The sequence below is a fragment of the Panicum virgatum genome, chromosome 6N, assembly GCF_016808335.1.
Source record: "Panicum virgatum strain AP13 chromosome 6N, P.virgatum_v5, whole genome shotgun sequence".
NCBI lineage: Eukaryota > Viridiplantae > Streptophyta > Magnoliopsida > Poales > Poaceae > Panicum > Panicum virgatum.
Window position 1 is genome coordinate 33,616,413 of NC_053150.1, and position 72,089 is coordinate 33,688,501.

The 72,089-nt window shown below is 46.4% G+C and overlaps 1 protein-coding gene and 1 pseudogene across 2 annotated transcripts; both read right to left on the reverse strand.

The window, feature by feature from the left end:
- Window positions 1–20,842: 20,842 nt before the first annotated feature.
- On the reverse strand, window positions 20,843–22,816 carry LOC120679772. 2 transcript variants are annotated; one of them, XR_005677319.1, is made up of 4 exons: window positions 22,302–22,816; window positions 21,401–21,483; window positions 21,239–21,263; window positions 20,843–21,078 (listed from the first exon to the last, which is right to left on the reverse strand). XR_005677319.1 is itself a non-coding variant. In XM_039961428.1 (4 exons), exons 1-3 carry the CDS (start codon window positions 22,578–22,580, stop codon window positions 21,246–21,248), a joined length of 420 nt encoding a protein of 139 aa, XP_039817362.1. In that variant the 5' UTR covers window positions 22,581–22,816; the 3' UTR covers window positions 20,843–21,078; window positions 21,239–21,245. The 2 variants fall into 2 exon arrangements, 1 of the variants encoding a protein (XP_039817362.1); XM_039961428.1 differs by having other exon boundaries at window positions 21,401–21,523.
- Window positions 22,817–39,363: 16,547 nt separating this feature from the next.
- LOC120677337 lies at window positions 39,364–40,578 on the reverse strand (annotated as a pseudogene).
- Window positions 40,579–72,089: the final 31,511 nt, after the last annotated feature.

Genomic DNA, 72,089 nt, shown 5'->3' on the forward strand with positions numbered 1-72,089 from the left:
AGAGCAGACAGAAGAGCTATGCTTATGGCAAACGGAGAGACCTGACTTTCAGTGTTGGTGATTATGTGTATCTGAAGGTGTCTCCGATGAGAGGAATCCGCAGATTTAATGTCAAAGGGAAGTTAGCGCCTCGTTATGTGGGGCCATTCAAGGTGCTAGAATGGAAAGGCGAAGTTGCTTATCGCCTGGAGTTACCTCTCAGTCTCTCGGGAGTTCATGATGTCTTCCATATATCTCAGCTGAAGAGATGTCTGCGAGTACCCGAGGAGCAAGCACCCCTGGAAGGAGTGGACGTCCAGGAAGATCTGACTTATACCGAGCATCCGGTGAAGATTCTGGAGACATCAGAGAGGGTTACTCGGAACAAGCGCATCAAGATGTGCAGAGTTCAGTGGAGTCACCACAGTGAAGCTGAGGCTACTTGGGAGCGAGAAGATGAGTTGAAGAAGACCTATCCAGATCTCTTTGCTAGCCAGCCCAGCTAAATCTCGGGGACGAGATTTCTTTAAGGGGGTAGGGTCTGTAACACCCTAATTTAAATTTCAGCATTTATTAATAAATTTAATTGGCCTTATTTAAATTTCTAAGGTTTATTGTGTTTAGTTGGCATTTTAATCTAATTTTATTCCATTAAGTAATTAAAATTTATCATAGGTTTAATTTTTGTGTTGCATTCATGCTGGAGCATCTTTTCTTTTGTTGTGGTTAGGTTTGATTTCAAATTAGTTTGAATTCAATTAGTTGTTTTTGGTTAGGATTTAGAAAGGAAAAGGAAAAGAAACCCACACAAAACCGGCCCAGCTAAACCCCGGCCCACTCCCACCTCCTCCCCGGCCCGACCTCGGTCAGCCCAGCGCACGGCCCACTCCTCCCACCGCAGCAGCCCGAGCCGGCCCAGCCTCCCGCCTCCCCCTCGCTTTCCGCGTTTGGCCCACAACCCCGCTGCCCCCGCCTCAGCCAGCAGCATCGCGCGCCTTTTCTCGCTGCCACGCCGGGCCCACGCGCCAGCCCCCACCCGCTCGCGCCTGCGCGTCGCTCGCGTCGCCGCGAGCCGCTGACGCCGTGGCCCCACCAGTCAGCTCCGTCTCCCCCGCTTTCCCCGCGCTGCAACGACCGCGCCGCAATCCCCGCCGGGATCACGACGGGCGCGCACCCCCAAGATCCCCGGCGCCTTCTTTAAACCCTCGCGGACCCCCTGCTCCTCCTCCTACGCACTAGCGCCCCATCAAACCCTAGCCGCAACCCTAGGGCGCCGTCTCCCCCTCGCTCCGCTTTGCGCCGCCGTGCAGAGCTTCCTGCGCCGCCGAGGAACCACCGCCTCACCGTCCCCCGTCCCCTGCACTCCACTGCAGGAGCCTCACCGAGCACACAGGCACCTTCTCGGGCCACAGCCGTCGACCCCGGCCTCTTCACGTCCCGGAATTGCCGCTGACTCGCCGCCGCAGGTGCGCTCAGCTCCGATCGATTCCTCAGCGACGGCGACCCCCCGAGTCTCCCTAATCCCCGTGGGACCCCCGCAGGACCGCCTTGGATCGAGCCGTGCCCTCCAAGAGCTCGGAGACGCCCTGCAGCAGACCCTCCCCGAGCGCCGCCCGTGACTCGCCGCGGGTCCTCGTCGCCGACCGCCTGCGCTGCAACCCCGGCCGCTCCAAGCCCCCGGTAAGCACCCCAGACCCTCTCTTGTTCTTTAGCGTTAGGTTGCTCGGTCCGTAGGCCGTTCCCAGTGCTGAAATGCCGCACGCCGGCGAGCCCCGCCGCGTAGGGCCGCCGCCCGCCCAGCAACCGCCGCGCAGAGCGTCCCCGCGCTTCGCTCTTGGTCTAGGTGAACCACGCGCGCCGCGTGGATGCTCCTTGACCCAAAACCCGCTCAAATCCCAGCCCGGATGGCCGATTTTGGCCACCTCCGGTCAAGCGCCGCCGCGGAGCTTGGTCTCCGGCGAGCCGCGACGCCGCCCCGAACACCCTTTGGATCTGAACCGTCCAATCCAAAAGCAACGCTGGAGATTAGATTTAAATCCAACCTTATCTGAACTGTCCGATCCAGATCCTAGCGCCCAGATCCAATCTTACCGCTTCGGGCTGGCGATTTTGCTAAAAAGTCCCTGGACTTTTCGGGAATTAACCCGCGGTCCACTGCAGTTCAAAAGTAATTGCAGTACAGCCCTGTTTCTTTCACATAGCCCCCTGAGCTTTCTGATATTTGAACCCGCCGTCCAGCCCCTATCTTTTTGCGAGTTAGACCCCAGAACTACCCTTTAATTATGTTTAGGCCCTCGGTTTTTGCAGAAAACCCCTTGGAACTTCAGTTTTCTTACAAATAAGCCCCTGAACCTTGTTTTTGGCCTAGAATATGCGTCTTAGCTCCGTTTTTAGCGTTCTTTATGTCCACGCGATCGTTGTAACGCGTAGAATAGCTTTAGACTAGTTTAGTGTGCTGTTTTTATTGTATTGATGTACTGTTTCTTAGCTTTTGTTAGTGTTTGCTCGTATGGTTATTTTCATGCATTGTTTTGGCCATGTGTTCGTGAGTAGACGTTGATCCATCTGAGGAGCCCCAGTACCAGTACTCGGAGCAGCCGTCTTCGGAGCAGTTTGAGCAGTAGCAGGAGTAGTATGAGGAAGGCAAGTATAACATGAACAACCTATCACCTTTAATTACAATTTCATACTGCATTTTAATACTGTATGCCTTTAAGGATTTCCTAGCCAGTTTATATCCTTTAAATATATCCTTGGGTGGCATTTTGGTTAGTTGTGCTAGGTTGCTGCGCTACAACACACTCTGGTCCTTTTTAATTAATTTGATTAATGGTTTACTTGAACATAATTCTGAGAGTGGCCCTCTGTGTGGATGAGTGGCTCACGTCTCGTTAAAAGATGTTTTTGTAGAAACATGGTTTAGGGGGCCAGCACGGTGCTTACTGCCTGGTTGGCCACTCTCCATAAGGACCGGTTCATAGAGCGACAACCTGGGACAACAGCGCTACCACAAGGCTAGAATGGGATAGACTTGGCTTACTAATTAGGTCTTTTTGGTTTGGAGTAACTTACCTGCGGGGCAAGAGTAGCAAGCTTCAATGGTCCCTGCTCCTCCGGCTTGGTCTGTGCTTGGATTGCGCTCCTGTGCTTGTACCCCCGGAGGTGGGCCCCATTGTCGCTGACCTATCTCTCGCGGTTACGCCTTACCAACGAGATTCTTTGTAACGGCCTCGTAGTGAGTCGCTAGTCATCTCACCTAAGGAAGTGTGATGAACAACTGGCGTAGCTCACGACTTGTGGGTAAAGATGTGCAACCTCTGCAGAGTGTAAAACTGGTATACTAGCCGTGCTCACGGTTATGAGCGGCCCAGATCCTCCTTTTGATTAGTGAAGTTATCTCCTTCCGACGAGGGAGGTGCTTCTCGGGGTTACCTTAGTGGTTTGGTTTTGGTTTGGTTTCTCAGTAGTTACATAATTAATCTTGATTAATTACTATGTAACTGGGTTAATGGTAATTCATCAACTTGTAGTAAATAGTTTTAATAAAATTTTGCCAAGATTAAAAGCTAATGCAGTTGAGTCCGCCAACCTTAGAGCCTCATAGTTTGTGTTATACTTGTTGAGTACAAGTTGTGTACTCACTCTTGCCTCTTCTCTACTTTTTCCTCTTGGCTACGCTACTGCTGCTCAGTTCCTGCCGACACGAGGGAGTTCGTCCAGCGCTACCAGGACTACGAGGACTTCTAGGTGTTCGTCTCCCAGTCGACGTCCCTGTGGCACCCTGCTCAGCTTCGGAGAGCTTTTATCGTACTTGTACTTCGCTTCCGCTGTATCAGACATTTTTGTCATTATTGTAATAAATAACATTCGTATTCGCTTTATTATGTCTTTTTACGTGATATGTGCTATGATATACTATTCATTCTGTTGTATATACGTGTCACTTGATCCTGGCACGTATATGATTGCTCGGTTTATGTTCTTTTATAAACCGGGAGTTACACCGTGCCCCCCCGGTCCGCGCAGCGCCCCGCTGTCCGGCCCCGCTCGCACTTGCCCACGACGCATCCCGTCGACGGCCGAGGCCCTGACCCGCACGCGCGTGCCGTCGCCTTGGCGCACAGCGCCGGCGACCGTGGCACAGTGCCGCCTGCGGTGGTCTCCGCTTCGCGTCACCTCGCCTTCTCACTGGCGCCATTGACGAAGCACAGCGCCGCTGGCCGAGCCATCGCGTCGCCGTACGCGCCACCCCGTTGACGGCCGCACAGAGCCTCGCCGCCCACTCCATTAAACCCGCCTGCAAGCTTGCCGCCGGCCAGCACCCCGCCACCGCCTTGGCCGCCTATAAAAGAGCCCGCAGAGCCCCTCCCGAGCACCACACCCACCACCTCGAACCGCGCCGCCACCTCACGCCCTCTCTCCGCAACCCTGCACCGCCGCCGCCGCTCACACACCCCCGCCATTACTGGCCACCGTGGCCGGGCCGCCACGCCCCACCTCGGCACAAGGTGAGGCCGGGAATCGACCCCGCTGAGCCCCCACCTCCTTTCCCCTCTACCCCGGGCCGCCGCCGAGGCGCAGAGCGCCTGAATCGGTCGCCGCCGGCGCCGCTCGGCCCCTCCCCTGTTCTCCCGTGGAGAGAGGAGGAAGAAAGGGGCCATTTAGCCCAAAACACCCTCCCTTTCCCTTGATTCAGAAAAGAAGCCCTCCACTTTTTGCAAATGAAACCCTGTCCTTTATTTTATTTATGAGATAAGACCCCGCCTCATGAAAATATTTACAAATAAGCCCCTAACTCTTTTTGAATAACCCAGATAATTTCTAAAATGCAAACCAAGCCCTTGCCCTCATAATCTTAATTACAATTAGGTCCCTGGACCCCTGTTTAGGGCCTAAACACTCCTTTGACCTATCATTTTATGCGCCTAACAACCTCGGATCTACCCAAAACTTTACCACGCCTCTCTTAATTTAGTTTTGACCATGCCATTAGAGGCACACCCAAAAATATCACTCCATGCCCTATATTTTATGTGTCCCCGTTTCGAGCTCGACGACAAATCTTTATTTTCTGTGTTTTGATTGTGTGCCTGTTTGTGTGCGCTGTAGACCACGGAGTGAATGAAGGAGAACCCGTTGACGAGCAGTACTGTGAGCAGGTGAACGAGGACCCGTTCCACGACCCCGAGCCCGAAGGACAAGACCTCCCCGAAGGCTACGAAGACGGCAAGTTCAATCCCATCCTTTGATGCATGTTTCTGTCCTAGTTTTTATGAACACAACCCAATGGCCTGTTTTATAAAGTTGCATATGTTTTGCTTGCATGAAAACACGGTTGGATAGCCACCCCTTGATTTGTTATAACCAATCCTTGACCTCCTAGATTAATGTCTGATTCTGTTTGGACGTTAATCGCTGCTAGAACGCTTAGGACCTCATACTCATTACAACTTGTTTTTATAAAGAAAATGTGTGTGTGTGGGAAGGGATAAAATGTGGATTTTCAAAAGATGAGTATGGACGGGATGGACGGCATTTCTGTGTGAATTGCCGATTGGTGTGCTTATGCCTGTGTGGCAGGGCAAAGAAGGGAGATATCCATCTTGTCGTGACTAAGGACCGAGTTGATGTGTCATCTCACCTAACTCCACTATCGTGCAAACCGCTCGACCGTTGAATGGGCAACGGCATAGCATAAATCCCACTAGTTGGTGTGATAGCCATCAGGAGAGCTGAGAGCAACGGGTGACTAAGGAAAAGGGGTAAGCCCCGAGTGACTTATGCCCGGTTATACCTAAGTGAGCGGTCAATGACCCCTTGGTGCATCCCGTGATGGCTAGTCAGGCTTAGCTATGGTGGGTAATGGCTATGTTGGGATCTACACCGACACGACGGTGTTCGAGTTGTGGTATCCTACTTGTGGGTAAAGTTGCACACCTCTGCAGAGTTAAGAATCTATTCGAATAGTCCGTGCCCACGGTATTGGGCGAGTTACGGTGTGGTCACATAACTAGTGTTTCTTTGGGATGGGCTGGTGTGAGTTGTTTTGGAATTGGTTCCGGCAGTTGTGCTGTGTGCTACGACGGACGGGGAGTCCGGTAGCAGTTTTAAAGCCTGAACTCCGTGTTAAACAAAAACTGATTTCTAAAAGGTTTTCTATAAAACAAAACCCTGCATAAAATGTCGTTTTTCTGCAACTTAAGCCATAACCTTATCCTTGATTCACCTATGCATATTATTCTGTTATAACCCCCTCCGTGGGTGTGGTTGGACTTGCTGAGTACGTTTGTACTCACCCCATTTTCCTTTTTACAGAAGAAGATCCAGACTTTGTGCCAGACGACGCCGAGTAGGGTTATCGTCCTGCACCCAGCCTTGCCTGTGGACTTGGGTCACCCGCCGGAGTTTCCGCATGGCGCAAGACCTTGATGATTTTCTCTTTGTTTTTAATATCGTCGCATGTGTGTGGATTGTAATCCTCGCGATAGTGGCTTTCCTCTGCTCACTACCGCATAGGGTTGTACGGTAATGAACCATCTGATGTAATAAATGTGTCATCAGCCTCCTGGGGCTGGTGCTTTATAACACATTTAAGTTCTCTCTTATGAGGGGACGCTTCAGGTGGTATCAGAGCCGTAGGTTGGCCGTAGGACGTGACCCTAGGAACGAAACCCGTTTTCAGGACCTTTCACCTTAGGACTTTTCTATCCTTAATCCTTTCCTCACACAAACACTTACCCTTGGTTCTTGCCCTGTTCCAGATGGCTGACAATGGATGGATCGGCGGAATCTGTTTCGTAGAGCCCGGCCTTCCAAAGTTGTTGATACTCAGCCTGGAACGCATTGGAGTTGTGGATCCGCCAGAGTTTCTTTACCGGGAGTATGACTCCAAGGGCACTCTTCGGTGTGACCTGATGATCTTCATAGCGAGGAGCACCCGCTACCCAGATGTGGACCCTTGGTTCATCTCCACCACTGGGTTCCGTTTCCCGGATACCTATCGGAAAGCCGCCCGTAAGGCCCTGCGACGGCTCCGAGTGATCTACAGGCATCACCTCCAGCGGACTCCTATGGGATTTTTCCCGCCGACCGAAGGAAGAGGACGCACATGGATTGCTAGGATGAGAGAACTTGGAAGAGAAGAAGAAGACCTAGAAGACACGGTCTCTCACCTATCGATCTATCTCACCGGCCTGGATGAGCTCTATCGCGAGCAAGCAGCACAACTGAAGCAGCAAGTCCACAGAGCAGAAAAGGCAACCCAGGAGCTGGATGAACAACGGTCGAGGACCGTACATGCCGAGTATTCCCTAGCCGCCCTCCAAGTCCAAATGGATGAAAAAGAAGAAGAACTAGAAGAACAGCGGGCAAGAGCCACGCGCACCGAGGACTCGCTAGCCGCTCTCCAAGCTCGAATGCGGAGGTTCGAGGCTCGCTGGGGAATAGGCGGATGGATAGAAGAAGACGCTGAAGAAGAACCCGAAGAGGCTCAATGGGATGTAAACACCTAGGCCGAAGAGGAAGAGCCCATGGAAACCCATTGGGATGTTGGAACTCAAACTGAAGAAGAAGAACCTGAAGAAACCCACTGGGATAAAGGAACTCAGACCGAGGATGACATGATGGATCAGTATCTCCCACTGAAGAAGCGCCCTCTTAGGATCGAGGAAGAGTCTCCATGATAGGAGTTGTCTCCAAGTTAGAACCTTTAATAATCATGTACCCATGAAGTTGTACCCCCCCCCATGATGCCATAAATAAAAACCATCTACCCCTTTATGTACCTCAAATAATTGTGCAAGTTTTTCACCATATCTTTATTTTCAGATGGCTGAGGAAGGATGGACACAGGGCGACTGCCAAGCTGCACCTGGCTTCCCCATCCTCTTGATCAACGCCCTGGAAAGCCTTGGAGTCACGGAATGCCCAAGGTACTACAGCAGAGAGTACGAGCATCATGGCACTCTCCGCTGCAGGGTGATCCTAGTCGTCGCCAGAAGTGACCGCTACCCCGACATCCTGTCATGGCGAGTGACTGCTACAGGGTTTAGGCACCAGGACACCTATCCCCTAGCCGTCAGGAAAGCACTCCGTTATCTGTGCCGGATTTTCGAAAGACATCTCACCCCCACACCAATGAGGTTCTTTCCGCCGGCCATCAGAACTCCAGTTTGGGAAGCTCGAATGAGAAGCCTGGAATGGCGCCGCCATGAAGAAGTCCTCCTGTACCAAGTAGCTACCTACCTAGCCTCCTTGGATCAGCTCTTTGACGAGCAAGCCAACTTGCTGAGGGAACAGACCCATCAAGCCGAGCAAGCAGAGCTCGCGCTAAGACTACAGCAGATCCGAGCAGCCCAAGCCGAGGCAAGAGCCGCAGCCGCGGTCAGCAGTGAAGCAGTTGCTCAGGAGAGCCTCAGGCAAGCCCGGGACCAGCGCATGTTGGAATGGACTAGAAGTGGAACCCCAGTCCCGGCAATAGGAGAAGACCATGTACTGCTTGGAACGCCCATCTTAGGATGGGGATCACTCGTTGGAAACCCACTAGCCCCACCCGAGAACCCTGGAAGGTCTACGGCCGCCGCCGCCAGAGAAGCCACAACGCAACCCCGGGAAAACGGAGATCTAGAGAATGGCGAGCCAGGACCACTCATTTCCCCGGAGAACGCGAGTTCCTTTCCGAGGGAGGAACCCACACAAGCCAATGAGTCTGCCTGAAGCGCGAGCAACCGACAAGGAATGAAGCCATGTGGTCCGAAGAAGTTCTGTGCCCCTTTTCTTTTGAAGTTGTGTACCCGGTCGTGTAGTGCGTGTTCTAGTTGTGTTCCCATGTTGTACCCTGCCTTGTTTTAGTAAGAGTTGCTTGTTTGCCTTGTTGTGTGCTTGTTGTGTGTGTGCCTTTTTGGCAGAAGGTTAATTCTGCCTTGTTACACGAGTTAAACAACTTAAACATCACCTAATCCCAATCTCACAAAAACCCTACCCAATCTGCAGATGGTTTCTCGAAGCATCACGAGGGCCTCCCGCGTCAGGGACCCTGTAGCCGCTGATGCAGGAGCACACCCCGACGGGCAGAACCATCCGCAGGAGGAACAAGAAGTGAGTCAGGGCAGAGGAGAAAATCTTGGTGCACAGCTGCCACCACCACCACCACCACCCTTCGTGGACCTGGCACAAGTAATCCATAACCAGACTCTCATACTGGAGACACTGGCCAATGCTCTAGTGAACAGGCAGCCACGAGAGCAAACCTTTAATGACAAGCTGACAGCTTTTCTGAGGGCCAAGCCACCCACTTTTGCCGGATCCAGCAACCCCTTGGATGCAGATGACTGGCTCCGCGTGATTCAGAGGAAGCTTGAGCCATTTGGGTGCTAGGATCGAGATAAAGTCCTTCTGGCTGCACATCAACTCACCGGGACTGCCTTAGCCTGGTGGGAGAAAAACTGCGCTGCTGCCAGAGATGCCTCCACCATCACCTGGAATGAATTCGTGAGGGAGTTCCGCCGTTATCACATCCCCTCGGCCACCATGAAGCGCAAGGCAGATGAGTTCCGCGCACTTCAGCAGGGGAGTATGTCGGTGGAAGAATATACTCACCAGTTTATGGAGCTGTCTCGATATGCGCCAGATGAAGTGAACGACGACGAGAAGAAGCAGGACATGTTCAAGAAGGGACTAAACCCAGAACTCAGGACCCTGCTCACTCCTCAGATCTATCCTGATTTCAACACCTTGATGAACAAGGCAATCCTCACCGAGAAGGCTAAGATTGATGAAAGGAAAGAGAACAAGCGCAAGTTTCTGGAGAGTAAGTCTCGCCAGCAGGATCGTTTTCAGAAGACCAGAAGTCTCAGCTACAACGCACCAAGGTCCCAAGCCCCAATGCAGTACAAAACTCAGTCTCAAGTGACAGGACCACGGGCCCCTAACACACAGCCTTGAAGCCAGAACACCATGAGGGCCTCACAGAATAATGCGAGCCAGGTCACCAACAACAACAACAACGTGAGAGCCTGCTTCAACTGCCGTGAGACGGGTCACTTCATCGCTGACTGCCCTTATGCCAAGAACAAGCCAGCTACTTCAGCTTTCTCCAACACGGTGAATGGTCCAAAGCCAGTTCTGACCGGTGCCAACCGAGTGCCCCTCCGAGGCAACAACAACAACAACAACCAGCAGAGGCAGCCCCAGCAATCTTTTGGACGAGCCCGCGTCAACCACATCGACGCACAGGAAGCTCAAGGAGCCCAGGGCGTAGTACTCGGTGAGTACCTAGTCAGCTCAACTATTGCAACAGTACTGTTTGATTCTGGAGCATCACACTCATTCATATCCTCGAGCTTTGTGGAGAAACATAAAATACCTACAGTACTACTGAAAACACCCCTATTAACCCAGACGCCCGGAGGAGACATTAGGTGTCAGCTGGGTTGTCTACGGGTAAGGATCAATTTAAGTGGGGTAGAATTTCTAGCAGATCTAGTAGTACTTAAGTCAGAAGGGATAGATGTGATCCTCGGAATGGACTGGCTAAGCGAACACAATGGCCTCATAGGTTGTACGGATAAGGTAGTACATCTAACAAACCCAGAGGGAGTCCGAGTAACCTGCCACACCCGAGAAAGTGGAGCAAACCCGATGGTATTCAGCATGGAAGCCAAATCCTTGGAAGAAGTCCCAGTAGTGAATGAGTACCCCGATGTCTTTCCCGAAGAACTTCCTGGTATGCCGCCAGATAGGGATGTAGAGTTTGTTATTGACCTTGTCCCCGGAACTGCTCCTATAGCCAAGAGACCTTATAGGATGGCAGCCTCCGAGTTGGCAGAATTAAAGAAACAACTAGAGGAGTTGCAACGGATTGGCTTCATCAGGCCAAGTTCGTCGCCTTGGGGAGCCCCGGTTCTATTTGTCAAAAAGAAGGACGGAAGTATGAGGTTATGTGTAGACTACCGGGCACTAAACGAAGTCACTATCAAAAACAAGTATCCCCTACCCAGAATCGATGACCTTTTTGACCAGTTAAAAAGAGCCAGGTACTTCTCCAAGATTAACCTGAGGTCTGGCTATTTTCAGCTCAAGATCAGGGAAAGCGACATCCCGAAAACAGCTTTTGTCACCCGGTATGGTCAGTTTGAGTTTACGGTGATGTCTTTTGGACTGACAAATGCACCTGCCTATTTCATGAACCTCATGAACAAAGTGTTTATGGACGAGCTAGATAAGTTTGTCGTAGTCTTCATTGACGACATACTTATTTACTCAAAGAGTATTCAGGAGCACGAGCAACACCTGAGAGTAGTTCTGGAGAAGTTGAGAATGCATAGGCTATACGCCAAATTCGGCAAGTGTGAGTTCTGGTTGGAGAAAGTAGCCTTCCTTGGTCATATTTTGACCGCAGAAGGAGTGGCAGTGGACCCCGAAAAGGTCGAAGCAGTCTCCAATTGGCAGCAACCAACTAATGTCAGTGAGATCAGAAGTTTCCTCGGATTGGCTGGGTATTATCGGAGATTCATTGAGGGATTTTCTAAGATAGCCCGGCCCATGACAGAGCTGCTCAAAAAAGAGAAGAAGTTCACCTGGACGGAGTCGTGTGAAAGAAGCTTCCAGGAGTTGAAGCAAAGATTGACGACAGCCCCAGTGCTAACCCTGCTGGATATTCATCGGGATTTTGTCATCTATTGTGATGCGTCCCGACAAGGATTGGGTTGTGTGCTGATGCAAGATGGGAAAGTCGTTGCATATGCTTCCCGTCAGCTCAGGACCCATGAGCAAAACTACCCAACTCACGATTTGGAGCTTGCAGCCGTAGTGCACGCACTTAAGATCTGGAGGCATTATTTGATTGGAAATAAGTGCGAAATCTTTACCGATCATAAAAGTCTGAAGTATATCTTCACCCAGCCAGACTTAAACTTGAGACAAAGAAGATGGCTGGAATTAGTCAAGGATTATAATTTAGAAATTCATTATCACCTAGGCAAAGCAAATGTAGTAGCTGATGCCCTGAGTCGGAAGTCCTACGGGCCCAAGAATGACCATTTACGAGAGGAAATGGCACGACTAAATGTGCACATTGTCCCTCGAGGTTCCAGCCAAGTGCTGAACGTTCAATCCACTCTAGAAGAAAGAATCAGGAAAGCCCAAAGATCGGACAAGGGACTGATGGAAATTCGGAGGCAGACCGGAGAAAATAAGGCACCAGACTTCAGGGTGGATAATAAGGGAACGTTATGGTATAAAGATAGGATTTGTGTACCCCGGAAGGGAGACTTCAAATAGATAATCATGGACGAAGCCCATAGCTCGGCCTACTCCATCCACCCAGGATCCACCAAAATGTATATGGACTTAAAACAGAAATATTGGTGGAATGGGATGAAGGCAGATATTGCACGATTCGTCGCCCATTGCGATACTTGCCAGAGAATCAAAGCTGAACACCAAAAACCGGCATGATTGTTACAACCCCTACCCATTCCATTTTGGAAATGGGATGAAGTAGGAATGGATTTTGTAGTGGGTTTGCCCAGAACCCAGAAAGGACACGATTCCATATGGGTAATAGTGGATCGCCTTACTAAATCAGCTCACTTCATACCCGTACGGACCAACTATGACGGGGAGAAGCTAGCTAAGCTCTATATAGAGAACATAGTGAAATTGCATGGTGTGCCCAGCCGAATCATTTCAGATAGAGGGACCCAGTTCACCTCAAGATTTTGGAAGAGTTTGCATAAAGCCATGGGCACCAAGCTAGACTTTAGTTCCGCTTATCATCCGCAGACGGATGGTCAGACGGAAAGGGTGAATCAGATTATGGAAGATATGCTGAGAGCGTGTGTCCTCACTTATGGCAAAGATTGGGAACAAAGCTTACCCTATGCGGAGTTCTCATACAACAACGGATACCAAGCAAGCTTGGGCATGTCACCGTTTGAAGCTCTCTACGGAAGAAAATGCAGAACCCCTCTGATGTGGTCAGAAGTTGGAGAACGTGCCCTAGTCGGCCCCGCACTCATAAAGGAAGCAGAAGAAAGAGTCGCCGAGATTCGAGAAAAACTAAAAGCAGCCCAGTCCCGACAGAAGAGCTATGCGGACAAGAAAAGACAGGAAATAAGTTTCAACCCAGGAGATTTCGCGTATCTCAAGGTATCACCCATCCGAGGAACCCGGAGATTTCAGGTACAAGGAAAATTGGCCCCTCGGTATATTGGACCATACCGAATTCTGAAGAAAGTTGGAGCAGTAGCATACCATTTGGAGCTACCGGAAGAAATGTCGGATATACACCCAGTGTTCCATGTCTCGCAGTTGAGAAGGTGTTTGAGGATGCCCGAAGTGGAGCATGTGCCGGTTGAAACAATAGATCTGCAGCCAGACCTGCGATATCAGGAAATACCGGTCAAGATTCTAGACACCGTCACCAGGAGGACCAGAAACTCCGAAGTACGAATTTGCAGAGTTCAGTGGAGCAGACACGGAGTAAAAGAAGCTACGTGGGAACGCGAAGATGCTCTGAAAAAGGAATTTCCCCACCTATTTAGGAACCAGTCGAATCTCGAGGACGAGATTCATTTTAAGTGGGGTAGGTTTGTAACATCCCGAAAATTTACTAAAATAAATCATGCGCTAAAATTTTGCTTTGTCGTTGAGCTCGAGATCCCTCCTTGAAACCCTAACCACAGTTTTTTTTTCCGGGAACTTCCCTGTTCCGCCAGATCTTTCGATTCCCCAAAGACCCGACACCCGTATCCAGCATCCTGTTTCTCCTCGACCTGCGCGTCGCGCTCACGCGCGCCCAGGCGCCACGCGTGGCCGACCGCGACCGCGATCGGCGCCGACGCGCCCGCCCCTCTCTCTTTCTCTCTTTATTTCTCTCTCCCCTCCTTTTTCTTTTCTTTTCCCATTTTCCCATTTTCCTTTTTCTTTTCCTTTCCCTCTCCTTCCCTTTCCCTCCCTCCTCCTACCCCGCGCACTCGGCCTCCTCCCTCTCTGCTCCTGTGCGCCGCCCGGCCTGCCCTGCCCCGCTCCCCCTCGCGCGCGCGTGCAGCAGCTGCTCGGCGCACCAGCCCGAGTGCCGCGCCGCTCGCCACCGCCCCGCTCCCTATCCCGCGCTCCGGGCTCCCCTCCGCAGGCACCCGCGCGCACAGCGCGCCGACCGCGCCCGCCACGCCACGGCCGCCTGGCCACACCAGTACGCGCCGTGCCCCCCCGGTCCGCGCAGCGCCCCGCTGTCCGGCCCCGCTCGCACTTGCCCACGATGCGTCCCGTCGACGGCCGAGGCCCTGACCCGCACGCGCGTGCCGTCGCCTTGGCGCACAGCGCCGGCGACCGTGGCACAGTGCCGCCTGCGGTGGTCTCCGCTTCGCGTCACCTCGCCTTCTCACTGGCGCCATTGACGAAGCACAGCGCCGCTGGCCGAGCCGTCGCGTCGCCGTACGCGCCACCCCATTGACGGCCGCACAGAGCCTCGCCGCCCACGCCATTAAACCCGCCTGCAAGCTTGCCGCCGGCCAGCACCCCGCCACCGCCTTGGCCGCCTATAAAAGAGCCCGTAGAGCCCCTCCCGAGCACCACACCCGCCACCTCGAACCGCGCCGCCACCTCGCGCCCTCTCTCCGCAACCCTGCACCACCGCCGCCGCTCACACACCCCCGCCGTTACTGGCCACCGTGGCCGGGCCGCCACGCCCCACCCCGGCACAAGGTGAGGCCGGGAATCGACCCCGCTGAGCCCCCACCTCCTTTCCCCTCTACCCCGGGCCGCCGCCGAGGCGCAGAGCGCCTGAATCGGTTGCCGCAGGCGCCGCTCGGCCCCTCCCCTGTTCTCCCGTCGAGAGAGGAGGAAGAAAGGGGCCATTTAGCCCAAAACCCCCTCCCTTTCCCTTGATTCAGAAAAGAAGCCCTCCACTTTTTGCAAATGAAACCCTGTCCTTTATTTTATTTATGAGATAAGACCCCGCCTCATGAAAATATTTACAAATAAGCCCCTAACTCTTTTTGAATAACCCAGATAATTTCTAAAATCCAAACCAAGCCCTTGCCCTCATAATCTTAATTACAATTAGGTCCCTGGACCCCTATTTAGGGCCTAAACACTCCTTTGACCTATCATTTTATGCGCCTAACAACCTCGGATCTACCCAAAACTTTACCACGCCTCTCTTAATTTAGTTTTGACCATGCCATTAGAGGCACACCCAAAAATATCACTCCATGCCCTATATTTTATGTGTCCCCGTTTCGAGCTCGACGACAAATCTTTATTTTCTGTGTTTTGATTGTGTGCCTGTTTGTGTGCGCTGTAGACCACGGAGTGAACGAAGGAGAACCCGTTGACGAGCAGTACTGTGAGCAGGTGAACGAGGACCCATTCCACGACCCCGAGCCCGAAGGACAAGACCTCCCCGAAGGCTACGAAGACAGCAAGTTCAATCCCATCCTTTGATGCATGTTTCTGTCCTAGTTTTTATGAACACAACCCAATGGCCTGTTTTATAAAGTTGCATATGTTTTGCTTGCATGAAAACACGGTTGGATAGCCACCCCTTGATTTGTTATAACCAATCCTTGACCACCTAGATTAATGTCTGATTCTGTTTGGACGTTAATCGCTGCTAGAACGCTTAGGACCTCATACTCATTACAACTTGTTTTTATAAAGAAAATGCGTGTGTGTGGGAAGGGATAAAATGTGGATTTTCAAAAGATGAGTATGGACGGGATGGACGGCATTTCTGTGTGAATTGCCGATTGGTGTGCTTATGCCTGTGTGGCAGGGCAAAGAAGGGAGACATCCATCTTGTCGTGACTAAGGACCGAGTTGATGTGTCATCTCACCTAACTCCACTATCGTGCAAACCGCTCGACCGTTGAATGGGCAACGGCATAGCATAAATCCCACTAGTTGGTGTGATAGCCATCAGGAGAGCTGAGAGCAACGGGTGACTAAGGAAAAGGGGTAAGCCCCGAGTGACTTATGCCCGGTTATACCTAAGTGAGCGGTCAATGACCCCTTGGTGCATCCCGTGATGGCTAGTCAGGCTTAGCTATGGTGGGTAATGGCTATGTTGGGATCTACACCGACACGACGGTGTTCGAGTTGTGGTATCCTACTTGTGGGTAAAGTTGCACACCTCTGCAGAGTTAAGAATCTATTCGAATAGTCCGTGCCCACGGTATTGGGCGAGTTACGGTGTGGTCACATAACTAGTGTTTCTTTGGGATGGGCTGGTGTGAGTTGTTTTGGAATTGGTTCCGGCAGTTGTGCCGTGTGCTACGACGGACGGGGAGTCCGGTAGCAGTTTTAAAGCCTGAACTCCGTGTTAAACAAAAACTGATTTCTAAAAGGTTTTCTATAAAACAAAACCCTGCATAAAATGTCGTTTTTCTGCAACTTAAGCCATAACCTTATCCTTGATTCACCTATGCATATTATTCTGTTATAACCCCCTCCGTGGGTGTGGTTGGACTTGCTGAGTACGTTTGTACTCACCCCATTTTCCTTTTTACAGAAGAAGATCCAGACTTTGTGCCAGACGACGCCGAGTAGGGTTATCGTCCTGCACCCAGCCTTGCCTGTGGACTTGGGTCACCCGCCGGAGTTTCCGCATGGCGCAAGACCTTGATGATTTTCTCTTTGTTTTTAATATCGTCGCGTGTGTGTGGATTGTAATCCTCGCGATAGTGGCTTTCCTCTGCTCACTACCGCGTAGGGTTGTACGGTAATGAACCATCTGATGTAATAAATGTGTCATCAGCCTCCTGGGACTGGTGCTTTGTAACACATTTAAGTTCTCTCTTATGAGGGGATGCTTCACAGACACACATCCAAATTTTTATACTCCTCACCACGATAGAGGATGCAGTCATTGGGACATGTATGTATCTTCTGTGCTTCCAATCCTAGAGGACAAACAACCTTTCTTGCCTCGTACGTTGTTTCACGCAAAATGTTACCCTCAGGGAGTAGATTTTTTATAAGTTTCACAACTCCTCGAATTCCTTGTCAGACAAACCATTTGATGCCTTCAATTGCAACAATTCTAATGCAGTACCCAACTTTTTGTGGCCTTGTTTGCAATCTGGGTACAACATTATTCTGTATTCCTCCAACATACGCTTCAGATCTCTGGATTCCTTTTCTGTTTCGCAAACTTCCTCCGCTTCGCGTAGCATCTGACCAAGATCATCTTCTACAACGTGTCCTTCAACATCTTCTTCAAGCTCACCCATTGCAGTATCTTCAAAGATGGCATCATGGTAATTGTGCTCAAAGTGAGGAACAAAATCATCTTCTTCTTCACCATCCTCCAGAATAATCCCACTTTCTCCATGCTCGGTCCAAACATTGTAGTTGGGCATGAAACCATTGTGGAACAAGTGACTGTGAATGGTTCTTGTTGAAGAGTAATCCTTCTCGTTCTTACACAATTGGCATGGACAACAAAAGAAACCTCCATGCTTGTGTTTCTTGGCCACATCGATGAATTCGTGCACGCCATTGATAAACTCCATTGAACGTCGGTCGGCGTTGTACATCCATTGCCGACTCATCTTGAAAAATACTCCCTCCTTCCTCATTTGTTAGGCGCACGAAGGGGGAGCCCAGAGACCAAGGTAGATACGTCGAACCAGCCACATCGCAGCCTCGTTGCTGGTTCCCCATGTACGCACGGCAGCCTCGTCGCTTCGATTCTCGACAACAACAACTGCGCTATTTTTTCTCTTGCCAAAACCTTTCCCAACAGTTCGCGCCATAACAGATCAAATTTCCCCAGACACAAACGTGCTTGACCTTGGTTGTTTGCAGCCACACAGGCATTGTTCCATAGGAGTGGCATGCCAAAAACCATTGATGAAATTGTGAATAAGGTTCAAGCAGCTTATTGGAATTTTCCAGTTGGTAGGTCAAATAGAGTATTCCTCACTCTTCAAGGTTGCTTACGGGAGATACTCAAAGAAAAAGGAGGGCAACATTATCCTGTGCCTCACATGAAGAAGGTAATGTTGGAGAGATTAGGAACGCTGCCGAAGACTTTGTCATGTGATCCAACGATTGTTCAAGAAGCAATAGATTTTCTAGCCTCTGTCTGATCTTGTTTAGTCAACATTGAAATCTCCGAATCTTAATCGATTATGTAAGCTGTGAATTTTGTAATCCCTAAATTTTAATGAAATTATCATTTGCATCCCACTATGACTTACTCGCATGAAAGCTTACATTAGTCACACACATCCTCGACATAACAGTACCATGCATATTTCCGGACGGGTACAGTTCCATGCATATTGTAAACATGGATGCTAAGATTGTTTCATCAACCTAAACATGAAATCCTAAGATTCTTAAAACACGGTTAGCATCTTCTACATTGTCATTTGCCAATATGTCTAAATCATCTTTCATGGTTGCACCTCGGCGGATTGCATCCAGCGCAAATGCAACTTCACGTACGTCGCTTGTGTGGGCACCAAAGTAGGAAGGGATCAAGAGCAGCCCCATTATCCTGAAAGCGGATGACCTCGTTGCCGGCGGAGCGGATGACCTCGTTGCCGGCGGAGCGGACGACCTCGCCGCCATCGTCGGAGTGGACAACCTCGTTGCTAGCAGAGCGGACGATCTCGTTGCCGGCGGAGCAGACGACCTCACCGCCATCAGCGGAGCAGACGACCTCGTTGCCGGCGGAGCGGACGATCTTGCCGCCTTGGTCGGTGACAACGATCTCGTTGCCAGCGGCGGGAGCGCTAGCCATGGGAAGAAAAGAGAAAGAGCAAGATGGAACGGAGAAGAGAGAGATCGGTCCATCTTTATTCCCGTCCGCTGGACTGCTCGGCTTCCACGATTTAATTCACGACATGTACCGAGGTCGGAGGAGTCCCGAGAGGGTGCGCCCTATATTGAAAAAAAAGCAGAAAACGCTGTGACGCCTAACAATCGAGGAAGGAGGGAGTAAAGAGTAAATCAACTAATTTCTTATGTTCAAATGGATATATTTCACGACGCATATCAAATATATGTAAAAATAAATAAATTCTCATAATTACAATAACATGATTGATTAAAAGGTATGAAATATCCATCACACAACATGTATTCATTAAAACGTCCAAATATCCATCACACACACACCATAATTAATTAAAAGGTCTAAATTATCCATCACACACCATGATTAATTAAAAGGTCTAAATTATCCATTAAACAACATGATTAATTAAAATGTCTAAATTATCCATTACACAACATGATTAATTAAAATGTCTACAATACCGAATAAGCTACATGCTAATACAAACTACTCACGAGACCTATTGACCGATGCCACGCGAAACGCCTCGCGAACTCTCGACACGGAACGATCAATTTCTGCAATCCCCGACGCTTCGCGCCTTGCATTACGTCGAGCCATCAACTCGCGATCATCATATGCAACTCGACATCAAATTCACGTTCAAATTTGCGACTTGCATTTCCAAGCGCGAGGCAATGAAATGCTTTCTTAATCCAACGATAAATATGAGTCCAATACGCTCTTCGAGGCGGAACTCAAGGGAATGTCCGATGCACTTCAACTGATTGCGTACCGACGTCCGAGTGGATGCACGACGCTCTAAGGCATCATGTTGCAAAGCCATTTCTACGTATTAAATATTAATTACTCATCAATTAATTACACATCATGTCTGGTGGAGAACTAAACTGCACTATTTTCAAAAATAAAACTAATTTCACTACACATATCAAATAAATGTACAAAAACTTTTTAAATTCTTACTCACTGGCTATATTGAAATTACATCTTTGAAATATATCAAATTATCTAAATAAATAACTATCACATGCATAACAATTAATATAACAATTATAAACTAAACTCAATTGATAACCACATCTAAATAAATAATTATCATATGTACAACAATTAATATAATAATAATAAACTAAATCAATTGCTAACTATATCTAAATAAATAATTGAATGCACAATTACATATTCACAATTACTCCCGTATCCTTGAACTTTGTTATAAAAAGAAATCGGCGATGTCCACATTATCACTCTCTCTATGTGTTTCTCTATGTGTCTCTCTATATATGTATCCATGTATTTCTCTCTCGAGAATGAGAGAGAGAAAGAATGGAGACATCGCCAATTCCTTCTTATAATCAAATCGAGGACACATCGTATTTTCAACTTTAATAAATCACTAACTTCTTATAATCGCGGATTTAATTATAGTATAATAATAAATTAAATCTCTTGCTAACTACATCTAAAAAAATAGCACATGTATAAAACAATAGCAAACTAACCAAGTTGCTAACTACATCTAAATAAATAGTTATCTTATGCCTAATAATTTATATAACAATATCAACTAAATTAGGTGCTAACTATATCTAAAAAAATTATCACATGTATAATAATTAATATAACAACTATAAACTAAATCAGGTGCTAACTACATCTAAAAACAATTATCACATATATAAACTAAATCTAGTGCTAAGAGCAACTCCACCAATAACCCCTACTTTAGAGTCCCTACTTTCTGAGTAGGGACTTTTCCTACTTTCTAGGGCTCTCTTTATTGCAGCCAACTCCAGCAAGGTCCCTACTTCTCAGCCCCTATTTCTTTTTCTTTCCTATTTCAAGTTTCTCTCTATGTATATCCTTTGTATCACATCTCTGTAGTTCGAATGCAAATATTTCTAAAGCATAGTGATGATCTCTGTTCAAACTCATATTTCAGACACAATAATCCAAATTCATATTCAAAAAAATCAAACAAAAAAATAACGGAGACAACAAGCAAGGCAATATTCAGACATATTGCACCTGACAACCGGCAATGCAAGATAGATAAACAACTCTCATCTTGATCCAATACTACTGCATATTCCATAAACTTGTGAATGCAAGTCAACAACTTGTCAAGCACGAATTTGATCCTGGTATAGTACAAGACCATAGTTATATAAATATCATAGCAAATAATAACTATAGAATAATTTGATCTTGGAGCCAAAAATCTATTTCAAGTTGTCATCAGATGTGATATTGGTCCATGATCCGCCTCCAGTAGCCACCGCAAGCTGCAAGCCACATACGAAACATGTCACAATTGGCTGCACTGAGTAAAAAAAATTCTAGCTCTAAATATGTGATCACACTAGTAAATTTACAGTAAAAAATTCAGAGCACAGCTTCAGGCTCATAAGCACACTAGTAAAGAGAGAAGAAAGAAAACTTTACCTTTCAGCTAGTGCCATGAAGCTTCCTGCAAATTCAGTAAAGAAATTATGTTAAGAGACCCAAGTTGAGAACGAAAGAGAGAAGAAAAAAATTTAGAAGAGAACTGTTCTTGACAAGCCACTTGAACATAAATGAGCAAACAGAAGAGAGTAAACAACTCACCAAACATAAATTAAATGGCTGCACCATCGGCATCACCTCCGGTTCCACCATTAGAAGCGCTAAACCCACCATCAAACCCAGCACTGAAGGCAGCAAGCCAGATATGAAATATGTTTCAATGGGCTGCACTGAATAAAAGGTCAAAAACTGTGCACTGAATAAAATGTTTACATGAATGGAACAAAAAATATTTCCCTTTGTGTAGATAGTTACAAGGAGTACAGGTTTTCATTAATTTAAAAAGGTCATGTGCTTGACACTCTTAGCAAAAGTCCTGTTTGCAGGAAACATGCTGATTCAGTTACATTTTAATTGCTTTTAGTCGATCTGCAGTGGTCTACCTAGTATGGACTACAGGATTCAACCTGTTAGGAAAATAATCTAGCATGCAGACTTGTTTATTGCAACTGAACCATAAGGTTTTGGAGATGCTTGATCAAAAGTTTAAACTGATGAACAATGACATTCAGATTGCAAATAATATTCAGGGACAGACATGGTGAATTCAGATTTTCAGAAAGACTATTCCAACAATAAAAGTTTAGACCAAAATATTGCAACTATCATCCCAAGATGGCCACTCAGCAATATAATCAAGGCCAAGATTTGGACCTCTACTTGATCAGTTTTAAGAAACCAAAACAATGAACTATCTTACATTCTACATTGTGAACCTCTAATCAAGGCACACCGATTTGGATCATATGGTATTATCCATGGAAAGAACAAAACAATGAACAAACAATTTTTTTTTGAAACGAACAATGAACAAACTATGATAGGAAAGATAACAGGTTCATCTTGTACATTTCCATGCCAACCAGTTGTACAGAATAAGTGCAATCTACAGCTACTAGTGTCAAGAAATCTGCATTTCCTTGCAAAGAAAAAAAAGGCTTACCCTGCAAGATGTGGCCGTCGCCGTCGGGCCTCTTGCGGTGCTGTCGATGGCGCCCTGCCTTCTTGGCGTCGGCCCGGCGGACAGGTACTCGCCAGCAACGAAGTCGAGGCGGAGCAGTGAAGTCGAGGCCGGGTCATCCATGCCGATGGGCGGCGATGCAGCGTGGGAGACCCGGAATCCCACGGAATCCTGTGGCGCTGGTGGGTCGGGCCTCTTCCTCATCGTTGGGCGGCGCGGAGAGGCCGGGTCGCCGGCATAGCGAGATCGGGTCGGCGGCATCCGGCGCGAAGGCCTAGGGTTTCGACGAGGGAGAAGTGGGCGGCGGATGGGAGCTGCGGAAGGAACAGGAGGGCGAGCGGAGGGGGAGGGCGAGCGCAGGGCTGTCGCCTGCGAGGGAGAAGAGGCGGCGCCGTCGCGCGGAACGACGGGAGGGGAGGAGAAGCGGTCGGGGAAGCGGAGTAGAGGCCTCGCCAGCCACCCGCGGGAGAAGGGGCTGGGAGGGTGAATTCAGGGGCCTACCTATAGTTTCTATTTTGTTTTTATTTTGTTTTTATTTTGTAAGTAGAGGTTGGAATAGCGGGTTGCTAGAGTTGCTCTAACTACATTTAAAAAATTAATTTGCTAAAATATAAAAAAATAATAAGCTCTTAAATAAAAAAATTGCGAAAATTCCTCTCCCCTCCCCTCACTCGGTTGCCATAAATAGTGAGTTCACAGCAGCTTTGGAGGGAAGAGGGCTGGGGATATTTATAGACGCACGCCAAAGGCACTGGTTGGTGCCTATGACCCGGTGCTAACTTTTATTCAATAGCACCGGGTCAAAGCATCAACCGGTGCATTAGGCCCATGCTCTTGTCGGCACCCAGGTCGTGGTATGATCTGATGTCGTTGCCTGCACAATAAACACCGGTTGGTGCCACCAACCGGTTTCTATGCTGCTGTGTGCATTTGGTACTAGTTTGTCGCTCTACCCAGTGCTTATGCTGCAGCATTGGAACCGGCTCATCCCACCACCCGGTACAAATTGTCCTCCATGGGATCGATGTTATGTCAACAATAGCCAGTACTTTTGGTCCTTTGACTCGTTTTCTAGTATGTTTATTGTCTACCTCGGCCGCTGACCCCAGGAGTGCAGGTACCGACCTGTTTTCAATCGCGTGGTTCTTGCTCCTGATTATATTGGCAGATTATATTGCTCCTGATTATATATATGAATAAGGATGCGCATGCATGGTTCCGATTTTGCTCAAGAATATATTGGCAGAAATTTTCAATACAGAGCACTTGTCTACATGTTCGTTCAAAGCAAAGGATTTAAAATGTGTGCCTATTAAACATGCTAAATGAGATGGTGGGATGGATCACTACTAGAAAAAAAGCTATTAGCACCGGTTGGAAACAAGCTTAGGTACCGGTTTTCCAACCGGTGCCCCCAAAGTGAGACCAATAGGATCTGATTTTGACACCGGGTAAATCACCCGGTACCTAAAGCCACCTTTGGTACCGATTGGAATTCCAACCGGTGCCAAAGCACTGCCATGCCGTTCGCTAGCATCTCTCCCGTTCCCTGTATCCTCTCCCGTTCCAGTGCCAATAATTATTCCAAGAATCAACCACAAAATATTAAATCAACTGATACAAATTCCATAAATCTCACAAATCATTCAAAGAATAGATTACAAGAATGATACATTCAATACAATTCCACATGCATCTCTATTTCAAAAAAATTCAAAAAGAAAGAAAAATTTCAATCTCACATACATTCAATACATTCAATACAATCGATTGCGAGCGAGCTGCTCCACTTCTCCTCTTTCTTCTTCCTTGCTTCTCCTTGCTGGCTTCCTCCTCTGTTCTTGCTGCTGTGCAAGGGGGCTCTGCTCCCGGGGCGTCCTCTCCTCTCTTCTTCTTGGAGCAGGGGGGCCTTGCAGACGACGGACACCAGCGGCCGCCAACGCCTGCCATGGCGACCAGAGACGCGCGAGCGTGGCCAGCGGCCAGCAGGCACCGGATCCGCGCCTCCAGAGAGAGACGTTGGAGCCTTGGAGAGAAAAACAGCATGAGCTCACAGAGCACGAGCTCGGCACCTCCGGTTTGCTCCATCCCAAATCGCCAACAGCACGACGGGACGAACCAAACTGGAAACCACGACGGGACGAACCAAACTGGAAACCAGATGCAGAGAAGCGCATCGTGCGCGCACACATACCTCGACACCAACGCGGACCCTCCTCTCGGCGGATCCGGCCGCGGCCCCGGGCACCGCCTCGGGCGAGCGCAGCCGCCACACCTCGGCCGCGAGCCTCCGCACCGACACCTCCCCCGCCTACTTCTCCCGCGAGGCCTTCAGCGGCCGCCGGCGCAGCCTCCGCGGCGTCCGGAGCAACGGCGCCGCGGCAGGGTAGAGCGGTTCCTGGAGCTCATCTGCGGTGGTTACGGCACGGCGACTCGAGAGGATTAGTAGAAAGAGAGGAGAGCTAGAGAAATGATAGGGATAGAGAGACGAGAGGGACAGCGAGGACTTAGAAATATCCAGACGCGAGACAACATTGGTACCGGGTGGTTTTTTCCACCGGTACTAAATCTTAATATCCAGACGCAATAGGACATTGGTACCGGGTGGTTTTTTCCACCGGTGCTAAATCTTAACATTTAGTACCGGTGCGTGCTATCACCCGGAACTAAAAAGTGTCTCTTTTATTAGTCTCGGGTTATGGTACAAACCGGTGCCAATTCTTAATCATTGGCACCGGGTTGTGCCACAACCTGGTGCCAAAGGCTTCCCTGGACACTTGGTTTAAATCAAAAGTGCCCGCTGCCGTTGCACCCGGTACTGATGCTCGCATTAGTACCGGGTGCAATTACAGGTGGTACTTTTAGTCTGGACCGATGGTCCTGTTTTCTAGTAGTGGATGAGCACCCACCAGTTGGGGGATGGCACGTCGTCCACCTCCGGCCGGGCGAGCGCTCCGCGATACGATCGCCTTCCCCATCGATACCTCCACTCGATCGTTCCGTAGATCATGCTCTAAGCCGCGATTCCCCTTCGAGAGGCTGGATGGGATCTCTATGGCGCTGAAGGCTACACTGATTCATCTGGAATAGAAAACAAGGGGGGGAGGGATTATCACAGAGAGATGATCAGGACCCGAGTGGAGCTCCAACCCGCGACAAGGAGGGAATCCATGCATGGCGGTTCCTCGCTTACAGGGGACCCTCACAAGTCAGGAATTGGGAGGAAGCCGTGCGGAGGCGGTGGTGGGATTCATGGTGATCCCGCCCATCTAACAGTGGATCCCCACAAGTCAGGGTTTGGGAAAATTCCGCGAACCGTGTCGCATCGATCACCTCCCCCGTGCAAAGTGCGGGAGGGTGTGTTGGGCGTTGATCCGGGCACCTTTACACGCTGTGACATCGCAGCGACGAAGAATAGGGGGGGTGAGGGTTTCAGGAGCGGTGCTGGAATCAACACCGGGGGACTCAAGCAGAGCCTGGGATCAGGCTGCTGAGAAGAGGAAGGATGCAGGTCTCGGTGTTTACCGCGAAGGCGAACCACTCTCGCTGGCGGGGAAACTTCATAAAGTACCTGAGGCATTTGAAAGGTATGTCTCCACAACCACCCATAAGTACGTGGGTCATGTACTTAGGTTGGTGAAATCTTATTGGCCAACCACTTGTCTGGACGCACTTGGGAAGGGCGCCAAGGCTAATTGTATTGAAGAACAATTCAGTCGGTATTTGGAAGAAACTGTTGTGGTGGCCAACCAGATCGTGGAATCCCTGAGCAAGCCTGAGTCCTCTTGATCTTTGAATGTAATTGAGGTGGCAAGCGTGCTGGAAGTACTGTTGAACAAATATTATATATTTGTGTAATGTTTAAGTACTTGTTCTGTGTTAGGATTGTGGAATCCTTTGATGTGTCGAGTAGTTGTACTCGAGGGTCCTGAGTGTAGGCAACATCGCACCCACTCAGTTATAATAGTAGATACAGAGAATTGTATCCGTAGGTGCCTCAGGGGGCAAAGTATTCTCGAATAGGAACGAGTTTGTATGGTTCTGAATCAGAACTCTAGTGCTGACCGGTTAGGATTGAATCCCGCAGGATTAACCAAGTGGGAAAAGAACTAGAAGTGTGTCAAAAGCCGTAGCTTAATGCAGGTTTCCTTTTCTGGAGGAAATACTTTGTTTAAGCAAAGCTCATATGGACTTTGTTTGTCCGGTCCGGGGGAGAACTCTTTTGGAGAGTTAGGAGTTTATAATGTTTCTTGATAGATAGGAGAACAGGAGGCTCTCGACAACTACTCAGAATACTAAGGGAGAACATAACTCTTTTTGTATCTCGAGCAAGCGAGTAGAACCCGACAAGTACTCGAGGCAAAAAGATTCCGTAGTCGACGCTCCCATGGTAGTCTGAGCAAGCAGGAAACTCATGTCAACCTATTTTAGAATACCAAGAATGTGTTCGTACTCCTTGAGGGATTTTCATAGTTGACCAGTTAGGATGGACCTTACTTGGTCACCCAAATAGTATACAACTTATTATGAAAATATCCCGGACTACTCAATCTTATCGAGTAGTGTGTCCTATATCTGGACTGGATTGATTTCTAAAATAGGACTATTAGGATTGAACTCCGTCGAGTTAACCAAGACGTAAATATTTTAGAAATATCTCAAACTTACTCGAGCAGGACAAGTAAGGTGTCCTACTCGAGGACTGGAGTGGCTCTTCGGGAAAGTCTGTTAGGTACGAACCCCATCGGGTTGCAAGACGAAAATGACGAAAGAGTATCCAAAACCTACTCGAGCCAGCGAGTAGGGTGCCCTTTAACCAAGGACTGGAGTAATCCTTAAGACAGAACTGTTAGGTACGAACCCCGCCGGGTTGCCCAAGACGTAAATGTCGAAAAGATATCCAAAACTTACTCGAGCGAGGCGAGTAAGGTGTCCCAAACACGGAGTGGAGTAATCCTTAAGACAGAACTGTTAGGTACGAACCCCGTCGGGTTGCCCAAGACGTAAATGTCGAAGGGATATCCAAAACTTACTTGAGCGGGGCGAGTAAGGTGTCCTAAACACGGACTGGAGTAATTCTTAAGACAGAACTATTAGGTACGAACCCCGTCGGGTTGCCCAAGACGTAAATGTCGAAGAGATACTCGATGGTAAACCATGAAAACTACTCGATAGCTGCTCTGATGCAGCTTTTTGGGGTAGTGCTTGAGATGGGGTACTTTGCCTTGCGAGCGAGAGCCAAGTAGTCGATTTGCGAAGGAAATCAACTTTTATTTTGGATTTGTCGAGATTACAGCAATTGTAAAATGACATACTATGACTCTTAAGGGCTACCCCATGCCCATTTAGATGTGAGCAATGGTTTATATGACTGAATAAAACTTATTTGAAGATAAAACTAGTCGAGAGAGTGCTTCGACTAGATTTTTGGTAATGTCTCCTTTAGGAGAGGTGCCCCAAGGGCCTTGCGGAGTGAGTCACACTCGAAGATCGTGTGAGAGCTCTTCGGGTGGATGAAGCACTTGTGTTGTAGAGTCTTGTTGACCCTGGCTCCGCCGAGAGATGTTTCTCCATGATGTGGGGTGCGCGGTTTACCCTAAGGACGGGTGTTTACCGGCTTGTACTTCTTGAAGGATGCGGGAGCCTTTGGAGGGATGCGGTAGTTGGAAGAAGGGCTGTAAGCCTCAACTTCCTCACGTTCCTTCCTCCTTGAGATGATGACATTGCGCGCGTCGCGACCAACATTGATCATGTTACGGAGGTCGCAGTTGGAGTAGTCAGTTGTCACCCTGCTGTTCCTGCTGGCTGTTGGCGAGGCGCTAGCGCATAAATGCCCTCTTCTGGTTAAGCAGGCGATGACGCTCGTAGAGATCTTCTGCTGGATGCTGCTCTTCCAGTTGCACAGTGACTGTCACTGCTGGAGAAGGTGCAGGCGGATCTTGCTTGATGGTAGCTTGGACTTCTGTGATTGTGGGAGGAGTAGTTTCCATGTTGTCGGAAAGGTACTCATCGAAATCATCAGAGTTGTAGTCATTGAGATTAAGACACTCCGTGGGATCACCCTCAGGTTCCTGGACTTCAGAGATGCGGACCATGAGGATCTCATGGCAAAGATCTTGAATCTCTTGATCTTGTTTACTTGAGGATGGGTCTAGAGGGGTGCTCTACTGGAAGGGCAGATCTGTTGGCTGCGAGCCAGATGCTTTGGGATCTCATGTCTTCCTTAGGTGCACTGTCCGTCCTTGCGGCGTTGCATATATGACCAAGTTAGGGCGGGAGTCCTGATCGGACTTGGAGTTCTTAGCCGAGTTGAACTCGACTTGCTTACTGTACTATATTAGGTTATCTAGTTCGTTCTCCGAGTTGGAAGAGTACTCGGAATCGGAGTCAGTTAGGCCACCGATTTTAGAGTATGTGTGCTTTGGGTGAGCGAGAAGCGGGATACCCATCTCTACACGGAGGGCGTTCTCGTTCATCCAGTGTAGCCATGATTGGATGGGAGTCAGCCCTTCATGTTCCTTGATCCAGGGTTTGTCAAAAATTGACTCACTGGATTGTTCTGGAGCTTTGGCTTTTCCCTTTTTAAGTTTGGCCAGTTCCCAAAGAGTGTCAACATGATCGGGTGGATTGGCCATAGCGTCCATGAACAAGTCGATGTTGTCAGACTAGTCTTCGAGATCATCGAATGGTTCGAGGTTTCCGAGACTGTTCATGAATTGATCAAAGTCTTAATCGAACAAGGACATGATTGGTTCAGGAATTCGAATGTGAGCAGGTTTCAGTGAAGGGCTCTGAGGTATCCTGGAGATAGACGGTCCCATCTGAACAAGCCAGGGGTTTGTCTCACCAGATCCCCCACAGATTCCTCCTCCCAATTTCTGCTCCTTGTTTTGCAGGGTGCTTTCTGCTATCTTAATGCAGTCGGAGAGCTTGGATTCCACTCGATCGATCCCTGAGAGTATATTACCCTACCTTTTCTGTGATGGGTTCCATACTTTTGGGTTCTACCGTGATGTAGATGAGCCAAGAGCAGTTTCTGTGAGTTTGATGCAGCCCTCTATTGATCGTGAAACTCGGTCTACCCCATCGAGTAGTTCTGAGTTTTTGATCTTGGGGTATTTGATCGTCTTGAGATGAGTCAAGTATTTTCCAAGGGTTTTTGGAAAAGTGGGGTTTTTCAAAATCAGAGTTTGTGTCGAACTCGACTGAACCAAGAGTTCGAGTTGGAGTTGACACATTTTCTGGGCCGTCCGAGTCGAGTTCAGGTAGAACTCTTCTTTCGTCGAGATCCGCAGACTCGCGGATGTCGGCGAGTCGGGTGGGGGTTTTCAGTTTAGGCGCGTTAGGCGTGACAAGGTGGCTAGAGAAGCCGCCCAATCCGTCAGTCGTACACGCCCAGGAACCGAAAACAAGGGTTGTGCCCTCAGGCATGTTGTTGGCGTCGCTTGATCCGGCCATCGAATTTGCTGATGAACTCGCCGAATCCCCTACCTGGCGCGCCAGCTGTCGGTGTTTACCGCCAAGCCTGCTCAGGGATACCCTTAGCAGTAAGGTTTGTAGGTAGGGATCGACGGCTCTGGATCTCAATGGTGCAAGGAACACAAAGATTTAGACAGGTTCGGGCCGCGAGTTGCGTAATACCCTACATCCTGTGTGGTGGTTTGTATTGCCTTAGATGTTGATATTCTTCGAGGGGGTCTTTGCCTGCCCTCATATATTCGGGGGGACAGGGTTACATGGAAAGTCCTAGCCGAGTACAGTTGGAATCCTACTACAACACAATCGGGTAGTTTTCTTTATACTGCAGCTAGTTCTACGCCTATTCAAGTAGTTACAAGAGAGGTAAGGTACATCTATGAGCTATCCCTTACTCTAGAACATTCTATGCCTATAAGCAGTCCCGTCGCCCCGGGTCTGACACCTGGTAACTAGGGGGATGAGTTGGGAGAGGATCCTAGGCGGAATCAGAGAGATGCTAGGCAAGGGGATGTTTATGGGAATAGGGGACCTCAACACAGATATGATGATTCAGGAAAGGGGAAAGGCAAGGCTGCTGAAGATGAAGAGATTAGAATTAGAATGGATAGAGGCTCCAAGGAGGCGTCTAGATCTGACACTAGATTGGGGTGTGCTGTTTGTGGTATGAAAAATCATATCACTAAGGAATGCAGGAGGAGACAAGCTTGTGAGTTGTATGGCTACACTAATCACAATACCTATGACTGCAAAAGGGAACAACTTTGGAATCTTGGCCCAGAATTGTGTGCTGTACAAGTTCCTGATTAGAGTTTCTTCTTCATCGATGAACATATTGATGCAAAAGCCTCAAAAGAGAAAGCTAGCACTGCAATCATCATTGTGATTTCTAGCCAGTTAACTGCCAAACAGATAGAGATGGAGTTCAAGAAAATAGTGAGTGCTGATCTGTGGAAGTGGAATACTAGACAGATATGAGAAAACAAGTTTTCTATGAGGTTCCCTAATGCTAAGATGGTTCAGGACTACCCGTAATTTTAACCTAGGGAGCAAGAGTCTTGCAGCTTTACTACTAGTTGAGCCTTGGAGTTCGGCTGTGGGGGCAAGAGGAGAATTGCAACAAGCATGGTTCAGGGTGAGTGGAATTCCCATTGATCAAAGGAATGTGAGGACCATTGCAAGAGTCGGCGGACTAGTTGGGAAAACAGTAGCAATTGATGAGAAGACAAGATTCAAACAAGAATATGTCCGAGTTAAGATCGCGTGCAGGAATGTGGAGTTGGTTCCAGATTCTACTGAAGGCACTTTAGGCATGTTCATTTAAGACTTTTTCTTCAACAGAGAAGTACCTGAAGGGCCTATGCCCAGTGGCAAGAAGATCCCAATCTCTGTGGATGATAATGCTCCTCAACCAACTCCAAAGAAGATGAGAACAGATGGTCCACACAATTTTGCTAGTGGTAATACAAATGAGGCAGGCCCAAGTTTGCAACAATTCACAGGGAATGGGGCTGGGTGGCAGCACAAAATTGCTCTTATTGCTGATCAGGAACATCCCATGCTCTGTAAATCTGCACCCAACAAATTTTCTTCTTACATAGCTGAAGAGGCCAAAGGTTCAAAGCTGGCAAGGAAATCTAGAGCTGAGGGTGCTGAAATTGGTGAGGAGGAAGAAATCATACCTGCAGCCACTTATATGCCAGGGCAGGATAATGCTGAAGAAGACTCTAGCGAGAACAGTGAAGGCTTCGAAGGGAAAGTGAACAAAATCTTGGAGACTAGTGCTGATTCACCCAAACATAGGGTAGACAGGGTTTGGAATGTGCATGATGCCTCTGTGAGCTTGATTCACCAGCACATCTTTGATGAGAGTGTGGGTCCGAAGGAATTCAACACTATGAAAAATACTGAAATTCAATCTTCTTTGGACAGTGCGGGGCCACATCTGAGTGCTTGTGACAATGTTATGAAGGCAACTGAAATTCAGTCTCCCTCGGTTGGTGATAACTCCCAAAATGCTTGTGATAATTTGATGAAACTGGTGAACCCCACTGATATGATGAAGCAGAATAGAGTTGTGCAGAGAAGAAGTGAGAGGCTAAAAGAGCACATTCTTTTGACCATCGAGGATAAGGTAAACATGATGACCAAGAAGAGGAATATTGAAGGTAACCCCCAAACTTCTTCCAATTCTTTTTCTGTTCTTGATGACAAGGTGATTGTTATTAGAGTAAATAAAATGGGTGCTCATGTAAATCCCAATGCCTTTGATACTATTAACATGCTTAGAGACCTAGAAGCTGCTAGAACTGCTTTAAATGAAAAAGCTAAGGTTAATTTGCAGCAGGATCAGGCCCAAACACAGAATGTGAATGATGTAGAAGATGATATTTCTGAGAACAACCTTATCTGCTTTATTCAAGAAGAAGAATCTGACTTTGATGACTTCATTCTTGTTATCCCAAAGAGAAAAAGGAAATATGTTAAAAGGTTAAGCATTTCTGTCCCTAGAAAACAGAAGGGGAAAGGCAAGGAAAATCCTTATCAGGGTGGTCAGATGAAGGAGAAAAACCAAGGAATCCCTGGTCCTTCTAAACCCTCCAAGAATAAAAGAAAGTTAAATCATGAAAGGACTCATTTGGAATTGTAGAGGCATCAAGAAAAAAGGTCTCTTCCTTCCTTAGAACTCTTATTCTGGAACATAGATTTCATTTTATTGGCTTGCAGGAAACCATGCAAGCTGATGTTGAAGACAGTCTTTTGAGGCGCTTTGACCCTCATCAAAATTACCTTTGGAAATGGGTTCCCTCAAGGGGAAGGTCTGGTGGTTTGCTGTGTGGAATTGATATCAATCTTTATGATGTGGGTTCTTTCAAGGATGGGAAGTACATGCTGTAGCTAAATTTATGGGACAAAACAAATAAAATCAAGTGGAACTTCATTAATGTTTATGGGGCTGTGCAAGAAGAGAACAAAAATGAATTTCTTGCTGAATTTGCATCCTTTTGCAACAATATGTCTGAACCATACCTAATTGGTGGAGATTTTAACATCATCAGGTGTGCTTCTGAAAAAAATAAAGGAGGTGGTGTTCATAGACACGCTCAGTTGTTTAATTCCATCATAAACTCCCTGGACCTGTTGGAAATCCACATGAATGGTGGCAGGTTCACGTGGTCCAATAATCAGTCCAATCCTACTTTGGAGAGACTGGATAGGTGTTTGATGAGTAAGAGCTGGGAGGACATTTTCCCTAGGATTATGATGTACAAGCTACCTAGAGAGGTCTCTGATCACAATCCTTTAATCCTAACTGACAATACAACTCAACCCCTGAATAATCTCACCTTTAAGTTTGAGCTCTCCTGGTCGAGGCATCCTGACTTTACCCCTTTGGTCTAGAAAATCTGGATTGCACCTTGTTTTGCTGTTACTGCTTTTGATAAAAGACAAAAGAAGTTGAAATTGTTCAAACAATATTTTAAAGGCTGGGGGTTTAACCAGCAAGGTGCAGCAAGAAAAAAAAGGGAGATGCAAGAAGAACTTTTAGCTCTAGAAATACTAGAGGAGGATGAGTTGATTAACTCTGAGAATGTTTTGAGGAAAGTGGCCTTGCAATGTGAGGTCATGAAGTTGTTGGAGGATGAAGAGTTGCATTGGTTTAAAAGATGTCACGAGACTTGGTTGTGTAAAGGGGACAATAACACTGAGTATTTTTACATAATTGCAAATAGGAGAACGAGGAAAAACACCATTATCTCTCTAATTGATGGGGGTGACACCATTGAAGGAGATGAGAACCTTTTAAAACATGGTACTAAATTTTACAAAGAACTTTTTGGTCCTGCCCCTGGTAATTTGATCCCTATTGATGAAAGTCTGTGGGAAGATGGGGAAAAAGTGCTTAGAGGAGAATGTTGAGCTGACCAAACCTTTTTCTGAAAGTGAAATTAAGGAAGCGTTAGACCAGATGGAGCGAAATAAAGCTGCTGGCCCTGATAGTATCCCAATTGAGTTTTATTAAGTGTGTTGGAACATTGTCAAAGAAGATATTGTCAATTTGTTTGAGGACTTTCATCAGGGTAGATTGGAGGTTAAGAGACTAAATTATAGGATCATTACTTTACTTCCAAAGAAAGTGGGAGCTGATAGAATTCAGCAATTCAGACCGATTTGTCTTCTCAATTGTCTATATAAGTGGATAACTAAAACTCTTATGTTAAGATTGGATCCTTTGGTGGATAAGCTGAATTTGAAATCACATATTGCTTTTATGAAGAAAAGAAACATCATGACTGGGGTGCTAGCCCTGCATGAGGTGTTACATGAGACCAAGAGAAAAAGTGATGTTGGTGTAGTTCTCAAATTGGACTTTGAAAAAACTTACGATAAAGTCAACTGGAACTTCCTTTTTCATTGTCTTAAGATAAGAGGTTTTTCAGAAAAGTGGTGTAATTGGATCAAGGTGGTGGTCACTGGTGGAACAGTAAGTGTGAAACTGAATGATAAAATTGGGCCATACTTTGTCAGTCATAAAGGGGTGCACCAGGGCGATCCCTTATCTCCCATCCTTTTTAATTTTGTAAGTGATTGCTTGGCAAGAATGATTTGGCAAGCCCAGAGAGATGATATGATCATTGGGCTAGCTGACAACTTAATCCCAAAGGGAGTGGCTGTTCTCCAATACGCCGATGATACGATTATTTGTCTCAAAGAGGATTTGGATATAGCTAGAAACCTGAAACTTTTACTCTACCTTTATGAGTTAATGTCTGGGCTCAAGATAAATTTTACCAAGAGCGAAGTTATCTTGGTCAATGGTGATGATGAGAAGACTCTAGAGTTTGCAAATCTATTTTAACTGCCAAGTTGGTGCTTTCCCTATCAGATACCTAGGGGTACCAGACTACCAGTCAACCCAGGTAGGATCTTTATCAAAGACTGGGCTCCTCTGGTAGAAAAAAATAGGAAAAAGTTGGCTACCTGGAAAGGGAACACCATGTCTATTGCTGGTAGAGTTGTGCTGATTAACTCTTCTATATTCAGCACGTTCATATACCATATGTCACTTTATCTGCTCCCAAAAACAGTGATTAATGAACTGGATAAACAAAGAAAAAAACTTTATTTGGCAGGGAGGGGGGCAAAAAAAGAAAATATCACTTAGTAAAATGGGAAGTTATTTGTAAAAGTAAGAAGAAAGGTGGGCTTGGTATAAAAGATATAAGCAAGATGAAGAAAAGTCTTCTTTGCAAATGGTGGTGGAAACTGGACAAGGAGGATGGTGTTTGGCAGGACATTATTAAAGCAAAATACTTAAGAAATGATACTATAAGTTCTGTCTCATTTAAACTGGGTGACTCTCCTGTGTGGCGTGACTTGCTTAAGGTGAAGTGTTTGTATCTGAAAGGCAGACAAGTTAAGGTGAAGAATGGTCTTTTTGTCCAGTTCTGGAAGGAAGCTTGGCTTAGTGACAAACCACTGTGCATAAGCTATCCAACTCTATTTGAACTCTGCAATGAGAAGGACATATCTGTAGGCACCTTTTTATCTGTACAAGGGCAGCTGACCTTTAGGAGATGGTTGCCTAACTTTTTGATCAGTGGATTAAACTTGTGAATGAAGTGTATGCCTTTCCTTTTGAGAATCTGCCAGATATGATTAGTTGGAAATGGTCAAATTGTGGAAAATTCACAAGCTCAGTTTATGAGCAGCTGACCAAAAATGATTCTGGTAATAACTTCAAGCATATTTGGAAGTCGAGAATCCCACACAAGATCAAAATCTTTCTTTGGCTTGTAGAACAAAATGCAATTTTGACCAAGGACAATATGATCCGTAGGAAGTGGGCTGGGGATCCTAAATTCTACTTCTGTTTACAAAATGAATCAGTGGATCATCTATTTTTTCAATGCCCCGTAGCGAAAGTTGTCAGGGAGATTGTTGGTTTAAGTATAGGTTCTTACAACACTCCAAGCAACATCCAAAAATATTGAGTGTGGGTTAAAAATTGGCTCCCTGGGATGAACAGGTTTATACTTTTGGTCTTGCAGCTATCTGTTGGGCCACTTGGAAATGCAGAAACAAAACTTGTTTCGATAAAAAAAACTCTTGAGGAATACTATGGAAGTGATTATGCATGCTTGTTCGTTTATGTCCTATTGGTCAGGTCTGTACGCAGCAGAGTCGCAAGGGAGGGTTCTGGAAGGGATCAAGGTGATGCTGGGGGTGCCTTGCAGGATGCTGACCCAACAAGCTACGCCAAGACCTATGTTGCTGCCAAGCCCCGCGGTTGATCTGACTGAGGAAGAGGATGACGAGTGATGAGTGTAGGGAAATCTTCCTAGGGACATTTTTGATGAGAAATGCAAAAGTGCGCTATGGTTATCTATGAAACTGTAGGGAAACAATCTTTCCCTAGAGCTTTTCAAAAAAACAATCTTTCCCTAGGAACTGAGTTTCCTAGGGGAAAGTTGCTGACATGGTGGAGAATCTATCCTACATGCTGTAGTGGCTAACGCCATGAATCAAAACGTTACTAAATATATCCTTCCTAAGAGCTTTGGTTGGGGATAAACTTACTGCTTGCCACAATCTAGCTAGTAGCTAAAATGGCTAATTATTAGCTTTCTGAGAAAGAGGAATGGGGGACGTGTGTAAACTTCTATTTGGTCATTTAACTGCCAATCTAGAAGAGTTGAAGATCTTCTCAATCTTTGCTAGCTAGTTAATGAGTGTAAAACTTCTATATCCACATTAGAATAGGCCATGCATCCATATAACTGTGGCATTAGCTGATTTGACACAACTTATGGTGTCCCTGTGAAAGTGATCGGGTGCTCTAGCCTAAGAAAGGGAGGAGGTGAATTAGGCAACTTAAAACCTTAACCTATGGCTCCAACTAGTTTGCACAAAACTTAAACTAAAACGTGCTATCTAAATGTGCAACTAACGGTTCTTCTAGTATGAAACTCCCAGCCCAAAAAGAGTTTAGCAACCTATAGCCAATCCTATCAAGATACTACTCTATGAAAGTAAAGGCACACAAAGATTGCTAGTATGGAATGCGGAAGCTTAAAGGAGGGATGAGAGGAAGCAAACTCTTTGACACGAGGATTTATCCCGTGGTTCGGTTAGCCACAAAGGCACACCTACATCCATGTTGTTGAAGCACTCACAAAGAGTATCGCTGCACGGCAATCAAGTCTCTTCCGTGAACACAATCACGGTCATCTTGATCCCGCTTTCCACTAAGGAGCTTCACCAAGAAGGGTGGGGGGGTCTCCACTTCCCCTGCACAAAGTTGTCGACGCCGCTCCACACCAAGTCGGAGGGTCATTGACGTGCCGACGAGCCACCAAGACTCCAAGGAGGCTGGCGCACCCAGATACAATGGTGGTTTACTCTAGAACCAGCTCACAAGGCTCAACACCTTGCTCTCTCACTCTTTTCAAGAGCTAATACTAGCACTAACACTCACAAAGCTTGTGCTAAGTCTAAAAATTTGATCAATGTGCACTTGGATGGCTTGGAGATGTTCTTGGGTGTGTGTGGGATGTCTCAAGTCTCCAGCGAACTTCAAATGGCTGGGGGATGACATATATATAGGCCTCCAAGTTGAACTAGCCGTTTGGAGCAGTTATCTTATTTCATGCGAGGGCACCGGTTAAACCGGTGGGGTACCATCGGTTCAAGCGATCACACACAACTTCAAACTAGCCGTTGGCCTTCTGACTGCTGACGTGGTAGTCACCGATTAAACCGGTGCATTGCACCGACACCACATCAGTTCAACCGGTGCTGAGCTTTTTCTTCTCAGCTTCCTGCAGCGCTGACGTCATTGCACCGATGCCTTGATCCGATGCACCGTCGGTTCAACTGGTGTTGAAGACCTGCTTCCTAGCCGCTTGACATGCTCTTTGGTCAATAGTATGGTGAATACACCGACAACTGTTTCTTGACCATCAGTTCAACCGGTGTCACTGTTATTTCTTGAGTTGGTCTTCATGTGCTCTATCCAATGCATTGATGCCTTTGCGTCAGTTTATCCGGTGACCATCGGTTAGACCGGTGCATGGTCATCGGTTAAACCGGTGCTACTGTTTCTTCATCCATTAGTCCAACTCGTCGCAACGGTCATTTTAACACTTCAAAAATATTCTATCTCTGCTTTTTCACTATGGTTTGGCATCTCGACGGTAAATTGGACACATCTCTACAGCGAATTGGACACGTTGGATTTTATCCATAGGACCTAAAAACCCTACAAATGTGATCTCACAAACTTGTTAGCCCCATTGATTATATTGTCACACAATCACCAAAATCACAAACAATAGCCTAATGGGGCCATGTTCCTTACACCCTATCAATATGCGGTACACAATTGTAACAGTACATAATACCGATATTACTATTTTTTTGGGAACTCTTGTAGAAATTAAACCTACGTACTATCACAAGTCAAGCCATGTGCCCATTCAATGGAGAACATAATTCAGAAAGTACGAGAAAGATGGTTAGCAACAAGTGAGGGTATAAACTCAGCATGTTTGAGACAACCATGAGTGCTACAAGAGCTCTTATATCTCCAAGCTATAAATCTGCTACAGAAATGAGTACGACTTTTGAGTATGCGAAGCATCGGGAATCAAGTCACAATATCCTCAAATACAACTGTATAGCCATCCCATCGTAGCCCACATTGAACAAGAAGTGGACTACGGGCTATGGGCTCATCATAGGCTTCATGTCTGCTAGCACATGTCTGCATGTTCCAAGTGTATAGATGGTTAAATACGAGTTCAATATTGCCTACTTACAAATGCCGCGTGCGTGCCTGGTTGATGTTCCCCGTCCTGGTTCCTGATTGTCTGAAGCATGAAGGATCAGAGATTTGCAGATTGCCAATAACATTCATCAGCAGCGGAATTGAACATGCACGAAAGTGTTGCTCTGCTCAATGATGAGGATGGTGTGCTTGCCCAAGTTGAATTCACATTTTTTAGTATAACAAACATATTTGATTGTCCACATACTGCTTAATTTCTGGAAAATTTTGGTAACAGCATAATGCTCCATGTGCACAAAAATAAATCATTGATTTTTTTTTTGAATCTGACCATTGGGTTCATTTTTTTCCCTACTAAGAGGCACGTGCACTGCTCAATGTGCATTGGGTCAGATCCTACTAGTAGGTAGGATTTGGATTTCGATGGTCCTCAGGACCTAGTCCCAAACAGAGTTCCTCCCGTGCAAGTGCCACCACTTCCAGATGAGAAATCCATTATGTTATTACGAAGGATTCAAATATGAATAAATTGGGGACTATGAACAAAAAATCAACAAGTTTCGTAAAATAATCATACAAAAACATGTATCCAACATTGAATTCTTTTGTATTTTTACTGGATTTTCTTAGAGTCTTTTCTGTGTATATCATTAAAAAAGTTCATGGTTACGTGTATACCACTAAAAAGTTCGGAGACACATGTGTGCCATCGTGCAAATTTTCTTTTACCTATGTACCATTTTAGACGGAATGAAGGCTAACGGTAGCTAACTGAGGTGGGCAAAGACCATTTTACCCTTTTGCCTACGTGCCTTGTGGACTGAACACAGAGGATGCGCCCGTGCATGGCTGTGACCGTGAGCTGCCCTATTAACTTTTTCTCAAGCATGCATGTCCGTAAGCATGGAAAAAATAGCGCTTGAGAAAAAAAAAGTGCATAGAAGTTAATAAAAAATAGGACATGACAACTAGTAAAAAACATTTAATCTGAAAACTGCTGCGCCTGCAGCTTTTAGCCTTGGTGACAAAGAGGCCTTGGAAGCCGTAGGGGACGCGGGCCGCGGCCGGGCAGCTGCTCCTCGGCGACGATGTCCAGCAGCAGCGACCACGCGTCCATCACCATGAACCGGTTCTCGCGGTGCGCTCGTTGTGGACGTAGCACACCACGTAGCCATCGTTCTCATTGCCTTTCCTCTCCTCGTCGTCGCGGACGAAGAAGGGCTCCCTGGCGAAGCACCCGGGGCTGAAGTCCCGCCGCGCCATGGTGCAGTCGTCCGTGCCGGCGCAGTCGGGGTCCAGCTTGGCCACGCCGCCGATCTTGGGCATGGGGTCGCCGATGCCCAGGTACCCGTAGCAGTTGCGCCGGCCGAGGTAGCCCTGGTGGATCACGGCGAAGTCGAGGTTCCCCGCCGAGAGCGGGGTGCGCGACATGGCGCCGGTGGCCGGTGCGGAGGTTGACGCGCACCTTCTCGACGTAGGCGCGCACGAGCTCCATGCGTTCCAGTGCGTGCTCAACGGATAGGATGTTGGGCGCCACCGGCACCAGCTTCTCGCCGTCGGCCTCCTCCCTGCTCGCCGCAGACCCTGCTCGCCTCGGCCCCTGCTCCTGGCCGACTGCCACCTGCAAGCTGCCCCTGGCCGCGCTGCCTCTGCTCGCCGCGGCAGCCTGACGCGCGGCGTCCCCGTCCTGGCCGCGCCCTGGCTGGCCTCGCCGCAGCCACCCCGACGCGCGGCGGCCCGGTCTGGTCGAGCCCTGGCGCGCAGCGGCCCCGCCCCGGCCGGCCTTGGCTGGGATCCGAGTGAGCCCCATGCGCGGCAGGAGGCAACCGAGGGGGCGTGGAGAGCAGCGAGGGACCTCGAGAACAAGCGATGGAGGAGGGGTTGGGCCGGATCTGGGCAGAGCCGGTGGTGGTGCTCGGCGGCGCCAGTGCCAGGGAGCGGGCAACCGAGCACAGCAGAGAGAGGGGAGAGGACACGTCAGGGCCTTATCCGGTCTGAGGGCAAGATGGACAATTGTCTAGATGGGTCCTAACTGTCAGAGTTCTTAAACTGTTACTCCCTCCGTTCCAAATTACAGGTTATTTGACTTTTTTGATATCAAATTTGACCACTCGTCTTATTTAAAAAACTTATACAAACTTAGTCAAATTTAAACAATTCTTCAAGAACTTGTATTAATAAAAAGTCACAACAAAAGAAGTGATATTTTGTATAAATTTTTGAATAAGATAAGTGGTCAAATTTGGGGTTGAAAAAGTCAAACGACCTACAATTTGGAACGGATGGTGGACGGAATGGCGTGTAGATAAAACAAAGTTTGCGCGATGGCACACAGATGTCTCTGAACTTTTTAGTGATATACATGTAACCATAAACTTTCTTAATGGTATACACATAAAAGACTCATTTTCTTAATCCAATAAAGTAATCTAAAATTATAAAATAAAACTAAGTACGAGTAAAATTTAAGAGTAGTGCAATGAACACCTCACGCGCCACAGTAGTAATACGTATAAGCTTACATCGATTACTAGGAGCTCAATTAATTGAGAACTTTATGTGAGACAGATATAATAGACAAGAAACAGACTTATGAATGAATGGATTTATGATCTATATAATGAAGCGTATCCTCATAAGAGAAGACTTAAAAGTGATACAATATCAGTCCCAGCAGGCTGATAACACTTTTATTACACCATATGTTACATCACTGTACAACTCTACGCAGAAGTGGGCAGTGAAGCGCCACTATCGCGAGGATAACAACTAACACCCACATAATGATATTAACTATGAAGAGGGGGTCATTAGAGTCTTGCGTCATACGGAACTTCCTGCGGGTGACCCTATCCACAGGCAAAGTTGGGTGCAGGATGGGACCTCTACTCAACGTCTTCGGGAACGAAGTCTGGATCTTCATCTGTAAAAATTAAGAATGGGGTTAGTACAAACGTACTCAGCAAGTCCAACCACACTCACGGAGGAGTATAAACAGAATATAATGCACAGGGTAAATCAAAGAATAAGGCTAGGGTTTAATTTGTGGAAAGCTAATTTTTATGCAGGGGTTCATTTGAAAGAAAGGATTTTCAAAGCAAGTTTTTCTTGTACCGAGTAACACGTAGTGTTGACCCACACAAGATCCAAGTTTTAAGCTGCTACCGGACTCCTCATCCGCCGTAGCACACGGCACAACTGCCGAACACTTTTCCAAAAAACCACTCACGCCAACCCGTCCATTCCCAGAAGAAACACTAGTTGTGTGACTAAACCGTAACTCGCCCAGTACCGTGGACACGGCTATTCGAATAGATTTTAACTCTATAGAGGTGTGCAACTTTACCCACAAGTGGAGTACCGCAACTCGATCACCTTAGTGTCGGTGCAGATCCCAACAAAGCCATTACCCACCTTAGCTAGACCTGACTAGCCACCACGGGATCCACCAAGGGTTTGTCAACCTAACACCGAGGTTTAACCGGGGCATAAGTCACACAGAGCCTATCCCTTCTCCTTGGTCACCCGTTGCTCTTAGCTCTCCTGATGGCTATCAGACTAACTAGTGGGGTTTATGCTAAGCCGTTGCCCATACAACGGTCAAGTGATTTGCACGATAGTGGAGTTAGGTGAGATGACACACCAACTCGTTCCTTAATTGTGACAAGATGGATCTCTCCCTTCCTTGCTTAACCACACAGGTACAAACACACCAATTGGCAAATCACACAGAAATGTCATCCATCCTGTCTAAACTCATCTTTCGAAAACTCCACATTTTCCCATCCCACACACACGCACATTTTTCCTTTATAATACAAGTTGTACCGAGTTTAAGGTCCTAAGCGTTCTAGTAGCGATTAACATCCAAACACATTCAGACATTAATCTAGGTGGTCAAGGAATGGTTATAACAAATCAAGGGGTGGCTATCCAACCATGTTTTCAGCATGCAAAACGTATGCAGTTTTGTAAAAACAGGCCAATGGGTTGTATTTATAAAACTAGGACAAAACATGCATCAAGGGATGGGATTGAACTTGCCGTCTTCGAAGCCTTCTGGGAAGTCCTGATTGACGTACTGTCCTTTCGGGTTCGGGGTCGCGGAACTGGTCCTCGTTCACTTGCTCGCAGTACTACTCATCGATGGGTTCTCTCTCGTTCACACCGTGATCTACGACGCATACAGACAAACACATAATCAAGAAAAAGAAATAAACGTTTTATCGTTGAGATCGAATCAGAAACAAATAAGATATGGGGACATGAGTAATATTTTTGGGCGGTTCTCTAATGGCATGGCCAAAATTATGTTAAGAAGGGCGTGGTAAAGTTTCATTTCGATCAGAGATTGTTTGGCGCATGAAATGATAAGTTAACGAGGTGTTTAGGGTCTAAACAAGGGTCCAGGGACTTGTTTGTAATTAGTGAAAGGACCTGATTAAAATTTTGGGGAATGTTTGTGTTATTTTGGAAAAAGGTAGGGGTTTATTTATAAATACATTTATATGGTGGGGGTTTATTTGCAAATAGAAAAGTTGGAAGGGTTTCTTTTGGAAAAGGATTAGAGAGTGGAAGGGTTCTTTAAAGAATAAAGGGAAGGGGAGGGTGTTATTGGCAAATGTGCCCTCCTTCCTCCTCACGCGCAGAACAGAGGAGGGGGCGCCGGCGGCCCAGGGCACGGCGGCGGCCGGGGTTAGGGGGGAAAGAGGGAGGGAGGCTAGTGGGGTCGATCTCCCCCTCGATTTCAGGGAAGAAGGCCTGCAGGGAGGGGAGCCATGGCGGCAGGCGGCAGCAGGCGGCGGCGGCCATGGTGGCGCCGTTGCGGGGCTCGACGGCAGCCCGGAGCTGGGGGGGAAAGGGAGAGGGAACCAAGGGGGTTCTATCCCCTACCTTGGCTCGGGCTGGGGCGCAGCGAGGAGGGGGGCTCCGCGGTGGCAGGCGTCCTGGAGGCGGTGGCAATGGTGGTGGCGGTGCTAGGGAGCTGGAGAGGGAGCTAGGAGCGGCGGTGGAGGCCGTGGGGGGAGATGAGCTGCGCGGCGAGCCTATTTGTAGGCGGAGTAAGGTGGTGGGGGAGCGCTACGGCCGACCGGTGAGCTCGAGGTCGAGCTTTAATGGTGGCGGGTCCGGTGCCAGCGTTGTGCTGCGCGGGCGTCGAGGTGAGTAGGGGAGGTGGTGGCGTTTAGCGAGGAGGGTGGTAGCTGGGAAGGTGCTCGGCGTAGGGGAGGTCGATGCGCAGCGGCCGTGCGAGCTCTGCTCGCAGCGTGCGCGAGCGCCGAGTGGTGGGACGGGTGAGCAGGGGTGGCGCTGTTGCTTGGAGACGGGCGGCCCGGCGAGTGCACGTGGGAGCAGGGCCTGGCGCGCGTGGGCGGGGCCGGGAGCAGAAGCGAGCGGGACAGGGGGCGCCCGGCGTCGAGCCGCGAGCGGCGAGCGGCACGGCGGGTGGCTCGGCCGCGTGGTGCACGCGCGGGGGCACGCGTGTGGGCAGCAGGCGCGTGGGGTCGGCCGGGAGCGTGGACAGGAGCGGGGAGCGGCCGGGGGAGGCGGTGGCCGGCATGTGGCGCGCGTCGCGCGTGTGGGAGCGCGGCAGAGGAGAGGAAGGAGAGAGAGGGAAGGAAAAGAAAAGGAAAAAAAAAGAAAATGGAGGAAAAAGAAAAAGGGAAAAGAGAGAGAGAAAAGAGAGATCGCTCGGCGGATTTCGCGGCGGCGACCGCGGCCGGTCGCACACACGCGCCGGTCGGGCGTGGCACGCAGGACGAGGAGGAATAGGGAGACGGGACAACGGTTGGATGTCGGGACCAGATTTTCGGGAGATCGGGAGATCGGGCGGGGAACGATTTTGAATGGACTGAGCTCAACGATTGAAATGAGATTTTGAAATTATTAGCGCGTGATTTGATTTGGTAAATTTTCGGGATGTTACACATAGCTAATGAAGATTTTAAAGTATCTGATTTTCAACATTCTTTTCTTTGGCAGCTTATCAAAATTTATGATAAGCTGCCAAAGAAAAGAAGGCTGAAAATCATTTTGGAACTTTACTTTTCACAGCGACTATTATACAACCGTCACATCTTAGCTTAAAAGACAAAAGGTCTCAGGTTTACCAATTGGAATATAAAAAATTGGTGTGTCACCGGCCCTCTCCCTCCTTGGTCATTCTGCCAAAATGAAAACCGCACCGTCCCATGCACCGCCTTCGATTAGATCGCGCGATCCGCTCCCCTCGCCCCCTACCTAATCCCCTTCCCTCTTTTTTTCTTTGTCACTCCCCCCTCCCCCCCCCCCCCCCCCGCGTCGCTCTCGTGGGCGACTCGGGGGGTGCCCCGCGCCGCCGTCAGCCGCCCACCCCGGGCCGCCTCCGGGGGCAGTCGCCGCCGCCGGCAACTGTCCGTGCGGCGGCGGCGGCCCATGGCCGAGCCGAAGTCGGCTCCGCCCGCGTCGTCCCCCTCCTCTTCTCCTTTCTCTCCCACCTCCTACCTCCTCCGGCCCTACAACCTCACCGTTCTTCGCTGCCGCCGGCCGTCGGGGCCGGATCCGGCCTCCTCCTCGCCGGATCCGGGCCTCCCACGGCCAGATCTGGCGCATCTCCGCCGGCTCGGGTGGGCGCCGCCGCCGCCCTCGGGGCCGGTTCCGGCCGCGGCCTCGCCAGATCCGGGCCTCCCTTGGCCGGTTCTGGGCGCGCCGCCGCGCCGCTGCCACCGCTCCGGTGGGGGCTCGCAGCGCACCGCCGCTGGCGGCTCGGGGAGGCGCCGCCGCGGCAACCATCACCTTTCGGGTGGGGGCTCGCTGCGCGCCGCCACCATCTCGGGTGGCCGGGGGCCCTTGGCCGCGTCGTTGTCGCTGCCTCGGGTGGCCGGGGGCTCCTGCCATGCCGCCGCAGCCCCGGTTGGCCGAATGCTCCTGGCTGCGCCGCAGCTGCCTCGTCGGGTCAAGGGCTCCTGGCCGCGCCTCTGCCGTTTCATGTGCTCGCGCCACCGGTCTGGTTGCCGGTCGTCGGCTGTCAGCTTGGGGGGTGGAGGCCTCCGGTTGTCTTTGGCTCTAGGTTGGGTTTGGGGTGAAGGCGAAAGCCTTGGTCCGCTTGCGGACCGGTGACGGCGACGCCCGAGGGCATCACTTACCTTGTTGAAGGCGTCACTCATTCCCCCTATGCCTCCCTGTTCGATGAGTTTTCCAGGTGAAAACCTAGACCATGTCAGTCGGACGATGGCGGCGCTTCTTTGTGTCCCTCCCCTTCCTGGAGGCATTGTCTTGGAAACTCTCATCTATGGTGGTTGCCCGCTCTTCCCGGGGAGGATCCACTGCACCTGCCTTCGCATAGTTCTCTCTACATCGCCAAGGTTGCGTTGGTCATCTGTTGGCGGATGCTTTGCCGCCCCTCTTTCTCAGCGGTTACATTTCCGCTATGCTACTCTGGCGGATGCTTTGCCGTCAGAGTCGATGGTTGGACTTCACTCCGGGCGGATGCTTTGCCGCCATAGTCAGTTGGTCGGGTGGATGCTTTGCCATCTTGTTCGCGTTGTAGACATTCGCTCCTTGGTGTTGTAGTTTCCTTTAGTAGGTTTAGTTTTGGATTTTTGTCTAGGTTTGTGAGTTCGGATTTGTCTCCTCCTCTGTTGTTCTTGATGTTCTTGTTTGTGGTTTGGTTGGCCGCCACTTGTTTGGTGGTACTCTGTATCCGCCTTAATAGCATCTGTCTATTAAGATTTGTAATGATCATTTTGCTTCCCTCTTAATAAAAAATATGCTCAGGCCTCCGGCTATACCGCCGCCCTTCTGCTCATCGCCCCTCCGCATCGCATCCTCGGCCGGCCTAGCTGGTCATCAAGGCCCGCGGGCTCCGCTGTGGTGTTGTATCCCGCATGAGCAGCAGCACCACGAGGAGTCCCTGGTGATGTGCCTTGGGCCCGCCGGCATTGGGAACAACGCTGGTGCATGTGAGGACTTGGCGGCGCATTGCAAGTTGCAACAAGTGCCATCAAAACCCGGACGACGTGCCCAAGGGGAAGTAGGATGCGGCCAACGAGGAGGTAGAGAGCTCGGTACCCGCCGCTGCTGCATCCTCGTAAGCCCCGATGATCCCGCCTTTTTTTGTTTGGAATATTTGAAGTAAGGAGAGATGTGTGGCATTATGCACCATTCTTAACTAATACTAAGTGAGAAAATTTGTTTCAGCCGTAATAACGCACAGGCGTAGACCTAGTATAGTTAAGAAATTGGAACATTGATTTTGCAAAGGACATGATGGTGGCTCATCTGGTGTGATCTCTAACTAGATGTAGTATGGCTGGCACCTTACTGTTGATGAGTACGAATCTTGTTAGCTTTGCTAAGAAGAAATATAATTAGTGATCAATTCCTGTATTTAATAATTAGTTAGTGATTTATGACATCATCATCCACGAAAAACCGAAGGGGTGTGTCCCTTCGGCCCCTTTGGCCTCTTGGGCATGTATAAAAGGCTGTAATCCTCCCCAATCAATCTATGGATTCATTCATTCCTTCAATTCTTTCTCTCTTTCACTTTATTCTACAACACGTTATCACGCACGCATAGTCTCTTTACTAAGTTCAAGAAGAAGGCGCAAGAAGAACTCGCCGAGTTCGGTTTTCGGGAATCTCGCCGAGAAGACACACGCCAGAGGGCCTTACGCTCCATGGAACTCGACGAGTATCCGGCAACAAAGATGCAGAGGCCATCCTTTGCAATAGCACTGCATGAACAGCGACGAGAACACGCCGGAGGGCTGTCGGCCTCGTACCACAGTGTAAGAATGAAATTAGTAACTTACATTTCTTTCAATTGGACACTGGATTTCTTGCCCTTCCGCTTGGTGGTCGCCGACAATGGATGCCTCGCCATCCGACTCCTCGACATCGACGAGAAAACCCTGCTCGACTGTCGGCCTCATTGCACCAAGCGACCTGTCGATGGCCGCCATCGGCAGCAGCGCCCAACCCGTGACGCCTCCAGCGACTTCATCAGCACCATGGTCGCACACAGAGGCTCTCCTCCCTTCTTCTCAACCGAGGAGCCCCACCGCGCTGAGGATCTCATCCAATCGTCTTGTGTATAGGGGAACAGCCGGCGCATAGGGGAACAGGCGGCCACGGCCCGCTGCCCTGGGGCTCTCCTCCGACTTTGAAGCGCTGGCCAAGGCCAGCGGCTGGCATCAGCCGGCGCACTATGCACGGCGGCGATGGGCACAGCCCGCGGCGGCGCTAGCGGCGCATGGCGCCGGCGGCATCCAGGGCCAGCAACGGCGGCCCCCAAGGGGAGGCGGCGGTGGAGCCCACCACCGGCAACGGCGGCGGCGGGGCGCCATAGGAGCGGCGGCGGCGCCCCTAAGGGGTGGGCGGCGGCGGTTCCTAGGGAGGCACCCCTTCCCTTCAATTTAATCGGGCCAAGCAAAGGCCAGCCGGCAAATGGGCCATTTCTTGGGCCGCTCCCAGGTCGCGCCGGCAGGCCGCCCACAGGCGCGCCAGGCTGAGCCGGGCCGCCGGCAGGCCGGCCCCCCGCAGTGGGCCGAGCCAAAGCCGAGCCAGGCCGACATAGGCCATTTTAGGCCGCGCCAGCCCAAACCGAGTAGAGCCCCCATTCTCTCCCATGCAATCCTTCATTTAGGCTTCAAATTTATATATATTTACATGTTTCAAAGTATCGGGTCATACGTGTTTGTATTTGAGGCTCTAGATTGTTCTGTTTTAGCCCTCAGATTATTATGAATTTGCATAATTTTTGAAAATTGCTATATAGACTATCAAATTTAGAAATTAGCACCAATATAATATAGTTATAATTACCGTAGTAATTGTAAATATGTGATCCGTAGATCTCACATTGGTTATGCAAATATTATTTTAGAACAATCTCTTCATGTGCTATTTATTTTATTTGTATATTTACAAACATAGCACTTGATTTATATTCTACATCAAGTAGAGTTATGCAAAATTAAATATAAATTTGAATTTTTGGAAAAACACAAGGTAACGGAGACCTAGGCATTGGCTGCGATAAATTCTTTAAGAATTTATTTGCCCTGAGACCATGTTTTTAGGCAGCAAGTACTTGCCCGTTACTAAAGGTCTACATCTTATGATGATTATCTATAATGTGTATATCCAAAATATTCTATACAATTAAATTTGTATAAAATATGACTATCAAGTCATTAATTTCCACAGGAAAACCATCAAATATAGTTGCACTATTCAATAAATATACCTTAAATTATAATTCAAGAATCATCTTGATTTCATTACTTTGCATAAAATTACACACACAAAATTTTAAATTTACCATATGATATTTCATGTAGAAAAATGGCATTACATTTAGTCAACAAAAATTTTTGCTGAAATTGCAGCAGATAGTCACAACTATCTGTCTTGGGATATAAATATTAAAATATTGCTAACAACAAAGGAATTTATTGATGATGTCAATAAACCTAATCCAAAAGCCTATTTTCCAGACATAACCAAATATACCACATCATTTCTTGAGACATCATTTATATCCAAATCTCAAGAATTATGGAAAAGGATCTACGCAAATTTTGGGTTGCACTCAAATAATACTATGATCAACAAAAGACAATTATTTGTCAGAAACATGGTGAGTAGTCACTACTTCGTCCTATGAAGTTCAAATCTATCGCAGAATACAATTCTGCAGTGCCCAAGCTTCAGTTTTATTACCAAATTATATATGATGAAGAAATGATCGAAAGGACATTATTTCCCTTTCAAATAGGTTATTGCAGCAGCAATACCGTTAGCAAAACTATGCTCAATATTCTGATCTCATATATAATCTACTCAAAGTAGAAGAAATAAGATGAGCTCTTAACAAAGAACCATCAACTACGCCCAATAGGGCTCAGTATTACTACTAGAAAATAAATACAATGATCAGAACACCAAAACAAGATTTGGTGGCACGAAATTCAAATTGAATTTTAAGGGAAAACTAAGCATCATCACAAAACAGGGTCCTAACAAAGGCAAAGACACTTTTAGACAAATACTCAACATGACACTTTCAAGTTTTGTCGAACATATGATTGTCACAATCATATCACTAAAAGTACAACAAATACCAAACATTTGGTTGACATATATTGGAAATCCGTTGGCAAACAAGTTCAAGGGGATGAGCTCGAAGCTCACTTCAGTACTCAACCCATTGATATTAGTTGCTCCAAAGATGTTCCTATGGAACACAATGAAGATGTTCTACAGAACATGATAATGAGGAGATCCCATCACGTGGAACAAACTATTGAGCACTAACAACATAGTCATGGAATTTCAATTCAACGACATATTTTGGAGACACAACCTAATCTCCATAATCCCCAGAAACTTGATTATCTAGCCATATTTAGATTGTGTGGTAAATATTTATTGTCAAGGATTATCCTACAGGAACAATCCAATCAAGGAAGGAATCCATTTAGTGGACATGGCACCACTAACACTCATACTTAGGGAAACTAAATACTTCCAAACTCCCACAAAGAGTAAATGAAATTTCACACAAATTGTATACTGCGATATTGTGATTAATTGATTTTTGGTCGAGGCACATTAATTTTCCCTATGGGTACCCAATTAGAAATTGAGGATACACTCATATATCCTAATTCAACGCGTACCCTATTGAGTTACAAAATATATCCGTAACAATGGTTTCCATGTGGAAATACATAATGACATCAATAATGAATATCAATTCATCATAAAATTTTTCGATATATCAAGCAAATGCTTGAAAGAATTCCTTCAGCATCAACGGGAGTGTATTACACATACATCAAATCCGTGGAAATGTTGCGTACAAGATAATTTTTCAGAATCTTGATATACTCAAGACATGGCATCATCGCCTTAATCATCCTTGGATATGGATGACATAAAATTTTTCGGCAATTCAATTGGTCACCACATAAATATTTCAAAAAATTTCCCAAATCTTTAAATTTGTGTGCACAACATGTGCCATGGGAAAATTAATCTTAAGAACCTCTTATCTTAAGGTCAAGGTTGAACCACTACAGTTCCTTGAACGCATTCAAGGAGACATTTATGGTCTATTCATCCATTAGTCGGACCAAATTGGTACTTCATGGTACTTATTGATGCATCAACTAGATGGTCTCGTATGTATTGTTATCCACAAGAAATCATGCTAAGCATGATTATTTGCTCAAATTATCAAACTAAAGAGTATATTATCTAGAACACACAATCAAATTCATCAGGATTTATTATTGTATGGCTCTAGGCATTAATGAGGAATATTTTGTACATACAAAAATGGATTAGCCAAATCTCTTACCAAGAAAATGACTTACTTGATAGGACCATTATCATAGAAGTGCAGCCAACATCATGTTGGCATCATATGACTTACTTGATAGGACCATTATCATAGAAGTGCAGTCAACATCATGTTGGCATCATACGGTCTTACACACCGTAAACTTAATTTAAATTCATATAGCTGCAATCAAAATGGTACCCCTCATTGCAGTAAGTACGTAGAATCTTGGCCTCAGCCAAATATTTCCTATCGGCGTGTCGGTTACATTACACATACCGATATCACTACCGCAGCATATATCCATGGGCATTGAGGATCCATATAAGATATTTATCCGTCATTCATAAAATGTCTTGGATCACTCATAAGGAATTAATTCATTTATTTATAAGCCCGTATGCTGATTACATTTTGAGGATAATTTCAGGCATTAACGGGAGATTAATACCACACACAGAATGCCAAGAATTATAAATTATAGAAGAATATCACATTCGATCCTCATATCCACGTATATACAAATAATATATGAACCAATATTTCAGAATATCTTTATTTTCAACACATTGCAAATAGTCTGCCAAATACATTTACTAATTAAAAGTGTCATCAAATAAAATTCCTACAATTATTGTACCAGAAAGAGTGAAGCACTTAAAATTATCACTCAACTCCCATATCAAAATAAGAGGGGGAGAAGTATGGTCACAAGCTAGGAATTCAACTTAATAAAAACATCCACGGAAATAGGGGGAGACATTCTCCTAGATAGTAAATGCAAATCAATATCATAAATGTTGTTAGACACTTTATGGATTTATTCGAATCCAAAGCCTATGAATGTTTTGCATTCAGAAGCCCAGTATATGTGCACGTAAATTAGGCACTGGGTCGTGGAACACCCTAATTCTATGGTCGTGGGAAATGACATAGGATTAAAAGGGTTAATCTCTCACAAGATATATATTGATTATGATCAGTCGATCATATTAAGACTACAAATTTGTCGACATATACTCCTATTGAAAATTGCTATACACCTTTAACTGGATCCAGACCAAAAAGTCCTAGGCAGAGTGTTAACAAACACTCAAATTAGGTCAAAGCGAAAGGTGGCAATTAAGGAGAAGTGCTCTCATTTTCAAATAAAAAAGTCTTATCTACATATCATAATGTTTTTCTTCAAGAAAGCATTTGTACAAAAGAATGCAGGATATATAAATGGCAAAATCATAAAATATATTGCTCCTAAACTATATTATGGGGAAATAGAAACCTTGCAAACCAAATCATGAGATTTGCAAGGCTCTGGGGGAGACACTATGAATCATAACCATACAAGCAACCATAATCATCAGATTATATAATTGTACTCTTTTCCTAAAATGAGTTTTTCCTATCAAGGTTTTTCTCATACATAGGTTTTTAATGAGGCAATATTTTATGTCATATCTCATATTTTCCCCACCAGGGTTTTTAAAGGGATATTCAAGACATATTGCATATATCATATCTTCTATTTTCTCACTAGAGTTTTAAGAAGATATTCAAGATATGATTTCTCCTCATATTTTTCCCATCAGGTTTTGGGGGAGAATTAATTCAAACATGATCCACATATCATAATACATTCAAACTTACTTATGAGTTTTCCTTTCAAGGTTTTTCTCATATATATTTGCAATCAATGATATTCCATATCATTTTCTTCTTATATTTTCCCACTGGGTTTTAAAGGAGTTTTAATGGAGTATCAGCACATATATGTCATATCAATATTTTCTCCTATTTTCCCGAAAAGGGTTTTAAGGAGTTTTTCAATGACATATCCATACACAAATAGGTTTCTCCTCAGATTTTTTTCCCACAGGGTTTTTTGAGGAGTTTTTCCATACAATCAAAAAATGAATGAGGATTACAAGACTACAAGAGGAAGAAATTGATCAAGGGGGAGTGTTAAGAAGAAATAGAATTAGTGGTCAATTCCTGTATTTAATAATTAGTTAGTGATTTATGACATCATCATCCACGAAAGGATCAAACAGAAGGGGTGTGTCCCTTCGGCCCCTTTGGCCCCTTGGGCATGTATAAAAGGCTGTAATCCTCCCCAATCAATCTATGGATTCATTCATTCCTTCAATCCTTTCTCTCTTTCACTTTACTCTACAACAAGCTTATTTAGTTCTTATGGATGCACTGCCTAAAGAGTTGAAATGCAAAGATCGACATGGTACGGAGTACGAAGCATAATCAGAGAATAACATAACTGATGAAGATGAAGTAATGAACACTACTACTCCCTCCGTTCCAAATTATAGGTCGTTTGACTTTTTTGATCCCAAGTTTGACCACTCGTCTTATATTCAAAAATTTGTGCAATATATCACTTCTTTTGTTGTGACTTGCTTTATCAATACAAGTTTTTCAAGAATGACTTAAATTTGTCTATGGTTGCATAATTTTTTTGAATAAGACGAGTAGTCAAACTTGGTGTCAAAAAAGTCAAATGACCTATAATTTGGAACGGATGGAGTAGAACAGAGACTATCACCACTGGTTGTAAAATGCCATCACTGCTGGTTTTGGTCCCTGTTGGATCAAAGTTGATAGTGATGGAACCGGCAGTGATCCACGTCAAGCGCCGCCGCGTGCCACGAGAAGGGAAAGGGGCGTGGGAAGGGAGGCGCCATGGGCGCCCGCAAGCTCCTCCGCGTCGCAGCTCGGTCCTGTCGCCACCTCATCCCGCGACCACACACTGCAGCCCTACACCGTGTAGCGCCATGCCGCTGCCGCGAGAGGGGAAAGGGGTGGGGGCAAGGGAGGGGAAGGGAGGCGCCGCTTCTCGGCGCCACAGCCCCGAGCCGCCGTGCACGCGGCTCCCCACTCCGCCACACGCCAACACCCGTCGAGGGAAGGAGGGGGAGGAAGGAAGGTTTGGCGGTGGGGGAGGGAGGGGAAGGGAGGCGCCATGGCCCCGCACTGCCGCACACCACGCCCGTCGAGGGAACGAGGGAAAGGAAGGGTGGCGCGGCGATGGGGGAGGGAGGAAGGTGTCGGTGGGGAGAGGGAGGCAGGCGGAGGGAGGGAGGCAAGAGCAGTAGGAGGAGAGATCGAGGGGGAGAGAGAGGTGTCGGTGGAGAAGATAAGAATGAGAGAGAGTACAGAGAGGGGTGGGAAAAATATCTAGGGTGTGCGGGCATCACCGCCGGGTCGTAATATGACCAAGCGGTGATGCCTGTTGTACCTTTCACCACCAGGTCGTATTATGAACTGGCGGTGATACTTACTATCACCGCTAGTTCTAAAGGGAGCCGGCAGTGATAGTCTATCACCGCCAGTTTGAAACGAACCGGCGGTGATTAGGCGCTTCTAATGACCTAATATGTAGTAGTGGAATGCTGCTTTATTTGATCTGAGATGAAGTTAATCAGCGGATAGCTGCACCAACATGGAAAATCTGCTTGGTAAATAGGCGGTACAATAGTTAGGAACTTAAATCTCGAAACCTTGAATGGGCACAAATCATTCGGATCGGAGTGCTTATTTCTCACGCAAAAGGGAGCAGTACCTCATACTAAATGGAATGATATTGCACTGTTGTGTTGTAGGAATATGGGGTAGCAAGAACAAAATTTTTCTACCCCATAAACCAGGATTACTGCAGTTATAGATCACGGGATTACCAATAGACGCGCGGATGCGGAACTTCTGTCGCGCGTCGATGTAGTCGAACAGATGGAAGCCGGCAGTGCAGTTGCGAGAACCTCCTCACGTGCTGCTCGTTCTTGTGCAGCAGATGCGGCACATCCAAGGTATCCACACCTAGGGCTTGGGCGCGAAGGTGGGCTGCCTTGGGCCCGACCTTGGGTACCCCCTTTTGGGCCGAAAAGGCCCATTAGTACACCTAAGCTCAGTCTAATTCGGATCTCATCCTTATCAGACTTTTTTCACTTAAGTGTATGACCCTATGGGCTCACATGCGAATAGACATGGCCCGAGTACTCTTACTCGGCCCAATAGTAGACAGTTGCCTCTAGCAAGACATGTCAACTCCTATACGCACACAAAGATCATATCAGACGAGCCGCCACAATATCATATACATGTTGTTCCTTTTGCCTCACGATATTTGGTCTAGCTGCAATCGAACCGCTCTTTCTCGATCCTGTGATTCGGAATCCTTGGTTAACTCTTAACCCCAGCATGGCCATGCATTTCCTGATCCGAATCACTCGAGGGGCCCAGAGATATCTCTCTCTTGTATAGAGGGGCAAATCCTATCTTGACCGACTATGTCTCACATCATGCTTCTTGACAGACCCGAAAGCCATCTTTATGACTACCTTGTTACGGTGCAGCGTTTGATGGCTCCTAAGTAAGTCGGTTCACATTTTGAGTACATACCACGATCTCAGGTCTTAGGACACAGCGTACATATTGTGTAATGAGAAGTCATCATCTCGTGTTGGGTCAGTTCAGACTCATGTCCCACAGGAGCCCACATTATTAGTTTGACATCTACATGTCCATGACTTGTGAAACATAGTCATCAACTAATACATGTGCTAGTCTAATATCTATGTGTGTCCTCACATGAACTCCGACTAGGAACAGCTTTAGAATAACCATACAAGTAAAGAGTCTCACAGACAATTCACATAATTGTCAATCAATACAAGTTGCCTTTCATGGATATTCAAGGAACACTTCATTAATCATGAATACAAGGAAATATGATCATCTCTATGATTGCCTCTAGGGCATATTTCCAACATGTTTGCCAAATAATTGTAGGAAAAAAAATCAAAATTGCACTTGAGCTGTTCACCAATAGCTCGTGTAAATGTGATCATGTGAAAAAAATTATTTTTTGGTGACAACGACAAAAGATGGTAAGTTCTGGAATTTGGTTAATCAGGTTCATCACCTACCTTGGAGTTCACCATGAGAGGCCCTTCAACCATCAATTAGGATGTGCATGCATGGCTATCCTTGTAGTGTGTGTATTAGGGTTGTGACTTGGGCTCAACAAGGACAAGTGGATAACAATGTGTGCGAGGAATAGAAGAACAGTACTATTGCAAAAAGTTTGAGCAATCAACGGCAAATAAAATGCATAGCACTGGGGAAATGGTTAATCAACTCGTTTAGATGTTTGATGTTTATCCATCGACCATTCCCGTTTGTCTGAACAAGCATGTTTCTTTTCTTTTGGTTTTCATGGTCAGCGTGAAGGGATGTATGGTCCGGAAGCTGAATGCCCCCAACGCAGCAGGATGCTTGTAGAAAGACTTCCAGGAGCTTGCAGAACGACCATGATCAACTTACAGAGAGTCACCGCAGGCTTTTGGAGAGCTCTGAAGAAGTGGACCAAAGAGGCAATGACCGCTCTTTGCAGAACAAAGTCCTTGTTTAGGCACAACGGCCAAACTGCAAATGACGGTCCTTGGGTCTGTTCGTAGACATTCAAAATGTATAAACTACATACAAAAATACTTTTTAGGGGCGGGGCAGTTAATATGTATTTTTAGGGATGGGTGCAGTACTCGCTCCTGTTTTTCGCAGCTAAAAATAATATTTGCAGGACATACATGATTTCTTTTTTTTTAAAAAAAGGACAGGCACACCCGCCCCTAGAAATCCATTTATAGGGGCAGGTCATGGCATGACCCGCCCCTACAAATCAATTTCTAGAAAAATAAAAAATTAGAAAAACTCGAAAACAGAAAAGGAAAAAAAAAGAAAATATTCCAACCAACGGGCTACCACCACAAGCCCCTCTACTACCAAGTACAATTTTTTAACCAAATATGCATACTTAAGTAAACCAGGGTTCCAACCGCTTAGTTTAAGCCCCATGCATACCGTCCTCTCCACAACACCACACAGTCACTTGTGACTCTATGAGGTATGTTATTCTTTTGTATTAACTCCGAAATCAATTTGTAGGAGTGGGTGATGCCATCATCCACTCCTAAAAATATTTTTCTATTTTATTCCAAAATTTCATTTAATTTTTTTAGATATAGCAAAAACAAATAAAAAAGTGAAACTTCTACACTATGGTTATTGTGAACTATAGATACAGAAAAAATATGCCAAATATATTTCAGTGTATATAAAGATTAAGATTGTGGAAACCTCAAAGTATGACTTGAGTGCACTACTGGAAAAAGGCCCTTAGGCACCGGTTGAATAGGGCCTTAGGTACCGGTTTTCCAACCGGTACCCCGAAACCAAGACCAAAGGCTCTTGGCTTTAACACCGGGTAACACAACCGGTACCAATGGCATTCATTTTTGTCAAAAATATGCATGCGGTGGTGGCTGGGATTCAAACTTGGGACTTCTTGTGTCACGTGCACCTTTCTTACCATCTCACCTATACATCACTTGTGATGGGAAGAGAGATATTTTCCTTTTGAAGTAATCCTTGGATAACACCAACCGGTACCTAAGACTCTTATGGTACCGGTTGGTGTTACCAACCGGTATCTAAGGCTCATCCATAAGTACCGATTGATGGTATCACCCGGTACTAATGTAAAAGTTACCACCCAGTACCTATGGTACCAACCGGTACCTAAAGATCATCCATAGATTCCATCAACCCCAAAAGTACCGGTATAAAGATGAACCGGTACCTATACTAGCATAGGTACCGGTTCATCTCCATACCGGTACTTTTAGAGTGGACCTTTGGCTTATTTTCTACTAGTGGTGGTATGAAATACTATGTAGTCATAGCTATTAGAGAACTTATAATAACTTTTAGGACTATTAAATGACCAAAAATGAAAAGTTATCAACTACAAAATTTTAGGTCTCATCAACCTATACATTTTTAGAAATTTGACTTCATTCAAGATCATATGAAGAAGTTATGAATTTTTCATGAGAGACCATTTATAAGGGTGGGTCATAACATCACCCGCAGCTAAAAATACATTTCCGGTGGCTGGTGAATTACTACAGTAACCCACTCCATTTGTAGGAGTGGGTTAACTTTTGGGCTACTCCTAGACAAAAAACATGGCACCCTAACAAATCGTTTATTTGTAGGAACGGGTTATCTTTTGGGCCACTCCTAGAAAGAAAACGGGGCACCCCAACAAATCATTTTTTTCAGTGATAAATAGAGATAGTAGCACTCCTGTAAAGTAGAAATATAATCATGTACATAATCATAGAAATACAACTGTGTCTGACAAAAAGGATGTGTTCATTCAATGTAATGGACAACACAATTCAGCGAGTGCAAAAATACGGTCACGACGAGGATATATAAATAAACTCTGCATGCTCGACAATGGTGAATGCTACAAGATAGCTAGTCTTATCTCCAAGCTATAGACATCTGCCTACACAAATGAGTCTGACTCTTTGATTATGGGAGATGTCAAAAATCTTTTTGAGTTTGGGAGACATCGGGAATCCAAGTAACAAGGTCATGATATGCAAGGATTGTATGGTCATCCCATTGTAGCCCTTGTAGAGTGCCGAACACTAGCACCAACTACACAAAAAGAGTGGACCATGGACGGATCCAGAACCTAGGCTGGAGGGTCCAGCCGAAATCACTTTGATGCGGTTTTTTTTCTCTACTCTCACATACACATTAACAATTACCTGTTAACCTCCTAGGAATGCTTGTATATACTGGATGTTTGGTGGCATCTTTGTACAAAGTTTAATTTGCTGCTTCTTTACTCTATTTTTTCTTACCTAATTTTGATTGACTAAGTTTTGTGTTTGAGGGATTTCATGAATGTAAGTGAGAGATGTGATTCAAGTAGGCACCCATGAGTTCACAATTACTGATGTTTTTGCCATTGCCTGACGCTAGGATTGCAACTACAGTTTCATGTTACTAAATGCCTATCACTTGTGGGTGGTGTTGCTGTTACAGGTTTACAAGTCTTTGACCATTGCCAACTCTGTAACTGATGATACAACGGATCTCATAGAAGATGGTTTTGGAGTGGATGCTTCTTTGTGCTAAGTTGGCATTTGTTTGAAATTCACACTATTCATGTTATATCTGGTAGGAGTGTCAAAGACTAGCAATAATGGAGCATTTATTGACATCACTACATCAGCATCAAAAGGAACATAACTTTTTTTTATTAGCATCAGAGTGTATTGGTTGCAACTCCGCCTATATTGACTGGAAGACTCTCTCTCCTGAGTCGTCTCAGCATAGCCGGTCCCAAGCCCAGATAAAGGAGAAGAGTTGCGTTAGATTTGGCAAACCAACATAAAAAATAGTCATTCTAATGGATTTGAAACCCATAAGAAACTCGTTGGGGGCGTAACCCCCTTAGCGACGCGCTACATCGGAACCCTGGTGTGGTGTTAAATGGACAAGGGCCGAGTTGCCATCCCTCCAATGGCGCGTCGAAGCGTGACCTGGGTACGATGATAAGTGAGCAAGGGTCGGGTCGTCGCAACCTGAGTGGCGCGCTACATCTACGCCGGGGCGTAGTGAAAAATGAGCAGGGGTCTTCGCACTTCCCTCGACGGGTGCGAAGGGAAAGGAAGTTAGCCGAGCCAACTAGGTTTCATATAGGTGGCTGGAACGTAGGATCCCTAATGGGTAAGTTGCGAGAGCTAGTTGATACAGCAATTAAGAGGCGTGTAAATATTCTATGCGTTCAGGAGACTAAATAGAAGGACCAGAAGGCGAAGGAGGTTGAGGATACTGGCTTCAAGCTTTGGTACACGGGGGCAACACCGGGTAGGAATGGTGAAGGTATCTTGTTTGATAGGAGCCGTAAGGATGGAGTCATAGAGGTTAGAAGGCAAGGCAACCGGATTATCCTAATCCGGCTGGTAGTGGGAGATTCTGCTTTGAATGTGATCAGTGCCTATGCCCCTTAGGTAGGCCTTAGTGAGAGCACCACGAGGCAGTTCTGGGAAGATCTAGATAGCATGGTTAGTACCGTGCCTATCAGTAAGAAACTCTTCATAGGAGGAGATCTCAACGGCCATATGGGTGCGACTAATGTAGGGTTCGAGCGAGTGCACGTGGGTTTTGGGTATGGTAGAAGGAGTCAAGAGGCGGAGGATGTGTTGAACTTCGCATTGGCATACGACTTGTTGATAGCAAATACCCTTTTTAAGAAGAGGGAATCTCATCTTGTGGCATTTCGTAGTGGACAACACTCGAGCCAGATCGACTTTATCCTTGCTAGGAGGGAGGATAGACGTGATTGCTTTGATTGTAAGGTGATACCTCGGGAGTGTGTTGTCCCTCAACACAAGCTAGCGGTGGTGGACTTTCGTCTTCGGGTACGTGTCCACCAGGACAAACGTGCCAAGATTGTGAGAACAAAGTGGTAGAAACTTAGAGGGGAAGTGGCACAAGCATTTAAGGAGAGGATGCTAGGTGAGGGGCCTTGGGAAGAAGGAGAAGATGCAGATGACATGTGGCTAAAGATGGCAACATGTGTTCGGAAGGTGGCCTCAGAGGTATTTGGCGTGAGTAGGGGAGGTAAACAGGAGGGGAAAGACACCTGGTGATGGAATGACGAGGTGCAAAGGGCTATTAAGGAGAAGGAGTGTTTCAAACGCCTCCACCTTGACAAGAGTGCAGCCAACATCGAGGGCTATAAATTAGTGAAAAGGGTTGCAAAGCAAGCTGTGAGTGTAGCAAAGGGTAAGGCGTATGATGACCTGTATCAGCGGCTAGGCACGAAAGAAGAGGAGAAGGACATTTATAGGATGGCTAGGATCCACGAGCGGAAGATAAGGGACATCAACCAAATCAAATGCATCAAGGATAGGACAGATCGACTTCTAGTGAAGGATGAGGAGATCAAGGATAGATGAAGAGAGTACTTCAACAAGTTGTTTAATGGGGAGAATGAGGGCTCTACCCTTGAGTTAGATTACTCTTTTGATGATACCAACAGACGCTTTGTGAGGAGAATACAGGAGGCAGAGATCGGGGAGGCTTTGAAGAGGATGAAGGGAGGTAAAGCGATGGGACCTGATGGTATCCCCATTAAGGTGTGGAGATGCCTAGGGGACAGAGCAATAGTATGGTTAACTAAGCTTTTTAATCTCATTTTTCGGTCAAACAAGATGCTGGAAAATGGAGGAGAAGTATATTAGTACCTATCTTCAAAAACAAGGGCGATGTTCAAAGTTGTACTAACTACCATGGGATTAAGCTGATGAGCTATACGATGAAGCTTTGGGAGAGGGTTATTGAGCACCGCCTAAGAAGAGTGACAAGTATGATCCAAAACCAGTTTGGGTTCATGCCTGGAAGGTCGACCATGGAGGCGATTTTCTTAATACGACAATTGATAGAGATATATAGGGAGCAGAAGAAGAACTTGCACATGGTCTTTATTGATCTCGAGAAGGCGTATGACAAAGTATCGAGAAATGTTATGTGGTGGGTCTTGGAGAAGCACAAAGTCCCAACTAAGTACATTACCCTCATCAAGGATATGTACAGGGATGCAACAACGTTTGTCCGGATATGTGATGGCAACACCACTGACTTTTCTATTAACATAGGCCTACACCAGGGGTCAGCATTGAGCCCTTATTTATTTGCTTTAGTGATGGATGAGGTCACAAGGGATATACAAGGTGATATCCCTTGGTGTATGCTCTTTGCTGATGATGTGGTAATAGTTGACGAGAGTAGGGCAGGGGTTAATAGGAAGTTAGAGCTGTGGAGATGCACGTTAGAGTCAAAAGGGTTCAGACTTTGTAGGACCAAGATCGAGTACATGATGTGCGATTTAAGCGCGACTATGCATGAGGGGGGAGACGTTAGTCTAGATGGGCAAGTTGTGGCCCAGAAGGATACTTTTCGGTATTTAGGATCGGTGCTACAAAAGGATGGCGACATTGATGAAGATGTTATGTATAGAATTTCAGCTAGCTGGTTGAAATGGTGTCAAACTTCTAGCATCCTTTGTGATAAGAGGGTCCCACAAAAACTAAAAGGCAAGTTCTATAGGACAGCGATTCGCCTGGCGATGTTATACAGCGCTGAATGTTGGCCTACAAAAAGGCGACATTTCCAGCAACTGAATGTAGCAGAGATGCGGATGTTGTGGTGGTTTTGCGGGCACATAAGGAGAGATAGAGTCTGGAACGAAGCTATTCGAGATAGGGTCGAGGTGGCACCAATTGAGGAGAAACTTACACAACATCGGCTAGATGGTTTGGACATATCCAACGAAGGCCTCCTGAGGTGCCGGTGCGTAGTGGGGTTCTTGAGCGGGTCGATAATGTAAATAGGGGTAGAGGTAGACCTAAACTGACTTGAGATGAGTCGGTTAAGAGAGACCTTAAGGATTGGAATATCTCTAAAGAGATAGTTTTGGATAGGAGCGCTTGGAGACTAGCTATCAATGTGCCTGAACCCTGACCTTTTTTTTTGGTTTCATCTCTATCCTACCCAACTTGCTTGGGTAAAAAATACTGTTGTTGTTGTTGTAGAGTGTATTGGTTGCATCTAGCTTGTGCAGATGAAAGAACCACTAGTATTGTATTTAATGTGTTTTTTCATTGTATGTACTTGTTGCCTTATGGAATTCAGGTTTTATGTACTCAATGGTGTCTCTTAATTATAGCAGTTTTAAAATATTTTATTGCTATGTGTATCGATTATGTACGTGAACCTGCGAGAATCTAGTGTCTTGAAGTCTCAAAGCAAGCAGACAACAGACGCACAAGGAGACAGCAAACATGCACTTACTGACCCACTGGCTCGACTGGTTCCACTGTTTTCAGGACTTCAAATCTTTTAGGGCCAACCCAGAACACAATCATAGATAATTGGGTAGTGGTGGCTCAATGCCTCAATGTTTGGGTCAACCAAAGCCGACCCACCTGCATCGTGACTGCTGGCACGATAGGACAGGCTGGTATATGGACTCTCAAGATCTTCAAACTGCAGGTACAGCTACAAAATTGTTGTTTTTCTTATCCTACAGAAAATCAGAGGACAACAAATCACCACTCATTTTTCATATCGAAATAATCGGTAAACTGCCAGGCTAGAGGTTTCGAACCTCCAGGGGCGGAGACAGGGGGGCGGGCAGGGCCCCCTATGGTTCTCAAATTTACATTGAACATTTGAATTTTGATTAAATTTTTATATAAATTAGTAAGGTTGGCCTCCCCTAATAATGAAAAAAAACAAATTTCTGACTCCGCCCCTGCGAACCTCCAACATTAAACAGAAAAAATAGAAGAGATAAGGAAAACTAGACAAATGAGACATCTTGTAATCACCGTTGCTTCAGCTACCTACAAATGCAAACTGAACATACAGCACAACAATACCAGCACATGTATGCATGCTCCGAGTGTATAGATGGTTGATGCTACGAGTTCAATATATATTGCCTATTTACAAATGCAGTGCGTGCCTGGTTAATGTTCCCCATCCTGGTTCCTGGTTTTATGAAGAATGGAGGATCAGAGATTGCCCAGAAGAACATTCATCAGCTGCTGAATTGAACATGTATGAGAGTGTTGCTCTGCTCAATGATGAGGTTGGTGCTTGCCCAAGTTGAATTCACATCGTTTAGTATAGCAAACATATTTGATGGTCCACGAGCTGTGTTCGAGAAATTTTCAGGTTGATGGTCCACGAGCTGCTTAATTGCTGTAAAAATTTGGAAACGATATAATGCTCCATGTACATGAAAATAAATCAATGGATTTTTTTTTGAAGTTGACCATTGGGCACATTTTTTTTAACTAAGTGGCAAGTGCAGTGTAAGGAACATGGCCCCATTAGGCCATTGTTTGTGATTTTAGTGATTGAGTGAAAACATAATCAATGGGACTAATAAGTTTGTGAGATCACATTTGTAGGATGTTTAGGTCCCATGGATATAATCCAACATGTCCAAATCAACGTCGAGACGTCGAGACGCCAAGTCGAATCCACCATCGAGACGCCAAGTCTAAACCACCGTTGAGACACCAAAGCATAGTGAAAATCCAAAAATAGCATATATTTGGGTGTCCAAATGATCGCCGCGACGAATTGGACAAAAGGATGCAGCGACAGCTGCACCGTTTTAACCGACGACCCTGCACCGGTTAAACCGGGTGTCATCGAATAGACCGACATGGGGGCATCGGTGCAATGGACAGAGCGCATGAAGATCAAGTGAAGAAATCTCAAGATGCACCGGTTAAAACGACTGTACAAGAAGAAGGCGTCGGTGCAAGCACCATACTATTGCCCAGAGAGCATGTCAAGTGCACAGGAGCCAAGTCTTCAGCACCGGATGAACTGACGGGCATCGGAGCAAGGGCGTCGGTGCAATGACATCAGCGCTGCAGGAAGCCGAGAAGAAATATCTTTAGCACCGGTTGAACTGATGGGGCATCGGTGCAACGCATCGGTTTAACCGATGGTACTGAGTCAGCGCGTCAGAAAGCCAACGGCTAGTTTGGAGCTGTGTGTGACCGGTTGAACCGATGCTAGCCACTGGAAGAACCAACGCCTACACAGAAAAGTGGATAACGGCTACAAATGGCTAGTTAAACATATGGCCTACATATATGGCATCCCCGACCATTATTGAGGTGCTGGAGTACAAGTGAAGCCCTAGACACATTGAAGAAGTTCGCCAAGCCACCCAAGTGCTTAGTGATCAAATCTTTAGTCCTTAGCACATCTTTGAGAGTGTTAGTGCTATGATAGTTCTTCAGTGACTGAGTGAGCAAGGTGTTGTGTCTTATGTATTGGTTCTCAAGTGTATCTCGGTGTGCCGGCCATCCTTGGAGCTTTGGTGGTTCGCCGGCAAGTCTACGACCCTCCAGCTTGGTGTGGAGCAGCGTCGATGACTTTGTGCGGCGACGTGGAGACCCTCATCCTTCGTGGACAAGCTCCTTAGTGGAATTCAGGATCAAGAAGACCGTGTGACTTCGTGTCCTCGGGAGGGACTTGATTGCCAGGAAGTGATACTCTTTTGTGAGTGCTTCAACAACATGAATGTAGGTGTGCCTTTGTGGCTAACCGAACCATGGGATAAATCCTCGTGTCAAGAGTTCGCTTCCTCTCATCCCTCCTTTACGTTTCCGCATTTATATTTTTGTAACTTGTGTGCCTTTACTTTTATAGAGTAAAATCTTGATAGGATTGGCTATAGATTACATAACTCTTTTGGGATGGTAGTTTTCACACTAGTTGAACCTTAGTTGCACATTTAGATAGCTTGTTTTAATTTAAGTTTTGTGCAAACTAGTTGAAACCATAGGTTAAGATTTTTAGATTGGCTAATTCACTCCCTCCCCCCTCTTAGGTTAAAACCCTGATCACTTTCATGCAGTACAGGCCAGATCCTACTCGTTAGTAGGTTTTGGATTTCGGTGGTCATCAGAACCCACTCCCAAACAGAGTTCCTCCCGTAGTCACGTGTAAGTGCCACCGCTGCCAGATGAGAAATGCTTTATGTATTTTTTTTGAGATTACACAGTTCAAACTCAAACATTTTCAACACACACTCACCCCTATGAACACACGAATATAAACTCTATCCCTATGAGTATCTTCGAAGACTGAGCTCGCAAATCCTCGAGATTGACGAAGTCACCACAGACGCCTCGCTGTCGATGGGAACGTCGCCTACCACTGAAAGCATAACGCCATTAAATCCTAAAATATTCGCTTCCACAGGGGGTCAAAGCCAGGACCTGAGGTGTACCAAGATGAAACACCCTCAAATTTACCTTTAAAACTGTCCTTATTAGTTCTATAATTTTCAGGTTTCAAAATAACTAATTTTTCAATATTTAAAACTCACCGTGGGCTCTAATTTGATTTGTTACATTCATGATGGTGCATGTTTTATTTTTGTATCATTGTGTTTGAGTTCCTAAAGCTTCTAGAATTTTTTTTCTGAATTTTGTGGGCTTTATTTCTATTTCTACGAATTTATTTCATTTTTTGGACATTAAAAGTCTCCTTTTCTATTTTTTTCTTTTGCCTCTCCTTTTTCTTCTTTTTCCTTCTTCTACCTGGGCTGCCAGCCACTCTTTCTTTTCCCGGCCCAGTTTCCCTTCCTTTTGGCCCGATCCCGGCCCAGACCGATCCCACTCTTCCGTTTCTTTTCTTTCACGGACGGCCGGAGCCCACCCGTCAGCTACTCCTCCCTCCTCAAGCCATTTCCGGCTCGGACCGAGCCAGCTGGGCCCGTAGGCGCGCACGGCGAGGCGTGGTCGACTCGGTCTCCATGGCCCGCGCCCTACACCCCCTTTTTACCTCCGCGTGACCCAGCCCTAGAACCCTACCGCAGCCGCCGCTTTTGCTCCGCACTGCCCTCTCGCACGTGCCCGCTCCACCATCGCTCAAGCTCGCCGCGCCGCCGCCGATCTCCCACGCCACCGCTGCCTGACCTGTTTTGGTAAGCCGGGTAGCTCCCCTATCGCTTCTCGGTCCGTTTACCCTCTGATTCGCCCTAATTTCGTGCCCGGACGAGCTTCATCGTGCTCGCCGGAGTTCCGCTGCCGCTACCCTTCGTCGGCGGCCATCTAGGGGCCGCTTTGGTCTCTCCAAACCCATGCGCCCGCTTCCCCGTGTGGCCCTCTCTCTCCCAAGCTTCCCCGCGCAATCTTTAGCACACCGGAGCGCCCAACTGGGTGTGCTCCGGCGAGTCCCCACCGCGGGCATAGCGGCGCTGCCGTGTGCCGGCATCCCACCGTCACCAAGCCGCTCCGGTCGTCGGACTGACCAAGTTACCCGCTGGTCAGCCGTGGTGTTTTTGAATAAAAGCCCTCCAATTTTACAAAAATTAACCTGCAGCCCCTATCTATTCAAAAGTATTTCTGTTTAAGTCTTCTTTCTTCCAGAAAACCGCCTAGCCTTTTTCAAAATATAACTCGCCGTCCAGTTTGACATTTTTAACGTGTTAGTCCATTAGTTTTTATATAAAATTATGTTTTAACCCCGGTTTCTTTCTGTTTAGCCCTTTTTGATAGTTTCTCTCGCGAACCTGCAGAACCGTTTTTAGCGTATCTTTAGCATTTTAAATCCATTTTAAGTGTTCTTAGTACCGTTTTGATCGTGGTAATGCATAGAACCAGTTTCTAAGTCTTTTATCTCTATTGTTCAATGTTTGGTGTGCTGTTTTAATTTATTTCTATTGTTTGCTTGTATGTACTTGTGTTGCTTGACTTGATTCATGACGAGTAGACGAGGAGCCGTTCCAGAACCTTCAAGACCAAGACTTTGAAGAGTTTGAGCAGCAGCAAGTGATTGAGGAAGGAAAATATATTCCTTGATCATACTTTATCCTAATAATATTTATTTTACGCTTGCATGCATTAATTTGAAGGGTACATATTATGCTTATTGTTTATTCCTGTCCTTGAATAGCCGGGTTACTTTTATAAAATCATTTTGGGTAGTTTGCTTAGTTGCTGAACAATGATTATGGGTGATTTACAACAATGATACTTGAGACATGATGCTTTACTCTATGCTCTTTTGGAACAATATGATGATTTTGGGAAGTTAATTAAAATCACCGATGGAGCAACTACCCAGGAAAACAGCGCAACCACAAAGACTATATGACTCTGGTCTTAGCTGATTAATTAGATATCTCTATCTTGTTAGTAGCTTACAGGAAGACAGATGGGAGGCCTGTGATGAGGGGTTCGCTGCCTGCCAAGGGTGCGTTCTATGTTTTGGGAATTGGTCACGCCTTGGGGGTGGTTCACTCATGCAGCTACTGAAATCTTAGCGGACTTCTACTAGCTAGTGAGTCTTTGTAAAGGCCTCGTAGTGAATCCCCGCCACTCACCTTGGAAGTGTTTAAGGGCCTTGCAAATCCAGGCATCAAGGGAGACACGACTTGTGGGTAAAGTGTGCAACCTCTGCAGAGTGAAAACTGATATATTAGCCGTGCTCATGGTCAAGAGCGGCTCGAACCCTCACATATCAACTTAGTTGAAATTATCGTTTTAATTCAATTGTTTATTGTTGTAATATAATTGTCTATTCAGATATATACCTCTTTTTCATAAATGTGGATTGGTTCATTTATGATTAGTAATTAGCTGTTAGTGTTCAACTGTTAATTAAAATACTTACCGTTTTATTCAGTCAGCTAATATTCCTTGTTTAAGCCTTTCATGTCATTTATTTCTTAATATATTTGCTGAGTACGACATGTGCTCACACTTGCTATTACAAAATTGCTCAGAACAAGGCCAGTTTGAGGATTACCTAGAGGTTACTTCTAGACGTATGTTCCCTCAATCAGCTACCTGTGGAGTTGGAGTATCCCCTGCTAGGATAAATGCGAAGTGAAACGCTTATTTATTTATGTTCATGACTTTTTGCTTGGTTTGTAATAATTTAACTATGGTACTTTATGGCATTGCTACTGTTATTCACAATTGTCGTCATATATGTGAAATTTTGATCCTGGCGCACATAAGATTTTTGGCTCGATTTGTTCATTTAAAATCGGGTGTGACATGAGACTCTTGTAACCACTAGGCTACAGGGCCTTTCATAAATGCTTTATGTGATTAGAAAGGATTCAAATCCAAATAAACTTGGAACTATTAATAAAAATTTATAAGGGAACATATCAGGTGCAAACCAACTCTTTCGTGCAAACCGTGCAAACTTCAATCTGGACCATCGGATCAACATCCAAGAGGCATGGGGGTTTGGGTAATTTTACGATTAACCGCCTGCCTCTAATCATTACTTTTGCAAATCTCCCCTCCCACTCCCCCTGCGCACCCCCTTGGATGTAATCCGGTGGTACAGATTGAAGTTTGCACGGTTTGCTCGAATAGGTTGGTTTGCACCTGATATGTTCCTTTTAGAAAATAATCATAAAATAAAAATATCATCCAAAATTAGAAAAAAACTATACTTTACTGAATTTTCTTATCAAATAAAGAAATCTAAAATTCTAAAATAAAAATATATAACATTTTTTAGCATGTGAAAAATTTAAGAGTAGTGCAGGCCAATGAACACCTCAAGTGCCAGCAATACATATACGCTTCCATCGAGTAGTAGGATCGAGCTCATTTAGTTGAGAACTTTACGTGAGACAGATATACTAGACAATAAATAGAGTATGAATGAATGGATTTATGATTTATGTTGCTATTGAATATTTGAAAGCATCAGATTTTCAGTCTTCTTTTCTTTCGAAGCTAATCAAATTTCCTAAAGCAATTGCAGTCTCAGCATCCATTAACTCTCATGGCATGGAAAACTATATATAGACTTCTCTTATTCCAGACATAGGTCACCTTAGCCTTCTTAAGTTTATTCTAAATGAAAATCATTTACCTTGTTCAACATGTTAGAGTATAAGTTGTATTAAATTAGAACTAGAACATTGTACTCCGAGTAGGTCTTTTTACATAATTAGACTAGGTCCAGGACTAGGACTCTATGAACCCGGACTATATAATGAATGCTCGGGGACCCTAAAGGTCAAAGCCATGTAAAGCAGTTCCAATAATATTTTCTACATGGTATCACAGCCATAGACTAATGTTGCTTGATTCATGGATAGCCCACGCCTTCCGCTCGCGCTGCCCCGGGAAGATCAATCTCCATAATCTCCCTGGGGCATCACATCAATTAGCTAGCTTCTCCCAATATATTAGATTCAATATTTTTTCTTTCTTCTCTCGAATCATAACCTTCAGCATATCATCAATGACGATCTTCTTCGACGTGGTCTTCTACCACCACTTCGTCCACAGGATAGACATCTCATGTCAAAGTCTCACGTCCTCTGATGGACAACTCTGCAAGACGCTTCATCGACGACGGCAACAACCATGTCATCTACATAACGAAAAGACTCACTACTACAAAAACAGCCTTTTGTCCCGGTTCCATATGGCCATTTGTCCCGGTTTTGGAACAGGGATTCGGCCGCCGGGACAAAAGCGCTGGAGGCTTTTGTCCCGGGTGGTAGAACCGGGACAAAATGTCCCTCGTGCTAAAAAATATTTGCGCCCTGCGGGATTGGAACCCAAGACCTATTGCCTAGCGCATGGCCTGCTTGCCAACTCACCTAAGTAGTACATGTGACTCAGTAAAGAATAACTCCCTTTTGAACTATCACGTGGAGGGGCCTTTTGTCCCGGTTGGTGGCTCCACCCGGGACAAAAAGGGCCAAGATCAGAGCCATATAGTCCTTGTGGTTGCGCTGTTTCCCCGAGTAGTTCTCCATGGTTGATTTTAATCAAGTTCATCAATATCCATCATATTGTTCCAAAAGAGTATTACATTAAAGTCTCATGTCTCAAGTTCATTGTTGTAAACCACCCATAACCATTATTCAGCAACTAAGCAATCTACCCAAAAGATTTTATAAAAGTAACCCAGCTATTCAAGGACATGGATAAACAAAAAGGATAATAGATACCCATCAATTTAATGCATGCAAGCGAATAGTAAAGTTATTAGGACGAAAGCATGATCAAAGAATATACTTGCCTTAAATCCATATAATAACTGCTCAGAGTCTTCAACACTTGCTCTTGAAAATCTTGATCTTCAAAGCTCTCGTATTGCATTCCTTTCTATTCGCAAGAAGCATCGGGGCAAACATACAAGAAACAAACAAACAAGCACAACTAAGAACAAAGCACAAAGAAGTGTACTAAAGAACAAGGCTCGAAGCTATGATCGCAAGAGCGCAAGAAACACTGAAAACAGAGGTACGGTTGAAAAGAAACGACTATCGGGAGATTTATATTTATAACAGAAAAGAAAATCTATAAGCTGCATTTATTTTAATTATAAAAAACACATGTAAAAGATATATTAGAATTAATTCAACTTAATTTATATTGTAAAGGCAAAGTGAACTTAATCAAGTTTTATTTATAATATCTATGTATAAATTAAACCAGTTAACTATTTAATTAGCAAAATAAAAGACATGTGAGAACAACTAGTGTAAAATTTTATAATCCATGGTTTGAACTAAACAAGTTATTTAAAAGACACATTTATATTGGTATTAGTCAATTTAACATTAATTGTGAAAACCGGTGTAAAATTCTAATTAGCTTTTAATTAGAAAAGCTAGTTTAAAGTAATCATTAGTCAAATTAATTCTAAATTTATTTATAAATACGAACTAGGTACAACAACACTACAAAACTATAGCTCATGCTTAAACACGATAGGCTCAGCAAACACTGCTTCGCAAAAAAGTGGAAGGTCAGTGGTGGATGTGAGAAAGCTCATAGCTTGGGCTGGATCGAAAGCTACCAAAAGCTCTAGAGGTTATCGGTAAAAACTGTGAGATATAGGAAACTAACACCTATATACCTTGTATCCCAATGGCTCAAACGCAACAACTCCACATCTTGCAGCCACGGTGGATGGTGGTTCCGGCGTTCCTGCTCCGTGGCGCGGCGCTCCTCTAGCGATGATTCGAAGATGGTGCCTTGGAGATGGTGGCCGCATCAGACTCGCCCGGGAAGTCGATGACGCGGCGAATTCGGCTTGCGTCCGGCGGCGACTTGCTGGGCGGCGGCAGTGCTTCCAATCGCAGCAACAAGGTAGTCGTGGCCTCGTGGGAAGGCTCGGCCTCACGACCAGGCGAGCGACGGCGATGGCGCTGGTGCTGGTGCTGGTGCGTCTGGTAGTAGCGCACGGGGCACAGTAAGGCCCGCGGGGCACCAACGCGAGGCGAGTCAGCAAAGGCGGCGGCCACCTGCACAGAACAGCGACGACATCTCCTCTCGTGCAGGGCAGGCGAGCTTGGCAGGAGGAGGGCTCGGGGCAGATGGATTCGCGTGGAGGATGCATCTGCAGCTAGGGCAAAGGAGGAGGTGATGGCGGTGGCTATGCAGGAGGAACGGAGGCTCATCTCGTGGAGGCATAGGGCCGGCGATGCCAGAGGTCGCAGATTGGCGGCAGCAGCAGGAGGCCTCGGCGCTTGGGTTTGTATAGGGCTTGGACTGGACCTTGCGTGCTGGGCATGCAGACTTGGACTGGGTTTTGAGTCCAGGTTGCCCACGGGAGAAAAATGAGAGGCTGTCTGGCAGGTCCCACGCTTCAGCAAGAGAAAGAGAGCAAGGGAAAACACGTGAAGGTGCTCACCCATGTTGAAACGCTACTGTGGGTAGGACTTTTGGCACCAAGTGGCGATTGTTCTGATCTCTGGTGACGACGAAGC

Coding starts and splice junctions, on each gene's coding strand:
- LOC120679772 (XM_039961428.1), bottom strand. CDS start 22,580: ATGCCGCCGACCCGATCTCGCTATGCCGGCGACCCGGCCTCTCCGCGC. Junction 21,524..22,301: donor CGACGGCCACATCTTGCAGG/GTAAGCCTTTTT, acceptor TATTCAGTGCAG/CCCATTGAAACATATTTCAT.